We start from the raw sequence: 71,309 nt of genomic DNA, 5'->3' as shown, positions 1-71,309 counted from the left end.
CAGAGGCTGCCTGGGATTGGCTGCAGGCCTTCCATTGACCGACCCAGATGAGAGGGTGGAAGATCATTGGACATTTTCAGGTACACATGCTGGCTGTTTATATACTTGGTAACACTTTATAATACTGTTCCGTAGTTAACAGGTAAATATGCAAGAAGTAAGCAGCAACAAAGGAGTAGTGCTTCATTAACACCTAAAATGGTACTATTAACTACTAAGGAATTATGCTTAATTACTCAATAGGTAATAGTGAACTAATTATTATAGTAGTTCGCTATTACTTCATTAGGAACTATTGAGTATTGCTGGTCTCATTGGGAATTATGTACTAACTATGAATTATTTCTAATAACTACTAGTTCATTACTCATCAAATGAACAGTGCTAGTTTTAATGGGATGGATGTGTAATCAATGTAAATTTGATTTCAAAAATTAAGCTGTGATGTTAATATAACATGTGCTTCAAATTAAATGTTTAAAATGAACTTATGCTGTTGTGTCATGAACATGAATGTTTAAGTGAAACAAATAAGATATGTTAACATTCATTGTTCTTATTAACCCCATAAAAAGAACTCAGTAAATGTTTGAAAGAAATAGCTTACTCAGTAACACCACATTCATTACTAATGAGATACAGTGTGTTTCACTTTATAATACTGTTCTTGTTCTTTAGTAACTCCTATTGAAAAAGTCAGTAACGCCACATTCATTACTAATGAGTTACAGTGTGTTTCACTTTATAATACTGTTCTTGTTCTTTAGTAACTCCTATTGAAGAAGTCAGTAACGCCACATTCATTACTAATGAGTTACAATTAGTTTTATTTAGGTCATTAGTAAGACTTCATTCCTTATTTAAAATGCATACATTAATTTCTTAATGTTTAGAAAAGATCAACAATAGTGGTGGAGCACATCATGTGGCAAAACACGAGCCTCTGTGTGACCATCCCTTCAGTTGGACTTCAAAGCACAGTTTGAAGAACATTGGCACATGGACTGAAGTGAGGTAAATAATTAAAATGTAGGTACTGTATATATATTTTAGGCAGTAATATTTTGTAGAATAAGTTGTATGTCATACAAACAAGTAGGAAGAAACAAGCCTGTTAAAAAATGGCAAAAACCACTGTGAACAGTAGCCTGTAAGTCCCTGTCCAAAAAAAGCACTGTTCTTTTGATGATTAATGAGCTAGTAGTTATTAGAAATAATCCATAGTTAGTACATAATTCCCAATGAGACCAGCAATACTCAATAGTTCCTAATGAAGTAATAGCAAACTACTATAATAATTAGTTCACTATTACCTATTGAGTAATTAATCGTAACTCCTTAGTAGTTAATAGTACCAATTTAGGTGTTAATGAAGCACTACTCCTTTGTTGCTGCTTACTTCCTGCATATTTACCTGTTAACTACGGAACAGTATTATAAAGTATACTTAAAGGGCACTACACTTAAGCTCATATTTGGTATATGTTAGCCTGAGTTTCTGTGGAAACTTTCACACACTGTGCTGTGAGCTCTACAGAATACCCACGGCTTGGCACATACTGAGAACCATTACTGTCCAGTAAATGTCAGGGCCAGTGAAAACATTTCTTTTTGGTTCAGTTTTGCTAGTGAAACCTTAACAGTATACATGTCAGGATAATATTGCGATAAACAAAATAACTGTAATGTATGTATAATCTGTAATGTATGTATAAGCTCATTTATAATTAAATACAACAAAACTGAATGTATCTGACATGATTATTCAGGATTTCCACATCGACGAGAGTGCATTACAAAATCCAGTTATACTAGTACATCTGTACCAATACAACAGAAATTACACGTTGTTAAAGAAAAAAACTTTAACATTACGCCATAACTCAAGGGGAAACAGGGCCCAACCACAAGGAACAGCGTGAGCTGAGCGGACGGCAGATGGGCCCACAGTTACAACAGGGGCAGATGAATGCTTTAAGCACCTTTGTTGCACCATTGCGACCTTTGCTGCTGGTTGTGCACTTTTGCGCGCCCGCTCCCACACATACCACATCCCAGAAGCCGTAGCGGCAGGTGCCCTTGTTTTCCACACAACATCGGTTATTGGCAGCTACCTGTTTTAAGCTGCTTTTATTTTTGTAAAGACTACTTTTTGGCCCGAGGCTTATTTTTGCGTTTTGAATGGATCGCAAGCTGAGAGTTGGCTGGCTGGCTCCATTTGAGCATTACAATGGGGAGAAAACAGCTTGGGGTTGAAGTTTAATAAGGAGAATTTTCACATGAAAACTGATGACTCGGAGGGTGATATCTTAGGTGTCAGAAAGCCGACAAGTGTCAAAAATAAGGTATGTCAGTACAAGTGGAAACAGAAATATACTTCATATAAACCCAATATAATAAAGGCCTATCGATTGTTGTTTCATTCGCCGCGAATGTTATTAAAACGAAGGGAAACATTTAAAACAGTCAAACAAGGAACCTGTAATCAATAAATATTAAACGTTATATAGATATTTATTGATGTAAATATTTATTTGCATCCACAAGATCTGTGTTATGTTAAGTAATATAAAATATTATATAAATATGAAACGCGTGCATTATGTCATCCTAATAATATCCTGCTCCCATTTGATTGTTCAAAATACGGGCTAATAACGCCAACGGTGCTGTATCATGAAGGACATGACTGCTTTCAGTGTTTGATTTGCACTTTAACGTTTCAAATTTACTGACAGCACCACTTTTAAACAGTGCCAGTTTTCCACTTAAAAAAGTAACCGGTAGTGTGTGCTTGTAGTTTCTTGTGTCTGGGCTTTTCTGCTCCAGGAATAAATGCAAATTATTCACAGGTGATTAAGTAATATTTTTTGAAAAACAAGATCGCCTGAACTACGAGAGAAATTGTTTTGATGCGTTTATTTTCTCAATTTCACGATAATAGCTGAAGAGTAGATTCAATACTCATTCGTCTGTTTATTAAGCAGTTTTGGTGAAATACCGTAACTCATTTTATGTATTTTTACCATATATCAGTGTACATACAGTATGGGACGTTCAAAAGAGCATGTCATCACCTTCTAGTCCTACATTTTCCGAAGGGTTTTTTGCGGGTATTTTGGAAGTTTCTCTTTCTCGAGGCGTTATTCACTGTCTTGGGACTTTCTTTTGGATGGAAAGCAATTTCGCGTTACTCCTTTGACTGGTATCTGCGGGCTCTTCGGAGCCGTGTACAGCACCGATTCTCTGGGGAATTTCCTACTTGTCTGCACTCGTGTGCCAAAAGACTTATGGTTTTGGTTCCAAATATAATACTCTGAAATATTATAATTGTCGTCAAGAATGCGAGAACCGCAATCTCAATTTCATCCAATCCAGGTGGCGTATAAAACTAGCAAAGGGGAAACGCATAATGCAACTGTACAATTGTTAGGCTTTGGGAAAGATTAGCTTTAATTTATGGCACCACAGCATTTTATTTTGTCATTTACGTCGGCCTTTTTTCCCCCCTTGCCGAGTCAGTTTTTTACCTGTGGAATTCACCGCCCACTAACAGCTAGGACAATAAAAAGAGTTTTATTAAACACTGCACTTGGATGACTGGAATAGTGACTGAGGTTAATTCTAATCATGTAGCGGGAGCTTAGGCACGTGTCCTTCATTCTGTCAGTCCAGTAGTTTAGATTACACCCTCTTGTATGCTTCCCAGGAGACATTTGGACTTCGAGGTGTTGGATTGTTGTGCTTTTTTGTGTGTGGGAGTTTGTGTGAGAATATAGCTGTGTGTCCACATGTGTGTGTGGCAGGACGTGTTTACGTCTGTCATGTGCTGGTTTGTGTTTTGTTTCTTCTGAGTTCGAGTAGCCATGTGGGAAACGGCCGGGGAGACCTACCACCCTCTGGAGGATCTGCTTGCTCTTTTCATCTGTGCAGAAGTCGGAGAAGATGCTCCTGTGCACAAACGCCAGGCTGTTGAGCAGCGCCCAGAACATGAACCAGAAGAGAGCGAAGAGCACGGTGGTCCTCCTGCAGATCTTCAGTCCCAGCCACCTGAGGAGGCAGCTCCTCCGGAGAGGCCGCATGGCCCCCGCCGCCGCGGCCCCCACCTCTGCCGTACCCCTGGCCCCTCAGCGGATGGACGCCGCCATCGGGTGCAGCTGCCATCCGGCCTTGGGGTCTCGTGGATCCCACGCTTGGCGCTCTGGGAACGGACTGGTAATCTCTCGCTTCCCCGGCCTGCTCCACATGCCTGCTGCCACTTGTCCCCCCCCCCTTGAGCGTGTCTGTATTCCGACCTGGTTGAACCCGTCCCCCTCGCTCTTTGACTTGCTCCTCCTGGAAGCGTGTGCACGCACTCACTCACTCACTCAGTCAAGTTAAAGGAGGCGAAAGTGCTCCTTCTCTGAAACTAAAGCAGCTCTCTCTCCCACCTCCCTCCCTCTCTTTCTCTCTCTCTCTCTCTTCCTCGCTCGATCTCCCCCTCCCACCTTCATATCATTGCCTCGCCCCCCCCATTCCTTGGACTTCCCTTGTTTAGGTTGCAATGAACAGCCCTCTTTTGTTACCAAGGTAGCAGAAACACCGTCTCGCCTTGGCAAGGACCCCCCCCCCCCCCCCCGGGTGCCCTCAGGGGTCCTGTGAAGTGCTCTCGCGGGACTCCCCCCCCCTCCCCGCACACAGCACCTCTCAAAGTGGCACCCTGGCAACCAAGCCGATCGCGTTGAGATTCAGCTCCCATTGACCGTGTCGATATAATCTCTCCTGTGGTCAGCGGCAAACTGCTGTATTAGTTCAATAGCAGGATAAAGCATAATACTCGCTTGTTCTGATGGAATATTTCTTCTTCTGCTTCTTGCTTGTGCAGGATCCAGTAGAACAAGCTATATGCACAAAACACATAATAAATTAGGTGCTGCATAGATAAGGACCTTGGGTTTGAAGCTCTCGCCACCCAAAGGGGTTCTCCTGCTCCTCAGAGGGCTGTTTTGTGTTAGTGTGCATGTAAAAAGAACCTCTCACTCGAATTTCTAATTACTTTCCAATAATGAAAGCAAGCTCCTGCCAAGCATTGTGAATATTTATGTGTTCAGAGTGCTTCCTCTTACTTTAATGGTTAGTTAAACGTCCCTCACAAAACTCGTGTGTAGCACGGCAGAATTCTTGGTCTTTTTTTGCTTATCGTTATCCTCTTTTATAAGAGTTTATAAGGGATCCCGGAAGTTTTGATTGTCTTTGATGACTGAGGGCCACTGCCAAGTAGCTGAATGTACATTTCCCAAAATGCTGTCTCGGTTAATGATATGAATGCAGGATTTGTATTAAAGAAGAAGCGCTTCAACAATAGGGTCAGAGCAAAATCAGTACTTAGCAGTAGGATAAAATCTGGTGGCTTCATTACTACATTCTGTTTAAAGCACATTGCAGGATCTGTAAATGCTTTCTGAGATATTCAGTAGTCAAGTTTCCTACTTATAGAGGTCTGATGTTTCACTAGTAGTAGTAATACCTGGCTATGTCATATGTGGCTATGTAGTATGTGACTATGTGGATGAATTTATCGTAATCTTGATGAATTGCTCCCTCTAAGGGCACTTATCTGCAATTACACAGACTGCAAATAATAAAAACTTTACTTTGAGTCAAAGAAGCAGGAGGTGAACTTTTTTTAAAACTGAAGGCATTAAGAGGAAGGGCAGTGAATTATAGCATCTGTGTTATGGAGTCCCACTGATTTCCTGCGTCGTTTTCCCTTTGGTCGACGCTGTGCCGTGCAAGGACAGGATGTTTGTGAGTCTGCGGATGACGGGAATGGTTATTTCAGGTTGAGGAGGGCTGAACAGCTGTCACCCACAGTCCTGGTGAGCTCAGGGGCAGGCAGGACATTTTCTCAATAATTACCTCTTGGCAGGACTTCGTGAATGAAACCTGTCAGACTTAGCTTGACTTCTTAGCTCTGCTGCACTGTGTCCAGCAATAGGAAATCTATCTATTCGTCCATCTTCCAACCTTGTATGCTAGTCAGGGTTGCAGGCTGCAATATTCAGTTCAATACATTTTTATATAATGCCTTTCACAGCACAGTTGTCCTAAGACGCCTGACATGGTCGTGCGATACTACATTACTACACCATTTTTGCAGAATAATACTTGTGACAGGAGAAAAGGAATGAAAGAATGAAAGAAAGAAGACAATATGCAAGCAGGGAGACAAAAACCACTGAGGGTCCAAGGCCAACTGGCTTAGTATGCTAATTTAAAATGCTTTGTATAATAATGCAAAATTCCTTATATACACGCTAAACGTTTTCCTTCATCACAAAGCATTAACAAGGGAGGAATTGTTGCAAGCCTACATTGTTCTTTATTTAGAATTCATTCCTGCATCAGGCTCAGCTGTAGAGCATTTGGGCTAAAAGCTTCACCCATCAATGTGCCGTGGCACAAACCATTGCGCTGTCGGCGGGTAGGGACACACACAGCTGTGGATGTTGAGCAGAGTTCCATTGCCTTTGAATTGCCCATCAGGATAAGGAGACTCAAACCTGAGTTCACGGACAGCATCTCTATTCAGGAACTTTGAGTTTCATTACTGAGCCCAGTGGAAGCCTGCAACCTCTGATCTCTAATAATGCAAAAATCCTTCATGCACGGATGTATTGACCACAGGATGAGCAAATGTTAGATCAAAGCAATCGTCTCCCAGAGAGAGGATCCAGTTGATGGAGTCAGACTTGTATCAGGGTAAATCTCTTCAAATTAATGCCATAGCCTGTTAAAAGTCATGTTAATGGAATGCAAACTTTTAATCCTACCTGTCTGCAGTAACACTGCTGCTAGCTAAAATGAAGTCATAGGTTACACCCATGTTCGTAGAATATGTTTATATCTACGGTGCATGTATTTATGTGGGTTAATGTGACTGAATAAAATAATGTTGTGGTCCTGTTTTCAGTACAGCCTTTATTGCTAGACCGGGATGATAATAGACTTTTCATGCCACCTGACGCACTTTGCTTTTCTGCAACATTTGACCAAACATTAAGTCGATTTAGATCAACTTAGAATCATTGCTTCTATTAGATGCAAAACAAACTGTATACACTGCATATAAAATTACAATATCACTAGCAGAGGTTTAACTTGGTTTGCAATTTTCAATCTAATCTATATGCATTTTCCTCAAACTATTTCTTTGAGAAATTGTGGCGTTATCAATGCCCATATTCATGTATTATTTATTTGTCCTCTAGAGGGCAGCACAGCCAAAGGGACCACCTGTTGCACCAAGTATCCCCTCTGATGAAATGAGTGGGCCAACCTTATAAGGCAATATTTTTATAACACTTGGCTGCTGCTGACAGAGTCACATGCCATAATAGGCAGCAGGTCACGGATTCAGTCATCAAGTACAAAATTCATAGTTTTTCATTTGGTCCATGTTGAAAACTTAAGTTTGACATTTCATTCTCTGGCTAATCATAGGATATTTTGCTGGGTAAGAGAGGATATTTCAGAGCTGAAGTGTTTCTTCTACCAAATTTACAGTGTATATAAAAGTATAATAACATGTTCCATATATATATATATATGTATATATATATATATATATAGAGAGAGAGAGAGAGAGTATATACCATATGTAAATAAGGTTAACCTTATTATGATTTTCATCTCATTGACAATTTTAAAACTTTGTCATCCAACAAACTTTTTTGAAGAGAGCAAAAGAAAATGTTATTGGATATAGATTTTCTGGTTCCCATGGTGACTGGGATATTTTATAGTGCATTGTATCATTTTATAGACCATAGGTACTAAAGTAGCATATAGATTACTGAGGCTAGCCCAAATGCACACCTAGGAACCAACCTAGGAGATAAAACCACTTTTATACTCATGGTGTCCTGACATCACTCTTGTATGGGAAGCCACTTTGCAGTGCAATATTGCAGCAACTCCATGAAGGGGAAACACATTGAGTTGTAGAGTGATTTTGTTTTAATAAATACATTAGTATCTATGATCTTTAATAGCATAATAGTTATTATTTGGTCCCTCGTTCCCCTGGCAACTGAAGCTTAGTCATTGTACAAGTATGCCACCTTTTGCCAGAAAAAATTAAATACCTTGTTCTTGTTTGCTGTTTTTGGAGCAGATGGGAAATTTTTCAACTTTAATATTTGTTTGAACTCATTCAAACTATACATATTTTTGGTCGGTTTCGCATGGTTTTACGATACTGAGGCAGATAACGTCATTTAGAGAGCAGATAATTTCTGAATGTTAATCATGCAGAGGTCTGCGGTGAACATCTGGGTTTACCTTTTTGAACATCATAACTCTGTTCTGCATTTAATTGCAAAGTTGCCAAAAAGTAAGAGATCAAAAAACCTTTGCAATAAACTGGCTGGACGCAATATCATCTTGGGTCTACTTATGGTGTATTTTTAAGAACAGAAAACAGAACAGAAAGCCAACACTATGTTGTTATAAGTTCAATGTGTTACTGGGCAACAGTTTTACGGAAGCCTTTTTTTCCCATGTTAAATCTTGGCTTGGTTTATTATGAGCACACGCTATGATTTTCAGAAACATTATCATGATATGTGACTCATAAACATTCTCCAGCAAATGAGAAATGCTAATGAATTTGGAGAGTCGACCGCATTTGTCACCAGTTCTCGTCATGGTATTGAAAGTTGGATAGATTTACACAAGCCACAGACAAGTAATGCTATGAACTCTCCAACTAATGGAGCCCCAGATAACTTGAGGTCATTACTACCTAGACCATTATTAGCTGTGGATGATGGCTCCTTAAAACTCTGACATTAAGAATTTGGTCTTTCTCTTGGTCTATTGGCCATAGTCAGCCTATTCCCATAAGAGCCAATCCTATGAGTTATAGCCTCTCAATTAATGAGTAGGCTGAAGGAGTAGTGCCTCACAGATACTACAGACCCAATCAGATAAGGTTGCTACTGGAAGTGGCACATGCACAGCATGAGATAACATGTTTAAAGTGTTTCTTAGTGCATCATCGCCTTTAAAGGTCACCCTGAGTCAGATTTCACCATGAGTAAATGGGATGTGCGCCATCAGCTTGTTGGGGATCTTCTGAATATGTCACTTTGGGCAAAATGACCTGCTAAATAAAAATAAATGGAAATTAATACTATCTGTACTGTAACATACTGTCATAACTTAAGAGGTTAGCTTTATACAGAACCTACATATAAACAAGACTGTGAGCCCTAATTGTTCAACATTATGACAAGGATCTGGATGATTATATCGCGGTGGTTATGGACAGCTTGGGGGAATGAAGTGGCAAAGCGATAGCAAAACCTGCAAAATCTACTTCATCTTGAGGAAGCCACAGATGCATTTAACCCACAGTGTCATCTTCTCTACTAAGGTGCCTCAAAACGACATTGTCTACTTTATCATGTCCCTGATCCTCTAGCCTTTAGGAATAACAACGCAGGCCGGAATAACGAAATATCCTGCTCTACCACATTCTTCCTTCGACAAACCATGCGATGCCAAGCAATCAGGATCTTGATTTGTTGAGTAGTCAGACACGATGGTGGCTGATTAGATTAATCAGAGTTTCGGGAACAACTTTTATGGAAAATGTGGACAATGTTTTGTTTAAAAATATATTATTATTAAAAACTGCTGTAGTTGTAAGTATCTTCAAGTAAACAAGTGTGATCAAATGCTTAAACCTCAATAACAAAACCTTTCATATTGGGCCAAGAAAATAATCTTGGGGCAACAGAAGACAGAAGAATAGAATAGAAGTTCTTATAGATGGAAACACTAATAGATATTCGATATTACTTGTTTTCCTGTTTGACTTGTATGTTCAGATTCTACATGGCCTGACTCAGAGACTGAAACAAGCTTTCCAACAGCTCACTCATGTAACCTTGCAACCAGACCCGAGGTTATAGCTGTATGTACTGTACCATATTTACAGAACTCTGCTCAGAACATCTACCTCAAGAAAAGGTTGCAGGAGAAGCCAAATCTAATCAATGTGTATGCTGCCTTTAATACCAAAAACATATGTGGTATTCATAGTATTAATATTTAATTTTGTTGCCACGGAGCGTATTTTGTGCTAAATATTTGATGTGCTACACATTGGATGTCTGTTAAACATTTATGGATGTATATAAATTTCAAATACAAGTCAATAATTTAATTTATTCTACAAATGTTTTTGAGCATTATGAAAGATTGAAGAAAAAATTGTAAATCATCCGAGTAAGCTGTTTGAATTTATTTATTTTGTTGCATAACACAAAAGAAGCATTGTTAACGATAATAACCTTGTTTTGGCAGGGAACAGTGTCGTCCGCTCTCTGCCAAACAGGAAGTCTTACGAAGCAGCTGCGCTGATGGAGGATTGTGTCGCTTCTGTTAGAACGGTAATGATTTCCCTGAAGGCATTCGAGAAAGCCCAGGGCAATTGCATTTGCAAGCAGCAACAAGAAATGTCATTACAGTTAAAATGAGATTTAATTACAGAGAGCATGTTTCAATGTAATGCATATTCCTAGCTCTGTAGCCTCTCCAGGTTCTCCAGTTGGAACTTCTAATAGCCCAGTTTGTGTATCGACACTAGTGACTGGTCAGGATGGGAGGAAGCTGGCCATCATACAGTTATGAGAAAAAAACTGCGATATGAGTATAAAATGTGTGTATTGCTTTTAAATGAGACAGTCTATCATTACGACTTAAACAACAAATCAGTTGGCATTTTAGGGGCCATTTAGGCACATTGATTCATCCATCTTCTATACTGCTTGTCCTATATAGGGTTGTGGGAATCCACAGAACATTCACACCTACAGACAATTTAGAAACTCCAATTCACCTTGCTGTGTTTTTGGACTGGGGGGGGGAAACCGGAGATCCAGACAATACAGATAATTCTTAATGATTCGTAAAATTATCCTCACAGCTGTGTACCTCCTTCAGTGACCTCCGCCCATGATTTCCGCCCATGTTTTCACTGTCAGCTGTAGGTATCTCTTCACCTTATGGGCTGCAGGCTCTAACGAGTGATGTGACACATTCAGAGGTACTTGCGCAATTGGATTAATAATGCATATCTCGACAAAAATTGACGTTTCTCAGAGCAGAATGTCTTCCAAAGGGACTCGTCATTAAAACTGGGGGATGTCAACGGATCGAGTAATTAAGTAAAGCTATTAGAATAAAAAATAAGTGGAGTGATTCACTTTAGCTCCACTCTTAACGTTCAGGGAATGTTTATTCATGAGTCACATTTCTGTTTGCAGCATGTTGTGATGCAGAAAAAAATTAATTAGATGCAATTCACACATATCTTATCTTATACATTACTCAAATGAATAAAGTTATCCTGCTTACATTAATAAAAAATTAATCTTAATGAATTCTTGTGTGTTTTTACAATTAAGCATATCAATAATGTAACAATAAGTACCCTATTTGTAAACATCCATTTTCTGTAACTGCTTGTCCTATTCAGGGTCAAGGGGGGTCTATTCCAGAGGCTACGGGCACAAAGCGGGGAAGAACCCAGGATGGGGTGCCTATCCTCCACAGAGCATCCACACACACCATTCACATCCAAGGGGAATTTGGCAACTCCAATTAACATCAGCACGTTTTTGGACTGTGGGGGGAAACCCCACGATGACACGGGGAGAACATGCAAACTCCACACACATGGAGCCATGGCAGAGACTCGAACCCAGATCCCACTGCACCACCCCTATTTATAATCAAACATGAAGAAATTCAATAGTAAGTAAGTTAAAGCTGGTAAAGCCTGTGATAAAATGTAGAGGAAAACATTTTGTACATGTTTTAAGAAATAAACTTGCTAATACTCCCAAAAATCTAAAATCATACATATAATGGAACTGAGAGCACTAGTCATGTCATGGGGGAATATTAAGTCTGCCATATTAAAAGCTTGAAAATGCATTATTTTTTATTTCTGTTTTTCTGACTTAGGAGAAAAATCACAGGAAAGGATATTGTGAAGGATTTTTATTGCAGTGGTTGCTCACATTGTTCGAAAGGCATTACAGCACTCTGAAAATTTCACAGCTTTAAAAAGGCCGTTACCATTATATTTAAATATGCCAGTGCCTTCATGTGGTAAAAAAAAAATAATGGAACCATGATCATTTCACTCATTGGCCTCTTCTTCGTCATCCTCGAATAACTCATCTCCGTCGTTGGCGGTGGCTTCCTGATACTGCTGGTACTCTGAGACAAGGTCGTTCATGTTGCTCTCGGCCTCGGTGAACTCCATCTCATCCATGCCCTCGCCGGTGAACCAGTGCAGGAAGGCTTTGCGTCGGAACATGGCGGAGAACTGCTCGGAGATACGCTTGAAGAGCTCCTGGATGGCTGTGCTGTTGCCAATGAATGTTGAGGCCATCTTGAGGCCGCGGGGCGGGATGTCGCACACGGCCACCTTGACGTTGTTGGGGATCCACTCGACAAAGTAGCTGCTGTTCTTGTTCTGGATGGCCAGCATCTGCTCATCCACCTCCTTCATGGACATGGGTCCGCGGAAAACAGTAGCTACCGTCAAGTAGCGGCCATGCCGAGGATCGCAGGCGGCCATCATGTTCTTCGCGTCAAACATCTGCTGGGTGAGTTCTGGCACAGTGAGGGCGCGGTACTGCTGGCTCCCCCTAGCAGTCAGTGGAGCAAAGCCGGGCATGAAGAAGTGCATCCGAGGGAAGGGGACCATGTTAACAGCCAACTTGCGGAGGTCAGCATTCAATTGGCCAGGGAAGCGCAAGGAGGTCGTTACTCCGCTCATGGTGGCTGACACCAAGTGATTGAGATCTCCATATGTGGGCGTGGTCAACTTGAGAGTCCGGAAGCAGATGTCGTAGAGCGCCTCGTTGTCGATGCAGTAGCTCTCGTCTGTGTTCTCCACCAGCTGGTGCACGGAGAGTGTGGCGTTGTAGGGCTCCACCACGGTGTCTGATACTTTGGGCGAGGGCATGACGCTGAAGGTGTTCATGATGCGGTCGGGGTACTCCTCGCGGATCTTGCTGATCAGCAGGGTACCCATGCCCGAGCCGGTGCCGCCACCGAGGGAGTGGGTGAGCTGGAAACCCTGCAGGCAGTCACAGTGCTCGCATTCCTTCCTCACCACGTCTAGGATTGAGTCCACAAGTTCAGCACCTTCCGTGTAGTGGCCCTTGGCCCAGTTGTTGCCTGCACCTGTCTGTCCTGCAAGGCAACAGCAGTCAGGAACCAACTAGCTGCCCAAGACAGTCTCATTGGCAGGAAGCAATAGGCTAAATCTGTCATGAAACGTCACATAAATCAACACCCCCTTTAGCTTCTGGTACAACCATCTCAAGTCTTATGAACGCACTTAGAAATCTGTCACAAGCCTCAATGGTATGTAAGCCTGGTAAGCATGAAATGAGTGTGTTAAGTGTTTATAGACAGTTGCAGGGACATTAAAATAGGAGCAAGATAGCGATGGAACCAGGAGATAAACATGTTAATCCTTTGAGCTCACCAAAGATGAAGTTGTCAGGTCTGAAGAGCTCTCCAAAAGGCCCTGACCGAACACTGTCCATGGTTCCAGGTTCCAGGTCCACCAGGATCGCCCGGGGAACATACTTGTGAGCTTAAAATTATTAATATACAGACACAGTATCAGCTTCTGGAAGACTGAACTACAGTAGTACAGTGCAGTAGTGGTAGAGCCGCCATATGATATGAGTTTGCGGATGTGTAGTTAGAGACATGAGTTTTTACCAAAATGAGGGTCACAATGAAAATTGTGTAAATGCTGAATGTATGTTCTGTGGCTAGCACAGTGGATCAGTGGGTAGGGCTGGCATCTTGTACCCCTGGAATTATGGGTACAAACTGGCCCAGTTCTCTCCGTTGGTAGAGTGTTGCATGTTCTCATTGTGTGCTTCTTCCTATAGTCCAATGCCATGTAGTTCAGGGGAATATATAGACCCTAACGTGTGTTTGAATGCCGACTGATGAAATGGCATCCTGTTTGTTTTGGATCCTGCTTTACTGTCTGCTTGCTCTGAATTGATGTAAATAACTGGTAAAACTGTTACTGAAAGGGGGCGGTAAGATATGTAGTTTATACAAGGGCGACAAAAACGTTATATTTTCTTTACCTAGGAGTTTGGCTTTAAGAGCATATTTTACAAACACGGGCGAGCAGTGTTGCCAACTTTGGTTAGCTGGTTGGCCTAAGATTTTCAAATCGAGACAAGTTTACACACGCATAGAGTGACCAGATAATCCATGTCAGGGAGGACACACTGAGCTAGGACAGGAATTGTAAATTACCATTTCAATTAAACAGACCTGGATTTCACTTGAGCACCGAGTTCTTGCTGTGTGCTGATTGGTCAGTCTCCTATAATCATGCATATGTCACTAATGCTAATGTGAAACAGCTGGATGAGCCTTTCAGTCAAGGAAACAAACTAGTCAAAGCACAAGAAAAGCTGAACTATTTGGGCGAGTACAGGAACCTTTCAATTTGAAAGTAGTTTGTAAAACCCGAAGTAGCTCAAAGTGTCCTCCCTGACATGGATTATCTGGTCACCCTACACACGCATGCACATGTAACAGTTTTATTACCGTGCAAATTGTCTGTAGGGTTTGCAAACTACCCCAACGATTTCGATGTGGCTAATTTTATGTTTATAATGGAATTATATAGATTTGCCGTAAGATTACTTGCGTGAGCGTCACGCCAGATGCGTGAGAGCTGGCAGCCCTGTGGGAGGGGGATTAAAAAGGCGTTGATTCATACACCCCCCCAGGCAGACTCACAGGATGCCTCGTTGTAATAGACGTTAATTCTCTCAAGTTGAAGCGCTGAGTCACCAACATAGTTTCCTGCTGGATCGATGCCGTGCTCGTCGCTGATGACTTCCCAAAACTACTCCGGAGGTCAAAACAAAAGAATATCGCATATTTTCGTTTATAGAGGGAAAAAGTATTACTTAGTTTTTATCAATTACACCCCCCCACGCCCGCCAGCATTCTCCGGATACTCTCCGGCCAAACTGCAGTCAGCTCCCAGCACTCCCAGGGCATGTCCCAGAAAACCCGTTACAAAGGGATCGACGACATGTACAGCTGGATTAACGTTAAAAACGTCTTAAAAGCACATTTTTGTATAATTTTAGAATAATCTGTGAACACAAAGTTAATGTTACAAACAAGAACTCAAAGGACATTTACTTCGAATATTAATTTTAGGTTAGAGAAAAAATTGAGTAGCCCAAAGAGAACGTCATTTTCCATATTACTTACTCTCACGATAAGAACAAACCCACGAATCAATCAGTCAAGGAATAAATTAATTATATCTATGTACTAAAAAAAAATAAATCTGCGAACTTGCCTTGGTTCCAATCTGGTTGCCACACTGCCCCGCCTGTATATGTACTATTTCCCTCATCTTGATTGCGTACCGGCTAGCCGACAATCCAAAACCTATAAATGAAAAGTTTGCGGCCGGACTAGGAACAGAAATACTTCTGCTTGTCGATCCTCCTCCCAGCTGCGCGTCCACACCCAGAGCACTGGCGCGTTGCCCCAGAAAAGTGACTGACACGCCGGCTGTGCAATCACCAGTCTGCCGGCCTACAGCGCACGTTCAGTATATATAAGATTCGCATATACTGCTTTATAGGGATATGCGTCGTATGGAACTGGGCTCTTTGTACGTAAAAGCAAGATCCTCTTCTATAATAGCGTCTTTAAAGAGTATTACACCTCGTGATATAAAACGAAGTAAAGCAATTTACAGGACGTGGTTTGAGACATTTGATTTAGAAAAAACCTTTTTTGTTAAATCGATATGGTTTACATTTTGGATATCAGTGCCTGGCTGTGTGTGTTTTGAGCATGCGTGGTTGTCTGGGTTTCCACCTGCGTTCTCTACACGTGTGGTTTTGGTAGACTAGTGCATATAAATTGCCCTTAGTATGTGTTAATGCGGTGTTGGGGAAGTTAGAAAAGTAATCCATTACAGGTTTTCTTTTATCCAACCAGTTGAGCATAGATCTGTTAGTCATTGAGTACTCAACTGATGTGTTGAAACAAAAGTCTGGATTTGTACTTTCTGGACCTGAAGTTTCCATCTCAGTCTTTAATGGATTACTTTTGTGAGTAATTTTTCTAACACAGTTTAATGTAAACATGCCCTTTGATGAACGGACGGAACGGATGCTTCAAACTCTAGGTTACAAACTCACCACAATCTTGCATTAGTTATGGAATTTTTGACTGAATAGGCCTAGAGTAAGAGTAACTAGGGCCAGCATTGTATTTATTCAAAATTTAGAGAAACCTCGCATTTGAATACCAGAGCTATACAGGTGGGAGTCTGTAATCCAAGATAGCACCATATGTTGATAGCCTCATTGTTTGTGGCACCATAAAACATCAGTGGGTGACACAGGCACCATGATTTCCATTGTTTTCTCAGTAAAATCCATGCACTGTGTCTCATTTAGCAGCCAATCTCACCTCGCCAGCAGCCAAACGATTAGCAAAGTAGAAAGATCAGCAAACCCACACAAAGCAAGCCATTGCTTCATGGAAACCAGGGCATTAATCGTTTTAGAGTGGAATTCTGGAGGCACTGTGAATCGATTTCTGTTTTAATTCCGCTTTTCAAAACACCAGTCTGTCTAAGCAAATGAGTAGCCCATTCCAGATAAAGACCAAACTTTAGATGAAGTTTATTTAGAGAGTGAAACTTGTGCACGATGTCACAAATGATCTGCATGTAGTTGTACACAGCTTAGGAGGACGTCTTAATGTTCCAACTTTAAAACTCAGATCTAAAATTTCAGACACTTTATTTAACAAAGACAAACACTGTGTAGACATTCTCCCAGCTACTGTAGTTTGACGCTCATTGATATAAAACCTAAACTCAAAATCTGACTTGTGGTCAGGATTTTGAGATATTATATCGGGCTACCAATACCAATTCAACCATTCACCATTCAAGTGTCAGTACCAGTATGTACAAGTGACCTGTTCATTTCACCCCCCAAAATAAGCTGAAGCCTGCTTAGCTGAAATGTGATAAATCAATCAGAAAAACAATTAACATAACAAAATTGAACATTTCAAGCTGTAAGCAGCAGAACTGTGTTTCTGGGAAGTGTTTTTAATATAAGGAGAAATTAACATATGACACAAGAAGATGCTTTAAACATTTCAGAAGCATGCAGGTTTTACTCTGGTGGCAAGTGTTCAATTGCAGCTGGAGTTAGAATAGACAGTACAGACAGTACGGTACCCAGACATCAATCCTGAAACCCATTTCCACACAAAGCAATGTCCTAGTTGCCTTCTAGTCGTCATCTTCAATGTGCTGCAGCAAATAGGTGGAACCACACAGCAGAAAGTGGCCTGACACTTGAGCCACATATGTCAGGCACTGCAGGATCGACCTAAAATGGGGGAGGGGGAAGAAATTCCGATAGGGCACCCAGCTATGACATTCAAGTGGCCTCTGACAAAAATGACCCTGCCCTCCCCACCCAATGATCCCTAAACATTTGGACATTCGAGGGCCCCTGTCAAGTGCTGGGATCTCTGAGCATGCCTGGATATACATGCCCTTAGCAGGGGGAAGGGGGGCAAAACCTGTTATCTGTAAGAAGTGTCCCTATTAGGATGCAGGGAAGAGCTGTATCACAGGCATCATTCATTGATATGCCATGCCAATGTTAGAGTCATGTGAACAGCCCAACTGGACCCTGGGTAATGTAGTTAACCTTCAGATTGAAAGTTCAAAATAATAATAATAAAACACCACAGTGGTGCTACAATTTTTAGGCAAAGCTGCAGAATGGAAAATTTCCATCCAAGAGATAAGCAGGAAATATCCTCCTTAATATTGTATCTGAACTATCCAATTAAAGCTGCTCTCCTGACTAATCAAAGATTGCAAAACAGCAAACATCCATTTAGCACACTTCTCCTTGTTGTTCCATACTCACTTCAAAATTACCTTTAACCCCATGCACTGTATCTCATATGAGAAACTGTACATCTCATATAGGGTAGCCTGTATGGCCAAACAGCCAATGAAGTCTTTGGGATTCAGCTTGTACAGGTCAAAGCTCAGCTTTGCAATTCCACTTTTCTTGAGCCGTTGGAAACCTGGGATGCCCTGCATGATAGAAGCAAAATCAAACATTGCCACATAGTCACATCCCCGTTGTTTTGGAAATAATTATGCGACCAAACCCATTTTCGTTTCCTGCGTTTCTAATTAAAGTTAAACACCACTGCCCTCTAGTGGAGAACTTTAATATTCCGTATGAAAGGCATGACGAAGGTTACTAAGTGCAGGTCGGTTGACAAATCACCAACCCTCCACCTCGTACTGTAGATATTTTTGGTCCAAACAACCTCAGTTAGAATTAAAATTAACCTCGTAGAATACAGATATGAACAAATGAATTCTTTATCAAATTTTGTTCTGTATATTTGCCTTTTACATTATAATGTGGAATGAAGTGACAAATTTAAGATTTGAACAAGTTGATGACCACTTACTGTATAAAATGTGTATTTACAATTAACAGTCAAAAGTCTGGAAACACCTACTGAAAATCATTTGTTTTTCCAATAAGATAATGACCCTAAGCTCACCTCAGGATTATGTAAGTAAGTATTATCTTGCAAACAGGGAAAGACATGGAGTGCTGCAACAGATGATCTGCCCCCCACAATCTCCCAACCTAAACCCTATAGCAGGGGTGGCCAACCTCATCTGCAAGGGCCGGTGTGCATGCAGGTTGTTGGGATAACCTGTAGGTCAGCTGTTCAAACCCAGGTGTGAGGACTCTTCAGCCAGTCAGTCCTCAGATTAGTAATCTAATTAGGGAATTACAGTGAAAACCTGCATGCACACTGGCCCACTGCGGATAAGATTGGCCACCCCTGCCCTATAGAGCTGGTTTGGGATGAGCTGGATTGAAGAGTAAGAGCAAGGCAGCCAACTTGTGCCCAGAATTTGTGGAAACTCCTTAAGGACTCTTGGAGAAGCATCCCGGGTGGCTACATCTGGAAGCTGGGTGAAAGAATGTCACGAGTCTGCACAATGCTGTCATTGAAGTAAAAGGGTACTATTATGAAGAACCCAAAATTTAAGAAAATTTTGAGATGTTGAATATCTGACATGCATTACTTCACTGCCTCAAGGCATTTTACTATATGGTGAATAACATGCTAATTTATATCCAGATTTTTTCTTTTACTGGTACTGTATATGGGCTTATTTGCAAACATAACATAAAATCAGAGGTGGAGATTTCAGATCCAGAGAGTACAAATACAGTCCAAGATTTTGTTTCAATCAACCAGTTGAGTACTCTGTGACTGTGACTCTTTATACTCAACTGGTTGGTTGAAACAAAATCTTGGTCTGGATTTATACTCTCTGGACGTGAAATTGCCATCTCTGCATAAAATAAAACTGAATTATCATGCCCTACCACCAGGTCCAGCAAATACAGTCAGGAATTAAATCTAGAACACAACCAGCTATGTTACTGTACCAGATAATGTAAAACAGCATGACCATCACTAAGTTGTCACCATTTATTATACTGTACGGTATTATATTGCATTATACTGTATTATATTATACTATAGTATTTATGTTTGTTTTGCACATGGAGCCAGGAGAAACGCAATTTCGTTCTACCATGCACTCTCAAACTGTGTAGTACAAATGACAATAAAGTTTTACTTTGACTAAGAGCGGAAGCACCTTGCTCTGGGTCCATCTCTGCCCCTTCTCCAGCACCATCAATGGCGTGTTGGCAGGCAGTGATTGGAAGAAGGCCTCTGTGTCCACCACTGTGCCATCTTCCTCCAGCACCAGGGTCAGAAGCTCACTTGTCAGCAGGAAGATATTCACAACCTTTGGGGGGTTCCGGACAGTATCACAGTGCAACTAACTGGAGCAATGAAGGAACTGCAACTCAGTCACTTGACAGCTTATGGAGGAACAGGATATAGGAAAGCATTATACCAATATCATAAGTATCAAAGTAGCAATATCCCAATTAGACTACTGGTTGAATGGGAGAGCATATTTAGTGATAAAATTCAACAGCATAATGAAACAAACGTGGTAATTTGACAATTCTAAGAATTAAATGCGAGTTGTAGGCCTAAGTAAATGTGCATTGGAGGACAATGATTCATTGCTGCAATAAAAACAATGTGAAGCAACCAATGGCATTGCCAAAAAAGTTTCGGGATCACATAAATCCCAACAAACACCACGCATTACAAAGTCATTCCGTGGGAGGGTCGTACTTTGCTTGCTAGATCATCTAGGGACGCGGCTACCACGCCTCTCCGTCGGCAGCGGTTATACGTGCAGATCCGGAAGGGACGGGGCTTGGGTGGGGGAAGGACCTGACCGGTGAAAGAGGTGCCTACCGAGGTCACAGACCTGCAGAGGTGTAAATACATTTATGTCACGAGAGCGGAACCGCTCCCTCCTGATTCATAAATATCATATATCTTTCAACACCAATTAGTGTAGTTTCGCACACGTGAAGCCCTCACCTAGTAGCATAATGAAATACTAACAAACAATAGCAAAACAGTATGTATGTAATAACAATGCAATTATGGAAACTGCGACTTCCGAAATCAAGACAATAAAACTGATATGCAATGTCTATCTTTATATTAAGCAAATGCACTGAAACATAGCTATTGCCTCACGTTCAAGACAGCAATTTCTTATCTTCCGATCTTTTTCGATATGTCGCACTATAGAACCATGATTTCTAGGTGGCCCAGTTTCAAGCCCTTAAACTTCCACAAAAAAATCTGTATACCTCATTTTTGTGGCAACAGGCACTTTTCATCGAGTTTATGTACTCCGTGAATATACCATTACAGATACTGTATCCAACCGGGTGAAGACCGATCTAGTAGAAATGCTAAAATAATCAAAGTGTAACGTTTGCTGCAATCAAAAATATTCACTGGATACGACGCATTTAACTTTAAAAACTATACAATTTCCGTCCAATATGCCATAGCCAGGACAGTCAAAAGGAGTCGCTGATTTATTCTAATTAGCAAAACGCACCAGCAGCTCTGGGGATCGTCAGCAGTATAATCGGTGAGTCTTAAGATTTGTTTGTTGCACCAAGAAATTCCCATTCCATTGTTGTAATTTATATAGGCTATATACAAATGTTATCATATAGCGAATATATTGAATGTATATATACACTGCGCATGCAGTCACATTAAGGTTTAAACAGCAAGTTAAAACAGTAAAATATGAAACTGACAAACTAACTCACCGCACTAGAGACCCCGGGACTAGCGTTTTCACATACTCCATGCTGGATCTAATGCGCAAAAAGTCCGAAAAAGATAGAAATGAGTTCGTTTCAGCAATGGAGAACTTTCCCCCTAAAATAATTAGGGTCAGAAGTAACAGGCTGTGTTGCCACAGCTTGCTGGGGTCAGCGGGCGAGGAAAATGTTTTCTTAATAACATTAATCATACACGATTGGTTGTTTGAGGGTGACGAAAAATATCAGGCTAAATCAGGCCAAAAATCAAGTGGTTCAGAATATCGTTATTTTTATTTAGAAGTTAGTGTACAAAAATTGCAGCTGACAATAGGTAATTGGCACAAGAATGAATCATATCCGCTAAACTAAACTTGTGGAGCAAGTCAGAGACCCACGTTTCGCTTGAAAAAACTTTGTGAGAATCCTACTATAAATTAATTTTATGTAAAGACAAATGGATAGCATAATCGGGTTTTGTACCATGATTATTGCTCTGAATGACGACTGTCAAGTGTTTATTCATTGTATTTCATCTATTGCGTGTATTGTATTCAGGCAGTGGGCGCGACTCTACAGACAGTAAACATTATACGCCCACATCTGACGCGAGTTTCTGCACAAACTGTCCAAAGGATGGACCTTTTAATATATTTATTGTAGTTGCTTTTGTCTTAATGGGCATTAAAAACAATACCATTAATGCAAATTGTTTGAATTTTCTAATACCGAGCCTTTGAGCATATTAACGTTACAAAACTTTGGCTTGGTTATCTCTTTTCCTCCTTTGGTCGATGACCTACAGTATAAAACGCTTTCAATTGCACTGATTTCTTCTTAGCACGGCAAACGTAAACGTCGGCAGGCTTGCGTGAGACAAGTCGGTACACACATTTACATGTATGTAAGTTTTTTTTTTTTTTTTAACTTTTTAAATTGTCTGTAGGGTTTTCAGACTGTCCTGCGCTTTTGATGTAACTAATTATAGGTTTATAAAATGTAATATAATATAGATTTGCCGCAATATTTCTTGCGTGAACGTGGGAGTCTGAAATGCGTGGGAGTTGGCATTTTTGGATTATTCGTTTGGATTATTTGTTTTGACCTATGTTGCTTTGGTTGTAAAAGGACGTCTTTAAAATGGATATCAGTTAGCAGCTTCGCGGCAGGCTACCAACGTACTGATACGTTACAGGTATTTTGGGATCTGAAAATATAATTTAATACAATCCAGTGTTCGTTATTAATTTAGTAATATACAATATAACTAAATAGCCAAATGAATTATAGGTCCATAATTTCTCCAGTAACTGATGTTACAGTAGTGATTTGTTATTGTTAATATACGAATATGCCATGTAGTGGGATTGTGTGAGCATCCGCCAGGCAATAGGTGGCAATATAACTTTCAAAACTCCCTTCAAAGAGACCGGGAGTAGAAGAAGAGCTGATGACTGTATCTACCAATCGGGTAGCGGCTGAGGCGGGAAATGGGCGGGACCGGGAACCGGTCAGAGGCAGTACTGCTTTATCCAGGAGTCTCTAGCTCGTCGTACTTTTGACCCAGTTGAGATGGCTATTGCTTTTTCCTTGTTCGCTCCGTGGCGTTTCGTCAGATCTGCCAGGTGATATGCAGTTAATTTTCTTGCTTAATACCGGAATTTTTCGCCGTGCCCGTTAATCCTTTAGAAATACGCTGAATTTGCATCCGAGAAGTATGTTGCATGTCTAAACTGGTGACTGACAGCGTTTTCTTTCTCCATGAATGTCATTCTTGTTCACCTAAACTCCTAAAGTAACTTAAGACTCAAATTAAACTGCTAGTGGTGAGTTAGCCGTCCTTTGCATGGGGTATTTTTTTGTTGTATTAATATTTTATACCTCCTAGAAATGCAGATTTGGATACATTCCCAATGTAATTCAACACTGCATGCACTTGTGAGTTGGATTAGATCTGTATACTTATAGCAATTATTTGTAAGTATTAATAATTTATAATTATAATTTATAAGTGGTAATAATAATAGTAATAATGATAACAATAATAATTCCTCCATGGCTGAATTGGCTTGTTATATCATGGCCGGTAACATTGGCACAGTTGTAATGTCCTTGACTTTCAGGTGCTCTTTAGTTTAAAATAATTTGGTTCAGAAAACTGAAGTCATGTTAGTAAAATTAATAACCTCACCTTAACCTTGAGTCATCTTGTGAGCTGTCCCTTATGAAGCTTAAAACATCAGGATTAATAGCATGAGAAAATACAGTCCTAACTGTTGTTATAGTTGATCTTTTTTTTTTTTTTTTTTAAATTCATTAGGCTTCAGTCACTTGGTGTTTGACATTATGTTTTCTAAATATATTTTGTTTCCCTGACCATTGGCAATTTGTAATTGATTTGGCAAACACACATTTACAGTTTCAGTTTTGTGTTTGGTTTTGTCTGTTAACGTTTCCAGAGTTGGACAAGTGTGGCGGGCTCCTGTACTCCAGTTACACACAAGTCGGTCAGTGATGGAAGCGACGCCGGAGGATTTCAGTCAGGCCAAGAGCCAGCTGGGCACACTGAAGACTGACCCTGGCAATCAGGTCAAGCTGAAGATCTACGCCCTCTTCAAGCAGGTCAGTCAGTCGGCCCACATTCATGCTCCTGCCATTGGCTATTGTGCAGCTCAGGAACAAGGATGGAGATATCGCTGTCTTTGGCACATGTGTTTTGAAGTTTCAGTCAGATTAGGAATATTTATGGTCCGTCTGTGAGATCTGTGCTTTTTTTAATGCAATGAAATAGAACGAAGCTAAAGTAGTGCTAGTATTTATAATGCAGCATTCTTTAAAATGTTTCCTATAGTAATTTATGTATAAAAAAATGCAAATAACAGATTTGAATCTTAAAGCATAAAATAGGGCAAATATATCAGCCCTAGGGGGCCCTGTAAAAAATAAAAATAAAAAAAATAAATAGCCTTCACTTGCAGTGAAGTCGCTGTTTATACTGTGCATGTACTACTTGACTTACAGTGAAGCATAGTACTGCCCTGCCTTGCAGTGAAGTCGCTGTTTATACTGTGCGTGTACTACTTGACTTACAGTGAAGCATAGTACTGCCCTGCCTTGCAGTGAAGTCGCTGTTTATACTGTGCGTGTACTACTTGACTTGCAGTGAAGCATAGTACTGCCCTGACTTGCAGTGAAGTCGCTGTTTATACTGTGCGTGTACTACTTGACTTGCAGTGAAGCATAGTACTGCCCTGACTTGCAGTGAAGTCGCTGTTTATACTGTGCGTGTACTACTCACTTCTGCTTTCCCTTCTGTGTCTCTTGGTCTGCTTTGGGCTTGCAGGCGACTCAAGGTCCCTGTAACACGCCTAAGCCAGGCATGTTGGACTTTGTCAACAAGGCCAAGTGGGACGCCTGGAGCTCCCTCGGCAGCTTGCGTCCGGTAAGTTGCCCGCCATTGGGCCCTGGGCTTGTATGTCAGTGGGTTTATCTAGGAAGCATACTGTTCTCACTTTATTTGAGTTCAGACTTTTAAACAAATAGTGAGTTCTGAGTGGGTGAGTTTCCTAAGTTTAGAGATGAACTTTGTTACAGATATTATCAAAATACTGATGACCAGTGTCTCTGCTCATACAATATATGAGACCCTCAGAGTTCCCTCACATTAGTGTTTATCATCATGTATTGTTTGTAATTAATGCATATTAAAGTCCATTCGGATGTTATGGTATGCTTACATGCAGCCTATGAATATTTTATGAATGTCTTACGAAGGCACAGACATGTATACCCCAGTATTAAATTTGACTTAATTTATCCCCCCAATAAATAGACTTTTGATATGGGGGGGTGGAGCACAACTTAATAATTTAAATACAAACACTCTCCTACAACAGTGTGTGTCTGTAAAAAATAAAAAATGACCCCCCCGTCCAGGGTCCTGGTGTGTTTGATGCCTTGTCCATCCTGCACAAAAGAGGGGAGGCATTTTCAGGGTCTCTGTATCTGCAGGAGGAGGCCAGGCAGCAGTATGTGGACCTAATCAGCAGCCTGGTAGCCTCTGAGAATCCCATCCAGGCGGCCCCGACCGCTGCTGGGGGCGCCCCTGCTTTCCAGACTATCGTCTTCTCCACCAAGGACAACATCAGCACCATTCGCCTCAACCGGCCCGAGAAGAAGAACGCCATCACCATGCAGGTAGGCAACTTGGCCTAAAACCAGCTGACGGTGAGCTCCTTGACTCCCACCATCGACTTAGTCGATGAGGTTAAGGCTTATGAAGAGCTATGGCTGGATGTGTGAAGATGCACGTTGGACTTTCTTTCATGTATATGTGTAAAAAAAAAAGTCTTGTGAAAATATTGGAATTAGGAGCAAAAATGGCATGTAAAATGTTATCAGCTCTTCATCTAAATTATAAAAATAAAGTATGTAAACTTCTAGGACAAGGGGACCTCACTTTCATTTACACGCCGTTAATTGATGGATTTTGCTGTCAGTAGGGTGACCAGATAATCCATGTCAGAGAGGTCACTTTGAGCTGCTTCAGGTTTTACAAACTGCTCTAAAAGTGAATGGCTCCTGAACTTGGCTAAACAGTCCAGTTCTTCTTGTGCTTTGATTGGCTTGTTTCCTTGAAAAATTCATCACATTAACATTAGTGACACATGCATGATTATATGACACTGACCAATCGGCACACAGCAAGAACTCAGTGTGTAAGTGAAATCCAGGTCCTTTTAACTATAATGGTAGTTTACAAATCCCGTCCTAGCTCCCTGACAGATTATCTGGTCACCAGCTGTCCGTATTCTGAAAAGCTTTGTTTTTCAGTGCTTATTTTGATACCTAATTTACTGGATTCTCTGAGAAATATGAGGGTGAAATTGATCAATACTTTTGCTGAAGAAGGCTAAAAAAATCATTGACATTCAGTGTATGATTTAAGTGCAGTTTTTGAAAGAATTCATGACTATTATTAAGACGCACAATCCGAGTCCTTGAGGAAAGGTAATCGACCGCAGGTTCACAACGCAACTCATTTCCACGTTTACGACAGTTCTGCAGGTCGGGGTAAAGCGGAGGCGTGTGCCGGGGTGTCAAAGGTTACAAAGTCACTCTGCACAGTTTACATCAGCTTGTTATAGAGTCCTAATGATTACATTCTCTGTGCATTATGAAGTGCTAAATAATAATCCATACTCAAATATTAGAAATTAATACTGACTTCAGCCTCATATCGGCGAGATGAATATTTAAAAAGATATTTAGCATAAACACTGGTAGAAAGCCAGATGAGATGAACAGGCGAGCCATAACTTAAAATGAACTAGAAGTAAAATTCATATCCCCAGTTAGTTTTGCATTAGTCTAACAAATTAACATAAACTAGCAGTACTAACCAGACCTACGGTTAATGTTTATGCTATCGCTTGTGTGTATATAAAGCTTATTCTCATATATATTATAAGGTAATGCGCTTGCGACATCCCGGCACGCCTCCACTTTACCCCGACCTGCAGAACTGTCGTAAACGTGGAAATGAGTTATGTTGTGAACCTGCAGTCGATTACTTTCCTCAAGGACCTGGATTGTGCGTCTCAATATGTAGAAATTGAATTTACGTACTGAATTCAGATTCAACTAATAAATTCAGATTCAAACTAATAAATTCAGATTCAGTTTAATGCGAAAACTGCTGATTCAAATATTTACCATTCATATTGAGTTTCTAGTGGACCAAATATCAGCCCATAAGTATCATGGCAGGTTACCACAATGGAAATTTCTGCACTGCAAAAACAAGATCTCTGTTTAGGGGCCATTCCTACCCATTTTCAGAGAAATCCAATGAGTTCACAAAAGTTTTCTTACAACTCAATGTACAGAAATGAAGACAAAGAGACAAAGCAACTTTATTGACTGACTCATCAAGTCAGTCATCGGCTACCTCCCAGCTGAAATGAATGTGCTATATGTAGGTGTGTTGAGGTCTGGTTTTAATGCTCATTGGTTGTGCTTCGGTTCTGTTTCCACCAGATGTACAATGAGATCATCAAGGCTCTAGAGCTTGCTGGCAAAGATGACTCCGTCCTAACCGTTTTCACAGGTAAAGGGGTCACAATTGACCATCTTCTAGGTAGTGTCAGTTGAGCCTCTTGGTAATTTTGGCAAAGTTGTGGTAAATTAGGAAGGTAGGACCTATCATATGAAGTCTCAAGATTTTTGCAAAACATTTTATGAACATTCTATGAATCCTTCAAGTATGGGTTCAGGATCAGCTCTACTTGATTTCACTGTCCATGGATAGCTGATACTTTTCTGCTTACAAATGTTTCTCCTACATTTGTTTTCAAAGTGAAACTGTACCCGTTTACATAACACAAGTCAAGAAATACCGTGTAGACTTATTGTCCATGGCGTCTTAATGACTGGACAGATGAGGGGTTTCTTGTGACCCTTGTATTTTTAATGTAATTTTTGTTGCTTTGTTTGATTAGGGAATGAAAGTACTGCTGAATTCTACAGTTCAGCTGTTTTAATCATTCCTGCATGGAACACTGTGTCCATTTGATATGTTGTACCACTAGAATCTGTCTCATTTCAGTTAAAATCCATTGCTTGTTGGTGTGGTTACTGTCCTTCAACGCATTCAGGATTGAGGGTTAAATCTTGCCCCTGCTCTGTAACGTGGAGTTTCTATGTCGTCACCAAATTGCACAGGTTTTGTTTGTTTCTTCCAACAGTCCAGAGACATGCAGTTAGGAAACTCACAAATATATGTTCCCTGCAACTGAGTGGCCCATAGACTTGCAGCCTGTGCATACAAGGATAGGCTCCCAGCTCACTGTGACCTAGTAATGGATACGCAATTATAACAGAGAATAGGCAGAATGATTGAAAATCGCTATCATAAATAGTTTGTTTGTGTGGGTGTGATTTAACCACCTGATCTAACTGCTTTTATTAACTGTGTCATGGAACACAAAGGCACTGGAGACTATTACTGCAGTGGAAACGACCTGAACAACTTCACACACATCCCCAAAGATGGAATCGAGCAAATGGCTAAGGATGCCGGCAAGTTGCTCAAGTAAGGCTAGTTTTTCCAGTGGAGACTTCCAGTGTTTACTGGGGTTTTTTCAGCCTGCTGGCTGCAGGGCAATAGGATGGGGTTGCAACAAGTGCAAGATAACTACCTTTTATGTATTTTTGTTTAGTGTTTAGCTGTCTATGCCCCTGATGCACGCTCCCATGTTTACAACAATATGCCTTTAATTTATACCCATATACATTCCCATGTGCAGTTGTGTAAATTACATTTGCATTCACTTTTAATTCCTTTATCTGACACTTTTATCCAAAGTGACTTACTGTATGAGGAAGGGTTAAAATGTTATGTCTGCAAAGCTGCATGTGTGAATGAGAGGTGTCCCACCCAGGATGTACCCCAGCTTAGGCCCTCTGCGTCAGACTGCAGGATTGCATCATCCCTGCCATAGTTGCATGCTCTTTGTTTCTTGGCTACCCCTGCGTGTTGTTCCTGGTTGATGAGCTGCCTCTTCCCCGTAGGGCGTTCGTCAGCGCCTTCATCGACTTCCCCAAGCCTCTCGTCGCTGTGGTGAACGGCCCGGCTGTCGGAGTCTCCGTCACGGTGCTAAGTCTCTTTGACCTCGTCTACGCCACGGAAAGGGTTAGTTCTCCTCTGAGATGCCCGTTTCAATTATAGAGCAGCTTGACAACTCGACATTAACTTATATAATAATATGAAATATGATATCATATTAATATGTAATAATATGAAAAGGTATAGAAGGGAAATTCCTTGTATAACACACTGCTGATATATTAATAGTTAATCCCTTTGTGGTCATTGTTGCAATATTCATGACCCTAAATACTGCTTACAGGTGAGTCTCTGATCAGCTACATATGACTAACATCTGTCTCTCTGGCTGCAGTTGTTTTCAATAAAAAAGAGATATTTCCAAGCAGGAAAATAGCAGGAAAGTTATGGGATGTCAGTGAGCTGTTCACTCTCGTTTGCAGTGTCCCCTGTGCACCACTAGGGGGTGTATAACCCTGCTTGTCTCCAGGCTGGCAGGGGTTAGATGGTGAGTTGGACAGGCCTCTTTCTGCAGGGTTCTGTGTTTCACCGTGTGCACATATCTTGCGCAGGCGACGTTTCACACTCCTTTCAGCCAGCTGGGACAGAGCCCAGAAGGGTGTTCCTCCTACACCTTCCCCAGACTCATGGGACCCGCCAAGGTGAGATCAGGGAATCCAGTCCCTCTCTGCTAGCCTTCCAATCAGGATCCTGCCGCTTATCTTTACAGATGCAAATGACGGGTAGATGGAAGTCGTGTCATCGGGCAGTTAAATATCATGTTGAAAATCGCAACAGGGACCCCCCACACAGTTCACATTTTTGCTCACCTCCAGCACACCTGTACCTGATGTTATTCATTGGCTGGGAGCTGGGCGGAAGCAAAAATGTGAACTGTGTGGGAGTCCCTGAGCACTGGCGTGAGAAACCCTGTTACGACATGCTCATAGTAAAACCAACCCCATATTCAAAGCCTGATTTGTTTCTCATAGAGTCTAGATATCCATTACTTATACAGTGAAAAGGAGATAATTTATTATTATATATCTTGAGGATATAATTTAAAGGTCTTGTGCTTATTTGCCTGAGAGCGAATCTGAGTATAAAGGGCGTGGTGGTAATTTTTCAGTCCAGTGCCAAACCGAAACACACTGCCTGCTAATGAGATAATTGCTCCAGAGCTGCGTCTGGAACAGAGAATTCCCGATGCGTGACCCTTTGAAGTTCCGCGGCACGCTGCATGTCTTTTCTCATCATCAATCGCCCGTCTGCGGTGTGCCGGAGCGTGCAGCTATGAGTAGGCGCTGTATCATTACCCCCCCCTCCCCCATCTAATGGGACGTCCCGTTCCTCCCCCCCCCCAGGCCAGCGAGGTCCTGCTGTTCAACAAGAAGCTGACAGCCACAGAGGCGTGCCGACTGGGCCTGGTGACGGAGGTGTTCCCCGATGGCTCCTTCCAGGCAGAGGTGTGGGCCCGGCTACGGGCGTACGGCAAGCTGCCCCGCAATGTAGGTGTCAGCCCCCCCCGCTCGCAGGCGCTTGTCACGTGGCGCCTAATTACTGCCGACGCCTTCCAGAGGTTCCGTGTGTGACTGCCATGTAAACCTGAATCGCCTTATTTGTTTTCATGGGGTGATGGGATCCATAAATATAAAAAATCGGCGTGCAGAGGAAATGACCGCATGCAGTCAGCTTAATGGCTTCATTGCACCTCAGGTTGTCTGGGTCCCCGGGGAGGGGGGGCACACGTCTAATAGGCACCTATTTATAATGATTCTTGGTTTTTCCATACATGAAATGCAGATGAAAGTTACCATGTGAGATTGTACTTACAATATAAAAGTCCTATACTTCTAAAAGCTCTAAATTCTGATATTTAAGAAAAAAATTATCATCCATATATCCAATAGAAATAGCAGTATAGTCATGTGAATTATCGAATTATTTTCAGTCAGTTTTTTTTCTGTTTACTAAATGCACATTTGCAAGGATTGGACAATGTGATTTTCTTAATTCCTTCAATTGTTTAGACTTTTTTTTTGCTACTTTGACTAGGCAATTTTCCCTGTAATATGAAAGAATAATCATGTAATTAATGACTAATCTTATACCCTATTGTGTGCCTGTTTGTCCCTGTCCAATCAGCTTTGCGTATGTAATATAAGGGTGTGTGCCCATTGCTCTCATGCGCTGTCTTCCCATCCCCTCCCCCAGTCCCTGGCCCTGTCCAGGCAGCTGGTGCGACAAGTGGACAAGGAGCGGCTGCACCAGGTGAACGCCAGCGAGGTGGCCCGGCTGGAGGAGCGCTGGCAGTCGGACGAGTGCATGAACGCCATCATGAGCTTCTTCCAGGCCAAGTCCAAACTATGAAGCTGGTCCTTCACCCCGGGAGGGGGAGGAGTCTCGGTGGCCTCCCTCGTCTGCTGCTTTGGGGTCACTGTGGTGGCTTTCCCTCTGTGAAATATTAACCCAGGGGATGGGGCAGCTAATCGCGGCTGCTTCTCTGGGCTAGAAGAGCCAAGACTCAGCTTTCATTTACCTTCCCTCCAGTTGTTTGTGTAAATCATTAACAATGAACCATCGGGGACATTACCTGGTGACATTTAATGCTACTGCTAACGAATGATACAGTGATACACTGCTAACGAATTTGATACAGTAGGACCTAATACTTTATAACACTAGTATCGGGTTTGTATTTTTTTTTAGTAATGACAGTATTATGCTAATTTTAAGGCTGTGGAGTTTCCAGCTAATCCGAACAGTACAGTTTGGCGAAATCGGGGGGGGGGATTGCCTAAACTTTTCAACCTTTGCATTTTCCTTTCCTGATTTATACAATCTGTAGGTTAAAAAGTTGTGGTTTTCAGAAGCAGCTCCCCTGATGAGTTTTAAATGACGTCTTTGTTGGCGGATCAAAATGCTAATACTGTGACCTAACTGGGGGTCTGGGCCAGTGTGTTCATTTGTCATGTACTAAGATTAATTATGAATAAATAGCACAAATTAAACGTAAATGCCAGTAGTATAGTCCTAATTGTGCTTCAAAAACATCATGAAATGTGCAAAAGAGCCAAACTGTGCCTTTCTTTTTTAATTCAGTATACAGTGTGAGCCGCCCCGAGGGTCTGTCGCAGTACATTTTAAATCTTGTCAAACCAATAAATAGCCAGTGGAAAAACATGCTGGCAGGTTACTAACCTCTTATGGAAGGTGGTCTGAGCATTTTGATCCATGCTGGTTTCTAAGTAGAGTCCTTCAGAATAAATAAATGATTGATTAATTTAAGTGAATCTTACTGTTTTTTAAGCTAATGTCTCCACTAGAAAATGTGAAGTTGTGGTGCTTGACTTCAGATGGTTTTATTTTTATTAATTTACACTGGTGTTACACAACAGTTTGCAAAAGTAAATGAATTTAAGTATTTCTAAAGTATAAACAGTAATAAACACATTCAGAAAAACCCTATTATAACCGAAGTAACCTGAGTATTTATATTGTAAGGAGTTTTCTGGCGACAGGAATCATTTTTGAAAGCAGCTACTTTCCATCAGTTGTCAAACTGTTGCCAGTTTTGTTGTATTTTCAGTTATTTCCACTAGAGGGCAGGGTATACCAAATTTACTCCTGGCTGTAGCCTTTTGATGCTCATGTGTGATACACAGTGCATATGCTATCAAATTTGGAATATATTTAATTTCTCCCATGTGTTAGACAACAGGAGGTAACACGAAAACATTTGTGAAACTAACATGACTTGACAGAGCTTTAGCTTTTAATCCTTAAGCATTAAGAAGCTTCTGATCAAACACAGTCCTAGATGTTGTAACTTTCTGAGATGCACTTACCTGCCCAGTTTTCAAAACGTAACTATAAATCACTAGTTAGCTTTTAGCTTTAAAAGTGTGTGTTAAGCAACTGGACCATTTATGTGAAAACTGGTACAAATTATGTTGATTAACTGTGTCTGAGGGGAAGTGCTCTTGTAAGCAACCTTTTATTGACTAATCCAATAAGATCATGAAACAATTGTATTGCTTTATGAGCTGTAATCACAGTGTGTTTTGGTTTATTCCACTAATTTATCTTATGGGTAAACATTCACATTTACTACCTGTATTTAGCTGTGAATGTGACTATTCAAACAAAATTTACTATAAATGCTTTTTTCCTTATAATTTGTGTATATTTGATTGGAAATAGTGCCCCCCACAAGTAGGGGTATGGAATAAATAGCATCAGGGCATTTACTGGTGTGAAGGATGATAGTTGCAAAATTGTTGATGTCTTGTCTAGCCTGATGAGTGGCCATTATTGTAGTGTCTTCACTGATTGTTTAGTACATTTTTGAGAATACCGAGCTAAAGGTGTTTTCAGTGTTACTGCGATGTGGGGAAAAAAGTGTTTTATTGGTTCCAGAAGAGTTACAGTTGTTGCATTACACAGTTGTTATATTGCATTACACGTATTCAAAGTAACACAGAAGAAAAATCTATTAGTTCTAAGTAAAACCAGGGTTCCTTGTGTCACAATACTCTGCTTTTAAAATGGTGGGGGGCGTGTTTCCCTGTTTGACATTTTCTCACTTGCACATGTGAAATGCCTGTGGTAAGCTTGAGCATGACTGACATTCGGGATTTTACGGCTGCCTGCTGAGCAAGGTCACTGAGAAAGACCTGAATGAAAAGGACAGATATTGTATGAGAAGAGATGACTTGTGGGTACCTCTGTTGTCTGCATGCTATAGGGAGGTGTGTTTGGGTAGTCAGGCCACAAACAAAGGCTGCATTGATGCTCCCAGCTGAGAACATGAATATTGACGTTATTTGTGATTCTGTGTTCAAAATTACAACGATGTCATCATTTCTAAGAAGAATTCTTGGTTTCTGTGCTTTTATTTCCACCCGCAGACTAGTTTCTTATACCTCTCACAAATATCACATTAAGTTCATTAGTAGTAATCGGAGATCTTGTTGGGATAAAGATTTTCTTATGGCCTTTCATGCATGACCAAGCAAATAGTGGTAGGATTTCCGCTTCTCTCTGTAGATATCATTCAGCAAATTCCAGACCATAGCACCTCTTTTCAAGTAGTGTAGATTTTTATTTATTTATTTTTTTGTTTGTAGCCTGGTGTGCTACAGTAGGTCTGTATAATGAAAAAAGGCAAGAAAAATCCACCCATCTGTTTATCTATCTTCTAACCATACATCCCATGTATGTATGCAGGGGGGGGGGGGGGGGGGGACTGGGGACCGGGCACAAATTAGGGGATCCTCCCGCCCCCAGATGAGATCCTAGTGCCAAAATAAAAAATTATTACTTGTACCCTGAAGGTCTGTGTGATCAGATCAAATTGTTGTTTTGATAAATGAAATGAACTCTCCTTACTGTTCCAATATGTGAGATAGATATCCATGTACTGTATATATTATATGTTTGTGTAAAAGGAATGGTTTACGCTACACTACTTAAAGGAAGAATAATTGTATTTATCTTTGAGAGAAGCGGACCCTTAAATGTCAACAATTTAAAGTGCACCAGTTTTCGTTCTACGCAGAGAGAAACTTTTGTTTTCTGTAAGACTGTTCCTTTTGATCCGGCGACATGATGTGAATGTGTTCGTGATTTCCCCGTGAGACTAATGGGTATGTCAGTGCATCATCTCCGAGTGGCGTCTAATTCATCTAAAGCTGTGTTCCTGTTAGCTGGTGTTGGCCGATTCATGGCCACTATCTTACAGTCAGAAATAACATTTGGAGAGAAAGGCGGAATGTGTGCCAGAAACTGAAAAGTCGAGTCTGCTTTGGGGCCAAGCTGAAAGACGCTCGCCAGAGTTTCAATTCATTTATGTACATTTATTTAATATATTTTAAAGCGTTTTTTATGTAGCTTCATGGAGCTACGTAAAACCCTTGATATGTTACAGTGCTGATGACTCATGGAGTTTTGGGGGGGGGGGGATTTCCCCACAGGTTTAATTAAGAAGCATGAAAGAGCTCACGTCATTGGATTAGCATTTTTCCGTGTGGGGGGGAGGTTGAGAGGGCCTTTAGTTGGCTGTAGAAAACACTTGCATGCCATTCGGAGATTTACTACACGTATCTGAGATAAGAAAATGGCTTCACTGATTCCCATCCCCTTCTGGCTGTGAACACTCCAGAGATGCCCCCCCCCCCCCCCCCCCCGGAAAGGTTTGTGTCACACCACGTCGTCAACTCAAAGGGGGAAGACCCTTTGCATATCGCACCTGTTTGCAACCTTTCTCCAGACTCATAACGGAGCTGACAGCGAGGTAAGTGTCCACAAAGATAACGCAGCCATAACCTTTCCGGTCTGGATTATCTTCCTGTGTGTACTGCTGCTTCATCGCTTTAAATGTTACGGCTTTTCCCACAGAAAGGCTGACTGACACTAGTCAGCGAGTGTTACTGCTCGCAAAAATGTGGATTGTTTGGGGGTGGGGGCGCCACCCAGACCAATTATGTTCCAAATTTTTTAGGGCCCCTATGGAGGCCCTTGGAATCGTCCTAACTTGCCTGCATTTACCACACCCCTGGTTAGGGGCGCCCAATCTAACTGAACTTGACAAAATCCAAACCCTAACTCAGCTTGGCTTAACCGAATCATTAATCCACATTAATTATGGGGGTAATATCAATGGAAATCCCCACAGTATTTTCATCTACCTGTTTAAGCTACTTTTTTTAAAAAAACAATGGTGAATGGCATTTCCTTTGTCAGATAACACCCTTGAACCCGACAGGTTGGACGAGTACACTTTCGGGGCACGGTTCACCTGCTGCCCCCGAAATGCCGGGGTTTTCCGGAGATGGTTGAGTAAGCACGATAAGCGCTCGGGGCGGCTTGGTGACGAGAGGCTCATCTGCTCGATTTTGCATAAGTTCTGAAGTGTGGTCCTACAGGAGGCGTTTGATGGATGAAAGCTGGCCTTGAAAGCTGGAGAACTGGTCCACCGGGGGCAGAATCACCTGTAGGCTTGCGGCAGGCCGTCTTTTAAATGCCTGCAGAATATAGTGCCGTCATGAGATTTTTCATTGTTATATGTTCCTTTTCTTAATCAAAGGGTTCTTAAAAATAAGAAGCTGTGTTGCATTGTTACAGGTTGTGTTCTTAAGACTGATGCTAGGATGTCAGGGTGAGATTTACTTCTTCCCACTGCTTATTCAGTACAGACAGTGCTGATCGATCCATTGGCTGACATAGGCGGCTGCCTAGGGCGCCGTCTTCTGGTGGTAGGTGGTATGTGGCTTAGTGAGTTAGGTGGCTGGTTGCCATTGGGCCATTAACCCCCACTTGCTTCAGAAACGTTCTGATGCTGCTTCCTCAATTGTATGTCAACTGCAGAAATGTCTTCTGAGGGGCTGCCGACTTAGCCAGCCAATTTCATTTTGTTTCAGACAGGGGGCACTAGCAGTGAAGCTTGCCTAGGGTGCCACATGGGACTGGACTAGTACCGAGTACACGGCTGAGACCTTTATATCGAAGACAAAATAATAGATGACTGTCAGAAGGCAGTGAAGCTCAATTAAAGTAATGTATCCTTTCGTGTAGCGCTGAGGTTGGTTAATTAAAGAGGCTCTGCGCATTATGTTTTTAAGCATGGCAAATGGAGTCTCAAAATGGCAACCCGGTACTCTAAATTATCCATGGAGTACAGTGATGTGGGTAACAGTGTTGATGGTTAGGGAGCAGAGGAGGAAAGTAATTACTTTTTTTATATATATAATTTGATGTAGACCATGTCGTCCCAACATTTGGATTTTTTCCAGCGACATGCCGCTCCAGGAAATTTGTGGAGTGGGCAGGATTGCGTCTTTTGCCAACATTCCCCCCCCCCCCACCACCACCACCACCCACACACAATTAGGAACGGAGGAATGGAAAGAAATGGAACCAGATGTAATGAAGCGGAGGTTCCCAATTTCCCCCAACTCGCTGCTGCAAAGATCACAAAGTGATCTGAGTAGGAACTTTTCACCAAACAAACCATCCATGTTTTCATGACCACGAATTCTAAATCTTCTGATAGCAGTAAAACACACTAATACTATACACTGATACTAACCCATCAATCTATTCATCTTCTAAGCAAGTATCACCATGGTCATCAAAATTATCAATAAATTATCAATAATAATAGGTTATTCATACAATACATGTAGCAAGTTTTTTTTTTTGTCTTAATGTTATGATGAAATAAAGATCTGAAATTACAGCAAGTAATATTCACATGCTATATGTATATAACTGAATTTACACACAAATTTTATAAATAGAATTAATATATCAATCAAGTCACTAAGAGTTTAGTTGATGCAAAAAACCAACACACACTTTTGGTCATATTTATACATAGACAAATAGTAATGAGTTTTCAGTGAATGGTTATCTCTCCATGAATGATCAGAGTTTATCTTATGAAGTATAGAGAGTGCAGCTCACGGCATGCAGTCCGAGACAAAGGCTGATCTGAGAGGCAGGGCTTTGGAATGTGGGAGGAGGTGGAACAGGGTGTGAGGCTACCATTGCAAAGTCTGAGCTCCCAGAAACAACCTCAACACCCAGCCCTGCAGCTGAAAGGTGACAATGCTGCAGGGCCACTGTGCTGCAATAAACATACTGTATGTAACAGTAGAAATACATCATAGCCCAACGACTCTGGAAACTTATGTCAATGGGATATATTTAAAGCAACTGGAGTCAACTGATAAATTGGTATCATTTGATTCTGATAAATTATTATTATCCTGTCATCATCCTATCATTCTGAAAAATCAATATCAACTTTATTAAGCAAAGCCTCATGTCACAAAAAAGGGAGCTGTAATCTAGATTTATTCCCTACAATGCATATCCTGGTTTTAATTCCTACCCGTAAAATCCAACACAAATTTTTTAATTATTATGAATATTTTCAGCCATATTGGCATTAATGAATAATCAGTAATAAAAGTTATATATCCATCATCTGGTAGACAGAGGAGTGGAGATATAGATTCGCAATAAGATGTCATTGTCAGATTCAGGCTAAGATTTTTTTTAAATGTAACATATGTTACTTATAAGGCTTATTGACTAAGCATGACAAGCGGTTACAATAAAAACACCTTCAAGGAGCTGAGTCATAAGAGAAAAACAAGTACAAAACACTAGAACTAAGAATGTTGTTTGTCTTTGCTGAGCTTAAGCTAAGCTTTTTATAAGGTACTGAACACTTTAACGTTTAGATATCTGACCAAGAGGAAGCCAGTGCGTGAGCTTCCGATGTCAAAACCCTTTTCATACTTCTGTGAAGAATGTAATTATGAAAATATAAAAACTGAATGCATTTGTACTGTTAAGTCTTGTTATTTATGCCATTTGTTTGGCTTAACCATCAAAAATTGATTCAACATGTGGCTGCTACGGTCAGGCCTGCCTAATTTACAGTTTGTTTCAATCTGTAGCAAGTTATCAAGCAAACTGCACACCTGACAATACAAGCTGGTTACACATCTTACCATTTTGGTTTACATTTCTGGCTAATTTTGTTCTATATAATTATACTATCTCCTTAAAATTGTAAACTATATGTTGTTATATTTTACATATTTTATTTTTAGAAATATAATAGAGTTATGAAATTGCCCTATAGGTGGGCATGTGACCCTGAAAATGACAAGTGGGTACAGGAAATGGATGGATGGATGGATGGATGGGCAGACTTGGGAGCAAAAACGATCAAATGACATCAGGAGGATAATGAGAGGTATTTGTGTCTTTTGCAGTCACTTTTATACAGTTTGAAGGTTTACAAAAGAAAAACTCAAGGCTTGATATTAGGAGGGAGATCAGAGGACAATTAATCAAAGGCTTCTTTGGTAATCTGGAGACTAGATAGGAAGTTGCTACTATTGTGACTTTGGTGTTTATTTTGTATGAAAATCAAACCATTCAGTCACAAATAACAGCTCAGAATCAGCTGGGCTCAATAAGTCAGAACAAACAAACAAACACTCTCGGCTTCTGGCCGGCCTACTTCAAATGCAGAGTCATTTCAAAGACAGAGCCAATATGTCTACACAATATTTCTTTCTAAAATGATGCCAGCTACCTATTCTCTTCTTATTTACATCTGCTGTGACATCTGCCTGACAGTGCCGGTCAGTAAATCGTTTGTCTACGGGACCTCCCAGTTCAGACTCCAGAAATGTCCGAAGGCTACACAGACCTTTTGTTTAAAGCAGCTCATCTTCCCGACACGGACATTAAACGACACCAATTATTACTTTAATGAGCCACATTAAGTCCGGCCCCCATACGCATTCCTCATCTTTGACACAGTGCTGGGGAGCATCTCAGAATCCCCCTCTGAGTGTCTGCTTCCAATAAGCCGAGATTTCGCTTTGTGCCACAGGAACAGAAGTTGGCACACTCTTTACTCTAATATTAGATCCCGGAGCAGTCACTTTAACCAGCTCTTGCCTGTCATGCGGTATGAAGGAGACAAATAGGTCTGGGATCCTTTCAAAGCGAAGGGTGAGCGGCGCCGTCAAAATCCCTCCAATTGTCTTTCGTGGGTGAATCACTACCTAAGACAATAAGGCAAAACCCATTCACTGCCCCCTGATCCTGACAAGAAGAAGCACGTGTTATTGATGTATTCAACTGCTATTATAAATACTAAACACTACAACAAACCAACTTCCATACAGTATTAAAACCCGCCCATTCCCTATAACTGTTTATCCAGTACAAGGTTGGGATGACATCATTAGATGATCAGATCAGTTCAGATCAGACCCGACCGGATCCAATTCAACTTTATTGTCACTGTACAGGTCAATGAAATTCAGTTTATCATTTAACCAGAAAGTTAAATGACTAAAAATATTTCATATATATAGAATTTGAATTTACAAGTAGTATTTACAAGAGTAGCATATATAAGGGAGAGTATATAGAAATGAATATTGATCAGTTTGTATAGCGATACATGAATAAATATAGATATATGAACTATTTTATGTACAGATTAGATACACGTAAACAGGAGAAATATATATAAAGTGGAGCCAAAAGTTATTGATACTTAGAAAGGTCAGCTGTTGAGAGGTAAGGGTTGAGAGTTCAGAATGATGATGGTGTCACCTCAGCCAATCACAGGCCAGTATTCTCCATTCTCACCCCTACCTTGCACTGGATAAGCGGTTATGGGAAACGGATAGATTTTAGTACTTTACATGATTCACTGTTGGGGTTTTTGTTTATTGGCACAATATGCTACAGAATATACTGCAGATGCTCCTCATTTTACGATGGTTCAACCCATTATATTTCGACTTTACAACGATGCGTCAACTCTGAGTTTCCCAGGTTAGCGAATTGCGGCACAATACTTTCTACTGATGCCTGGCGATGGGAACATTCACCCAACCACATGTCCAATCTCTGTAGCGATAGCAAGCGTAAACATCTCATTCAGCGTTTAACAACATATCATATACTGTTTTTAACCAAATAAACATATATTCATTTGCATTTCAATTTAATTAGTTATAGTAATTCATTATTTACATATTCAGTCATAGTAATTTATAAACTAATTCAACACATCATATTTATATTTGACTTACTATATTCTCCCCTTACGACAGGTTCTTTGGAACGTAACCTCATTGTAAGCACCTGTATATGTATGTGTCTCAGATACACAGGCCCAAACTTATGTATGTACTCAGTTCCCATACACTCTGACCCTCCATCCATCTGCTTATCCAGCAGAGGGTACTGCTGCGCTTATATTGATATATATACTTAAATTATACTTAAAGATCCTCTTTTCACTTCCATCACTTTAACCGAATGAAATTATTCCTGTTTCATTGTTTCCCATAAAGATTCTAGTGAACCTCACACTCCCACATCAAACGTTAGAACCACTGTCTTTGTAAACAAAAAAAAAGACGTGGAAAAATAACTCCCAGAATTTGTCTGTTTAGCTTCAGACAGCAGAGGCGATGTGCGGATCAGGGGGTCAGGACTTCGTGCCCGTGATAGAACGGTTGCGTGTCAGAATCCTGTGCCAACAGCGATTATATCACCACTGGAGCCTTGAACAAGGTCCTCAAGTCCAAATGTTCCAGTGACTGTCTGACCCTGCTTTCCCAATTGTTCATTTCTTTGGATGATAGCATCTGCTAAATAAGTAAATGTTATCACGCATGCTTTGACACGCTACTCAGGACAGTGAGATATTGATGTTGATGCACTAGCAGCTGGAGAATGTCAGTGACCCATGTAGATCTAACATCTTCCCTAAAGGATGTGCTGCCATCAATTGCTCCAAATGTCTGCTGAAGCTGACCTGGAATTTATCGATCCCATATCTTAGAAAAGAACGAAACACTTGTTTTTCTTCCAGTCACTGACTTATTGTGCAAGTCTTGGAAAAATATGAAAGTAGCAGAAAACGGACATGAGTTTTTCATTCTGTATCAAAATTTCTGTTTGACCGTTGATGTTCCACGTGTGGCATGAGAGGCAACATTTATCCGTGGAAGAACTGCATACATATGCTCGGATCCCATAGCCAAATTCCAGGCTGAGATGGATAAACTTCGAATGAGATCAGGACAGAAGCCTCTTGTTGCTTATTAAGCACTGAAAATGTATTTTACAGATTTTGTGGAAACAATCACACAATGCCTGACTTGAACAAGCCTTATAAAGAAGAGAACACCAATCCTACACTTTCAGTCTTGCTAAATGGCACCCTGGTATGTTTGCAAAGAAGGGATCAAAGTCTGGTTTAAATGATTTCAGTCATCGGCCAAAAGTTACATACTTCAGACGAAACGGCACCGTGAAATTGGCCGTAGGATGAAAGGTCTTATAATCATCAGAATGGTCTTTGAACTGGTCACTATACTGGTCCTATAAACTAGGCAATGTCCAGGACATGCCAGCACTCCCTTTCAACAGCTCTTAAAAATTAACGATGTCAAGATTTAAAACCTACCGATTTTCCCAACAGGACGATCTTTATGAACATTTAACTCTGCATTAGTGAAGCCCAGGAAAGAGGTGGGCGTACAGTATATTGAAGCATTCCAGATTTTTCACATCCCTTTTCAAGATTACCTTTAATTGTCTTTCTCATTCAACTTTCACTGGTTTCCTCCCGCTGTTTCCAAGCACCTTTACTACAAAGCCACACTTTTCATAAGTGCTCGATCTGCTCAATTAGATTTCATAAGCAAATGCAGATGAGCCTGACTTCCTTCAGGGAATGGAGATGCGGACTATCAATGGCAATAATTTGTTATGAGAAAATACTTCTCTTGAGAGAAGTTTCCAATTTAAAGCCACCCAGCTTGAGTCATCCACAGTATGTATCAATGAGCTACCTGATCCTGTTGGAAGAAGATGGTTATTACTGCTGTAGAAGAAGAATCGGAATGACACTCAACATTGAGTCTGTTTCAAGATTCAGGATCTTTATTAGTCATGTGCTACAGCTGTAGTGGAATGCTTAGTGGTTTAGCCACAGTCGCGTACAAATACACTAAATAAGGCAGCACAAAATATTACAAGACATCACAAAACAATATGATACCCCGTTCCAATCTCCATCACCCAAAAAGGTGTGGAATCAATTTCCTGTGGTCTCATGGCTCTGCGTCCAGGTACAAAGGTACAACACTGCTGATCTTGCTCTAGTATCAACCTGATACATAATAAATAAGGATGGGATATTTCAGGGAGGCGTTAAAAGAAATACACCATCAGTTCACCAAAAGAAAATATTTGCTCTTATTGAATAGTGTGTGTATGAACCCAGCAAACAAACAGATGACAAATTCAGGGATTAACAACAAAGACCAATACTGCAGTAAACAGACATATTGTTATTATGGATAGCACAGTCAAAAGGTGGTCAACAATGTCCTCTGCAAGGTGCGGATGAGGCAACCAACGACATGACTTGGCCACACCAAACTTTACATGGACCCAGCAAAAGAAGGATGGCAGATGCAAACAAGCCAGGAAAATGAAAGTCCTTTTTGAAAATATACAAATCATACATCCCACTTGTTGCTAAATCAAACAAAATCATGCATATAATTCAATGTATTTACAAGAGAAATAACATTTAGCAGTGAATATTTTCCTTTCCTCAAATAAGGACTTGGCAACATCATGTATTACTTCATCATTATTGATCCCAGAGAAATATGGCCACGTTTGACCTTATATGGGCTCTTTCTCCTTACTCCAGTACAGGAAACTATATTTATAACGTGACTAATTTTTTTGATGCCATTAACGCGTGTTGAGTCGAATGGCAACTCGGGGAAAATAATGAACAAAGAAAAAGGTATTTTGAATAGCAGGTTCAGCTTCAAAACTCTGTCAGATGGGTCCATCGACAAGACCAAAGTTATATGCAGATACTGTCAATGTGAAATAAGTTACCATCGAAGTACATCTGGTCTTAAATATCATGCAGCTTGCAGCTCTTCTCAGAACGATAGACACATTCGCATTTTCATGTCTTAACATATTATGATAATACTTTCATAAATATAAATAATTTATTTATGGGTTAATATCATTTTTCATTTAGGTATTTCTTTAGCTATATGTGAATGAGGCGGTCTGTCGCGCGCTTCTGTGATGTCTTAACTGTATAATTTACATCTTCCTTAAAGTCATTCTCTACGAGACTATATGTCTCCGGTCAAATGGTATATATGCTTTCCGTAGTTTTCTTCAGTGTCCGAGATTGGATGTAGGCTTATTAAGTTTATTGGGATCTGTAATACCTTCATATACTTTTCGTAGTAAAATGTCATCACACCTTCTCAGATCTTCATAAATTTATAATATTTTCTACAATTTACATATTATAGCCAGCTGAGTTCGGAGTGGTGAGGACATTTTGCACTGCTCGGTCAGCACACTTACAAGTAGTTAAGTGGAGAGTGAAGCGCAGACGACTGCAGAGTCAAACGAACTTGGGTGAGGATGAAGACTATCACTACAGAACTGAACAATTTATTAGTCACTTTTACACTGTTACATATCCGAGTGATTTAAAATTGAGATCCCCCCCCCCCCCCGACATTGTATTTCTTTATTTTCTGTAAGTACTTTAAGTTTTGTTTTTGTGTTAAATGCATATATAACATACCGATATTGCATTAAAATCATATCTCAAACCCTCTTCTCTGTCCATTGGGGCTCTTTGTAAATCTTGGGTCAGACATTTAGGATAAAATGGCTTTTTGCTTTAAAAAGGTTGCCGACCTCTGTTCTATATATATGACTGAGTAATATGTAATATTTAGCAGGTCAACATGCCGATCTGTTGTTGGGCTTGAGTTTTTCTTAAGTGATGAAGGGTTTCTGATGACCTTTCAACAATCTTTGTTGTTGTTTATTGTTGGTAATTTTCAATAATAAATGCATACATTTGCAAAAAGCAATAATGCCTTGCCAAATCTAATATTGGTAAGAATATTAACACCTGAAAAAATCCCTCAATGGTAAATGTTGAATAAATTCATAATTTAATTTGCGATTAATTTGTGATTAACTATGGACAGTTGTGCGATTAATCACGATTAAATATTTTAATCTATTGACAGTCCTTGTGCAAATACATCAAATTGCTTCTATTCACATATCCCATCTTGCTCTGCTTTGAGCCATACATACAGTTAGGCGCATCCCTGGATTTTGGGGTTAAGGGTCTTGCTCTAGGACTCGACTTGGCGACCTTCCGATCACAAGCACAGAAGCCAGCCCACTGAGCCACATAAGCCTGAAAGGACAACGGGATCATATGTCAGAAGCAATGACAGTAAGAACTGATAGGATCATTCTCCAAAACTGAAAGCTAAATTCTACTGGTTTATCCCCCAAAGGAAAAGATCTGAAGTATTTAACTATCTAAGCCTGTAGGACTGGACTTACAGAGCGAGGCCTTATCAAAAGCCCCCTGAGTAGCACAGCATCAGGAGCCCCTCCAGGGACAAAAACCAGCTAGTAGAGAAACCTGTGAGGGAGCTCCGTACTGTTGGGAAAATCGTACTCCGTACTTGACAGGTGGCCTGAAGTTTTATTCTCAGCCTCGAGGCAATGCGGAGATCAGTCCTCCAGGCTCGGAGCGCGGCGCTATTAGATCATTGCAATGCGTCACAGTGGAAGCACATTAGTGTTATATAAACCACTCCGGCTCTAAAAAGTAAATTGGGACATCTTGCTGGAAAAAAAAAAAAACTCACTGGAGGATTAGTGATGCATGACACAGTACGAATCAGCTTTGGGAGGAGAAAAGGACTTTTAAAAGTACTATGAAAGTACTGAGAATATATGAGTACTTTGGGTTTACTAGTTGGAAGAAAGATATGGTATTGCCCCCACCTGCACCCCCACTACTGAATATTTTAATGAGACATAAAAATGGAAAAAAGCAATAAAAGGGAAGTTAAAATAGGAGTCTGACTGCAAGACCTTGTTTCGTGACCAGGCTAGAGCTCAAGGCGAGCGAGATACATATTCCTACGATCTGACGCAGGCATTTTTAAAATTTCCATACTATTTTACACTGAGGGTGACATTTAGCTATTTTTTTTTTTTAACACCATCACTGGCTCGTAAGCCTAATCTCTCAGCCGCAACAGGTGACCTGCCCCCGGTGTCCCGATGAATCGCAAATATCCATCCATCCATCTTCTGTAATGACTTACCCAGAAAAGGGTCATGGGGAATAGCTATTACCTTTTTATAAATATAAGTTTTTAAAACGGGCAGCTTTGTGGTTTGGGGAGGAGCAGTGTTGCCTCATACTTGGGGGACGTGAATCCTGCCTTCCGCCCTGTGAGTGTGTGTGAGCATGTGTGTGTGTTTGTGTTCGTGTGTGCGCACATGTGTGTGTTCGTGTGTGTTTGTGTGTGCATGTGTGTGTCTGTTTGTTTGTGTGCGCATACGTTTGTGTTTGTGTGTGTGTGTTTGTGTGCATGAGCAGGCATACCTTATCTTATGGGGACACAATGTCCCCACAATGTGATGAATACCTGTTTTCCTGGTCCCCATAAGGGAAAACTCAATTTAATAAAAATCTGCGACTGCAATGAAAAAACTAAAAATGCAAAGACTCTTGTATTTTGTTTGGTTACTTATGGTTATGGTTAGGGCAGGGTAGGGGTTAAGGTTGTCATAGTTAGCATTAGCATTTTTCCCATAGAAATGAATGAGCCGCCCCCATAAAGATATGTTGTGTGTGTGTGTGTGTGTGTGTGTGTATATCCCATGATGGATCGGCACTCCGTTGAGGGCCTGTGGCTGCCTTGTGCTGCCTGGGATAGGCTCCAGGTCTCCCCTGACCAGCATAAGTGGCTGCAAGATGGATGGAAGGATTTTTTATAAACAAATCCTGTATTACCCAGAATATTGCTGCTGTGATGGATCTCCTGCACAAATAACCATCTACTTAGACCAAACGGGACTGTCATACAGTTTGTATTATACTCACATTCACTCCACATCTCTCCTAAGACACGTTGGAGTGTTTAATTCCCAGCAATGAATGTAATTTATACTTTTCATTTATCCATCGATCCATCCATCTTCCAACAGCTTATCCTGCTCAGGATTGCAGGGGGGGACTGGAGCCTATCCTGGGCTGAATGGGGCTCCAGGCTGGGCTACACCCTGGGCAGGATGCGAGCCAATCACAGGGCATAGGGCTGGGCTACACCCTGGGTGGGATGTGAGCCAATCATAGGGCATAGGGTTAGGCTACACCCTGGGCAGGATGCGAGCCAATCAAAGAGCTCCAGACTGAGATACACCCTAGGTGGGATGTGAGCCAATCACAGGACATGGGGCTGGGCTACACCCTGGGTGGGATGCGAGCCAATCACAGGGCGTAAGTCTGGGCTACACCCTGGGTGGGATGCAAGCCAATCACAGGGTACACATACTCGTACCCACAGTGTGACACTATGGGCAATTTTGAGGATGCCGTTTTACTTAAAAGCAGGTCTGTAGGCTACAGAAGGAAACCATGGTACAAGGAGGAAACATGGGGAGAGCATTCAAACTACACACACACACACACACACACACACACACACACACGTATGTATTCATATCTTTGTCTGGACCGTCCATTTATTTCTATAGACAAGACCCTAATCCAATCGATGATGACCTTACCTTAATCCCTACCCAGCCCTAACCCTAACCCTAACCATAAGTAACCAAATAAAATATGAGACTTTTGGCATTTTTAGTTTTTTAGTTGATGGCCCCCACAACATGAAAATAACAGATTTTTATCACATTGTATGGGCCATAATACACACACACACACAGCAGATCTGAACCCCCAACCCTGGAGGTGTTAGATACCTGTGCCACATGCATACACTTTTTTTGGCACAGGAATTTTTATGACCTGAGCTATAACAGCATACAAGAAATTTGCTCCTAAGAAAGGCAACATTGACGGCTCACGACATTTCGAGATGCAGTTAAGATTTTAAAGGTTAGCGGGGGGCGGTAGAGGCCAACATGAAATCGGAGAGCTCAATTTCGTCATTAAAACGGGGGTTTGAAAAAAAGTTTGATTTTCTCAAAGGGAATAAACTTGCCAAACAAATGACCTGGAGGCTGTCATGAAGTAGTTGTTCTCCCTAAGCTCCATAGGGTTTAAAATTTCCAGGATATTCGTACAACATTTGCGGCACAATGATCGTTGTCATGTTGTCATTGGCTCCAAATATAGCAGCCAATGAGGACAACCGAACGGCAGGCGGTAATGTTTCGTAAGCTGTGTTTCCTGCCTCGGTCACATTAATTCACTCGCCTTACCTGAGTGCCTAGAAATTGGCTGTCAAAGGGAACCGGGGGCTGTCTCTGAAGTCCATTTTTTTTCCCTGTGTGACGGGTCAGGGGGTGGTGTGGGGGGGGGGGGGGGGGGGGGGGGGCAGACAGATGACTGCAACACTTTCCCCGTCAGAAGGCAATTGTACGGCGTGTGAGCTGAACACGCACGGCCTTGCCAGAAGAAAACCTTGCTAAAAATACAGTGGGAACAAATGAACCCTTCATCTGAGAGGTCAGCATTATCGCAGCCTGCCCGTTACATAGCTCTGTATTTGCGTCGTCTTGGCATTTAGGTGTAGGAGTTACGCTAGCCACTAATTGCTCTCTTCCTGTTCAAATGAGCTGAAACACCTACCTTACTTTCTGATATTTACGCCAAAGTGTAGTCGATCACGTAAGACTCTATAAGGTTTTATAGGTTTCACTCCTTCCTTTTTTGACAGCTAAGGGGCATTTTCTTTAATAATTGATAGCAGCATGGCTGGAAGCTAAGACTAATATCATAGACTCGTTTTATGAGTGAATGCAAGCTGAGCGGTCGAGCGTAAAAGGGACTTATTTCTCCTCTGAGTCGACCAACTGCTGAAAACTTGGTACGATAAAATCCAAAGGCCTGTAGAAGGAGCCACAAGAGGGGGAAGACGGAACTGGTGGTATCTGGAGGATAATGGGATGGAGGCACTGGCCCATTCAGAGGTGATTCTAGGGACTCCAGGGGCCCGAGGCAAAAACACACCATGGGGCCCCCCAACCCCCACTCCTCCAACATGGTAAAATTTATGACCATTATTTAAGTGTGAAGTCTAAATTAATAATATAATAATATCTACAAAGAGAATTGAATAAGCACAAGTCCTTTATTTTACCGAATGCGCAAATAAAGCAGATTTGTTGTGATGATGTACTTTGTAACCAGCTACCCAGCTCGGGGCCCCAGGAAATTGCTTGCTTTGCCCGTCCTTTCACTATGCCTCAGGGCCCAGTAAAAAAGTACAAACTAATTAACACTGTTGATTAATACTAAATGTAGGCTACTGTACCTACCGTTTAATACATCATGCCTAGGTTACATTTACTGTTACCAGACACAAGCCCCGAATGATTCAATCAGATCAGATGTTTTTTTGGTTTGGATTTTGTTAAACATCACTCGGACACACTCATGCACACAGACATCTTCACTTCACTACTCACAATGCATCTCATTCGGAACGGGTTCAATTGAATTGAAGTGACTTAAATTAAGCACTCCAAATTCCATTGTCTCAAGGGATATCATTTTTAGTGTACTATGTGATTGTTCTATATGATGTAAACTAAAACAATAAAGCATTCTTAAAAAGTATAACAGGTAGGTAAATATGAAAGTGTAGATCAACCGCAAAGATAAGCACACTGCATTTTGTGACACAGTAATGGTATGAGAAACAGTGCCGTAACAAAATGGGGCATTTAGAAAACCATTTTTATTCTGTTAGTAAGTAATAATAATGGGCAAAAAAGCATCTTGTGCTTCAGGTTAACTTCCACACTCCAGTATGACTTCTGTGTGCTTAAGGGCTGCCCTCTAGTGGACAACAAAATGCCAATAACAGTCTCAGTGGGGCACAATACCTGCTCTGCAGAAGCTCAGCAGAAACATGACATTAAAAAAGCAAACAACTGCTTTCAATTATTGTTGCTAAGACACTCAAGTGTGGGGTTAAAATGAAAAATGACACCTAGGCACATTGTGAAACACTTCCCTTGAGCTCAAAAATACACACATACAAACACAGATACAGTATTTATCATTTACAGGATGGAACAATAATGGGGAGATATATCAAAATCAACAAGACCTAGTTTCCCTCACTGGATTGCCTTCAATGACAGAGGCAACCTTGTTCAGTGAAGGATTTGTTATTGAAGTCAAAATAGGTCTCACCTTTCAAGGGATATGGAGTCCATAGCAGTATCTTCATTGGTCCATAAAAACAAAGATCTCTCTGCATCCCCTCAGACCGATTCCTCTGTTTTCATGCTGAGATCCATTTTCTACAGCTTCCTTTGACTCACTAGGTTCATCCCTGTACTCTACAGAGAGCTGCCAAGAGTCAAACGATTGCCATTCAAAACAACTCAAAAAAGGTTCATGTCCCAAACATGTTAAGAGCACTTTAGAAGATAAATGAATATAACATTAACTAAGTATAAATAATAAGAAAATATGAGTTGCTGGATGTTACCTTCTGGAAGTTTCCATTCTTGTTCTAAATTCCTTGGCTGATCTCCAAGTCAGACTAAGAGAATTTGTCAATATTTGGCAATGTTTCTTAGACTCATTTTGGGAATTAAATGGTGGATTTGCAAGTTGCAAGCCCCCCCACCTCCCTTGGAAAAGTTCCCCCAAGTCTTCTGCCTTTCGTTATCCTCGACAGTGCAAATCGACTTGCCAGCTTTGCGTGGCACCCAGACCTCCACTAGAGTCTGGAGAGCATAACACTTAAACACACTTTACTCCTGAAAAAGGGCTTTCTACAGTACAGTTATTCCCCTGCAGTGATTATGACAGACGCTGTAACAAAAGTATCCCAAGACTCTCATCCAGCCACTTACCATTCCTCACTCGGCACTTGGATCCCATTCATCTCAATGACCCATTGATTCGGCCCCATCTACACAGAGGACCAACGAGCCAGAGAGTTATGGCGTTGCGTCTGTGCTCTAGCTCAGCCTCTGAGGCCATGCCAGGGGCCACAGTGAGAGCACCAATCATCACTGAAACCCAAAAATCCCTCACCCCATACACCAACCCCCTAAGATGTCTAACAAATCCCTTGCAATAAAAACAGGAGGGTCTCAGCTCCACCTCTGACCAGCACAGACTAGAATGAGACCCATTATTCAGGACCAGAGTCTGTTATTATTGTCAGACTCAAGACTGTTCAAAGGTGCTACTATATTGTACGGCTCCTTCTGTAGAAGATTCCTATCTTTTAGGCTATACATTTTCTACCGTAGCATATTTTATGTAGCGTGTACCAACTCTGCCCTGCTATGGACTGGAATCCCATCCAGGATGTGCCCCATGGTATCTGGGATAGGATCCAAGCTCCTTGTGATAAGTGGCTAGAGGATGGATGGAGTAATGAATGGTAATAGTCCATTTTTCTTTCAGCCAGTTGTCTGATTGAACTTCCCCCGAAAGAGCAGAACGTCACAGCTGGAACTCCTGACAGAGAAGACGATCAGCCAACACCGACCCACCCGGTGCTTGTTTTACACTGCCCTATACCACCAGTTCATCACATGCAAAAGAAACAAGAGAAAATAATCTCAGTGCTTCCCTCAAAGTTTTGACAGCAGTACATTCTTCTCAGAGGTCCTTGGCCTTGGTTTACTTATTATGTGTTTCATAAAAGATTTACCAGACTGGAAGCCGCAATATTACCACACGCTGTCATGCTGAGTTATTATCTTTAGACCAAAAGATGTGGAGGAAATTAAGGAGAAATGAACAGATAAAAAAATCAAATACTTAGATGTTTATAATGAATGTACAGAAAATAACAAAAGAAGAATAAAGTCAACTGCGACAGGACCGCAAGAGGCATACTGCAGCTGAAACTCACAATGCATTCATTATTATTCTTTACTACAAGCAGGTTCAAAACACAAGGAAAATCGAAGAACTGCAAAAACTAATCACAAAAGCCTTTTTTGAAATAAAAGATTATAAAAAATCAATTAAAAATACCACTAACAAACAATACATTAACTTCAGCTAACCATATATGTTTACAAAGCATTTTAAAAGTCCATTAAAGGCAAGAACCAAAAATAGTTTTGTAAAACAATTTAATTAAGTAAATTACTAAATGTGAACAGCATAAACCAGACATTAAACGAACGACCTATTTTCTTCATTTGTGAATAAAGTACTCTCAGGGTTAATGAAGACATAGACCTTTGCTAGACCACACACTATTCAGTCTATTCACAGAGGTATCTCAAAGGGAACATTTATGGATGCAAACCCTATAAATATACCACCAAGAATGTACCAGTAAATAAATCTTAATATAAATTTAATGAAATAACTACTGACACTCATAGACATATTTAAGTTTCGGGTTTCACAATTATGCTGGCCAGTGAGCGTAATATAGTCACATAAATGTAAACTTAACAGGAAGACATTAAAAGTGGAAGTACTTTTAAATTATGTTGGATAGTAGGACGACTTAATTGATTTTAAAAGGATATCTAATACAGGCTATAAAAAACGCATTAAGAATTTATATTTAAATAGCACAGCAAAGTAATGGTTTCTAGACAATATTTTCTAGCAGTTAGGGCTGAAAAGAATGACCTAAAATTTACTACACTATTAAATAACTACTATTATGGTACTGACTGACAAGAGTACGTACCCAGGGAAATGCTATAAAACTTGGTTTATGATTCAAAGCAACACAAAAGAGAAGTTTTTTTTCTCTCCATCACTGCCAGAACATTTGATTGGGGCATAAAGGAAAGGACAACAAAGTAAAGGAAAGTTCATGCGTGATTTAGAAAGTGAATCGCAGTAGGAAAAAAAAGCTTGAAACAGAAAATGAATCATAAGTAGTGAGATAGTAATGGGGGGCAGGGTTGGGGGGGAGGGAGCAGGGAGAGAGGGGAGGTATAATTACAGACAGAGGAAGAAGTACAGCGAGAGAGAGAGAGAGAGAGAGAGAGGGAGGGAGAAGTAACCCAGCCCACTCCAACAAACCATTCAATCCCTGCACTTTGAGCACTCTGAAAACATCTCCAGAGTTCCGCACATCCCTAGGGCATCTCCACAACGGACGGCCCGAGCCAAACTTCCCCAGGGCAGTACGAGGTACCAGCTCCGCTCCTCTTCAGCCAGAGCAGAACGGCAGAACTGTCCCACGCGCTTTCCTCCACTCCGCAACTGGGATTTTTAATTTTTTTCCGATTTTTTTTTTTGCTTTTTAACTTTAAGACTAGTTTTAATGGTACTATAAGCCACACACACATATACAGACGCAGACACCAGCACACTTTTGTGTTTAGATTTAGTCAGAAATATATTTTCTTAGATCTTTTCTCTTTTTAGAACAGGGGCCACACAGCTAGTGTTTTTGTGTTTTCGTTTTTCTATGTAAGTTTTTACTGACAGTGCTTGCCCAGCACTGCATCTCCTCATTCAGGATGACTCCAGTGTCCCTGCTGCGTGGAATGCTACTTCTCTTCTCTGGGATTTTGGCCGGCAACTGCACCTCTGCCCCTTCGGGGGCCGTGGCCGGGAGGGAGCAGGCGCAGCTCGGGACGACTTCGGCAACGGACTGTCCATCCTGCGCCCTGGCCCACCTGGGCAGGGCGCCCGGCTCGCAAGGGCCATCCGACATGGTGGAGGCTGTCAAGAGGCACATCCTGAACACACTGCGACTGGACGAGCGGCCGAACGTGACGCAGCCTGTGCCGCGGGCCGCCCTGCTCAACGCCATCAAGAAGCTGCATGTGGGCCGCGTGGGCGAAGACGGCAGTGTGGAACTCGAGGACGAGATCCGCGGCCAGGTGGACATGGAGGAGCTGGCTGAGCAGACCTCTGAGATAATCACCTTTGCTGAGGCAGGTGAGTGGCCCAACTGGGGGGGGGTGTGCATGCATGAAAGGGGCTACTATGTCAAAGCACTATGACAACAAAAAAATGCCTACAAACCCAGCCGGACGGGTTTGGAAACCTGCTGGGATACACTCCTGTTTGATAGGGGCAACTAAATCACTGGCAGTGGGTTTGGAAACCTGCTGGGATACACTCCTGTTTGATAGGGGCAACTAAATCACTGGCAGTTCACGCAAACCTGTTGAGCACAGACCAGAGTTTAAGAGACTTGTTGACTTGTTTTGGGGGGGGGGGGGCACACAGTAGCTGGGGAACTTTTTTTTAACCTCAGGGCTCCTGGTTACCTCCCGCTGGCTTTAAGAATCAGTAATTATCTGTGAAACCCCAATCATATGCCTCTGGGCTCCAGCGCAAGGTTTTTCTAAGCTCTGTGGCACAGTCACAAGTAGTCTGCTATTCTCTGAAGTTCCAGAAACAAGGGGGGAAAAAAAGCTTTTCTGACAGAAAGCTCTTCAGGCTTGGGGGGGGGGGACCCTCTTTGAGTTTTTTTTTTTTCCTTTTTCTCCCGAGGCAGTTTAAAAAGCACTAATTGTCAGCTGAGTCGAGCATTCAAAGGTGCTGTCAGCAGCTCAAATGGGCAAAGGACTTTATTATGCTCCGGGACTGTCCTCGGAAAATGCACGTTGCACCTGTAAAAAGAGCACCGCTCTCAGATCCTGAAATGACCTGGTTTGGAGGGAAAAAAATCTCCCAAAAACCACTGAAATTGCACTGCTTTGCTGATGGATCTGTTTATAGTGGTTTTTTACCTTTATATATATCACAGTCTTATGAAAATAAATCAAACATCATGCTCAACAATACAACAGCAAGTCTGCATGAGACTTGAACTGACAACGTTCAGGTTACATCTGCTAAAGCATAAAGCACATTATAGGACCAATGTACAAAAGATGAGTGTATACACCAGATTAAGTAAAAGTTATCTCGCGGAACTTCGACTATGGGCAATATCACCAGCATAAGTGTATAATAAGTCTTTAAACCATTGATAGGGACAGAGTGTAAGGCAGCCATTGGGCGGCGGTGTATTGAGGACAGACGGTCTAGGGCAAAGTGCTTGCACTTAATTCGAGAGTCCTTTAATACTGTGAGGCAGACGCAGATTAGCAAAACTCGGGGGAAAAAGAGAAAAAAAAATGGAACAAGGCCTTTTTTTCCCTTTTGAATGAAGCACTTAACATCTAGTGTCAAGTTGTCCTGAGCGCGTTGCACAAAGCAAAGATCCCACAAAAGTTATACACGACTTACGCGATTTAAGGTCAGATGTTTTACATTAATGCGCGTCGATTCGTTTTTATTTCAGAACTTACTGTAGGATCAACGACGTTTAAAAAAGTATACTGTATGAGGAACATCTCGAAACATTTTCTGTCTGCTCAAACCAATTAAATGAAACAGATGTCTGACCACAAAACAATTTAAAAATCATCAACACGTCGACTTGACCTAGGCTCTTATTTTCAACAATTTTTCTGAATTGAGAAAAGTTAAACTCCGCATCCCCCCTTTACCAAGCTTCAGTCTGTATTGCCCTTTTCAGCAGTGCAACAGGCGGAAGGCTGTCATGACCAATTCAGTCTTGTTGTGTCGCACCATCGCTATGATGCGGGTCGTTAGCTGGGGATAATGACCACAGCCTGCCATCTCCTCGGTGGCTTAGTATAGCATCTAACGGGGAAAAAAGAGAGCAGCTTTCTCTCAAACCCAACTGAGCGGAAACAAATTTGTTTACCCGTTTTTTTATTTTTTTATTTAATTCAAGCTAAATCTGTTCATGCAAGTATATACTACTGGCGCTACAGAAATCAGATGCCCCTTTCCAAAGCGAAATACGCGCCTAATGTGCTTGGATGCGTTTTATTACTGATGCAGGGTGTTATAATTGTTTTTTTTTTTTTTTTTTTTTTTACTGTGCGTGTACTGCCACATCGTACTGCTTCGTGCTGGATATCGTTTAGTGGTAAACAATTAAACAGAATACGAACGTAAATTAGCGCATTATATTAACATATTGGGCAAATTTGAAGGATACTCAAGAGGCATATCTGTCTTGTACTAATGTACTGCAATGCTGCTTTTCAGTGCAAGGCGACCTAAGATATCAGCATGCTGCATTTGGCAATATTTAATGGAAGGTATTTGTGTCTTTTCTACCAATTCTGTCTATCAGTTCAACCGACATTAAGAATACGACCATCATATGCATAAAATTATAAATCACATTACAGAAACCAATCTGCAATCGATCGTTACACACGTGCAAGATAATTTTAGACCTACGCATGATAGAAATTGCATTAAAAGTGGATACCTGGATCTTTTCTGTCATTCATCCAATTCGAGCAGAAAGCAAACAACAATACTCCAAAGTGTTATTTTTTTGCTGTCTGTAGGAATGTCTGGTGTGCGGAGGCTTGTTGCGTTTGAATAGCATTTCCCATGCAAGCCACAAGAGGGCGTCGTTTCGAATACATTATATGTATTCAAACGTTATGAGTTGAACCCTCACAACGCTGCGGGGCACAATCCAGTTTAAAGCCCCAGCGGGATGATGAGATGACAATGCATTCAAGAACTGGATATGCAAAATGGTCGTCTTATTATACTAATATTGGGGGGGAATCATTCAGCGAAAATATGTTTATTCACACTATTTTGAACCGAATCGCACGCATTGTTTTTGATATTCCGGCCAGAGTTAAAGTTAATAAATTGTCAAGCAAAATTAGTATTTCAGGCTGTATATTTCCAATCTCATTATAAATGACTTTCCCAAACTATCGAAGTTATAATCGACTGCAGTTATTAGTGAGTCCCCCTTGAAGAACTTGCTTGTGTCCCTGCATTTTCTACGGTCCTCTGCTTACATAAATGCCCACAATAGCTCCTTACTATAAATATTCTTTGAATGAAACCCTGATTAAAAGAAATGAAAGGGACCTCTCGCACACTTCCCCACAGGATTTCATAATCAAAGACTTTGCGAATCGCCGATTTGCTCGGGCGTTCAAATTGAGCCTGGCGTGCCGTAGAATTGTTTACGGGAAATAATTGCTTCATTCATTAAAATATGGTTGCCAATAATTGTTTGTGGTTGTGGGCATGGGCGTTTTAAAAGAGCCGTATTGTTTTATTGGGGAAACTACTGAAAGCTGGTAGCCCAATTTTATGGAAATCACCCCACCACCAAAAAAATGACAATCATTAGTGAAATGTCTGCGTCCACACCGACCTTGATGATACAGCTCCCTCTCAGCCGCCAGGTCATAACTCCTGCTTACAATTCTTTCATACTTTCTCGTTACAAAGGTTTAAATCACAGCAAAATTAAAGTTATTCACACAGGCCTCCATTTATGACTTGAGATAAAACGCTCTGTGCGTCTTTGAGAAGTCCTGACAAAGTAGACTCATTTCAGTTCTAATCTCCACAACTAACGTCTGAAAAATCAGAATCTTATAGTTTCTTCCCAGTTTTATTATTCGGTTTCATACCACATTCCTGAACATTTCTATTCAAATGGAAGGTCTCTGCTATGCGGAAGCCGATACTGGTCATGAAGTACGTTTATTTGTTTGTTTGTTTGTTTCGTTTTCTCGTCAGGATGTAATGCTTTTAGGGTATTCTAAAGTAAGAACACACACACACACACACATATATATATATATATATATATATATATATATTTTTTATTTAAAAAAAAAAGGAAGAATGCTCTTGAACTTAAACTTTAAAAAATGTACATTTTTGTAAATACCAAATAAGTGTTACTTGGAGAATTCTTAACTCAGTGGGTATGAGGACAGTTTAATTCCACTTAAACAAACTTTTGCCATGGTTCAATTGTGTCACAATAGTGTCATAACCTGATAGTGAATGTACTGTAAGCAGCTGTCTATGACAAGCTGAAATCAATAGACATTAATCACATCAAACACTGACAGTATTTACATTAACCACAGCATAAATAGCATAGCAGTCAATCTGGTCCGCCTTCATTTCACTAGCCTGTCAGCAGCAAAAGATGTCTGCTCTTTCATATATGTTTTTCTCACTCTTTGAAGCTGCAACCACAGAATCCATAAGTGTTTACACTTCCTTTCAGGCCTGTGAGTTATCCACATGTAGATTGATAGAGAAGTCTAATGTGTACTGATCCTTATAAAACGGCATTCTGTGCCACAAAGATAATTGTTCTGCAGCTTTCTGTGCCATGAATCATAAAACAACCTGGGATAAACCCAGGGGTTCCGTATTAAACAGCACGGTTTACTGATATTGAGATTTTTAGTCTCATAATCTTATAATTTTAACACAGATCCAAGCATGTGAAGTAACTGCTCCACTGGACAGGAGTGTACTCATGAAAATAAATAGTAATAATATAAAGAAGTTTAAAATGGGCATTTTTTATAGTCAGTTTTAAAAATTTCATCCTTAGCAATTAAACTCAAGGAGAAATCAAAACAGCAAGGAAGCCATTGCAGAAAAAAGTTTAGGGGTTTACATTCTTGTTATTTTTATCCTTTGGGGGGGGGGGGGGGGGCACAGGTGCAAATTTAGCACTGGTGAAAAAGCTAGATAAATCTCTAAACACTGGTCAGAAAGAGAGACTGTTTTCACACTAAAAATAGAATTTGGCGAAGGGACGTTTGTTGCTCATACTGTTTTAAGGTCATATGACTTAATACGGTCACTGTAATACTTATGACCAAGGTCAAATAAAGAGGCCACCCTGTAAATCTGTTACATAACACTGTGACAACTTGGCTCCTTCTTTTATGAGCGGAATAGAATTTTATAATGGTGTGTTTACTCCAAAATGGGATCAAATTCATTCATAACAACAGCTTTACAGTGAATGAATTTTGATAGTATTAGTCACTGTGAGTTACTATTTTTAGTCTAAGTAACCCACAGCACTGCCAAGGCTCAATCAATAGAATTAAGATACTGATTTTTCTTCCAAAATATGTAACTTTTGGCCACTATACCCCTTGAATTTAAATGCTTGTATAATTGAGTTCTCCTCCCCCACCACATTGGATGGCTCCGATTTACCATTTTAATTGACTGTTTGATCACTTTTCAATTGACTATTTATACGAATGTTTCACAAGCTGTGGGAAAGGATATTGAACGCCACTCTATGGTGAGTCTAGGTGAGATTAAAGGCTTGTTGCTTCTCTGTAGAGGACACTATATGAAGACACATTATTAAGCTTGTAAATTAGCTTGGGCGGTGTTTGGACAGAGGGTCCCTCCCCAAGCTTAATCTGCAGCTTTACTCTCCATCCAACGGCAGCTTCGAGCACAAGGCAGGAATGTGTAAATTTTATTTTTGAGCCCCCAGGGCCAGCTGTGCAAACTGTGTTCTTGTGGCTAAATGGGCGTTTATTGTCAGGGTGCGGGGTGGTAGGGCTGGGGGCTGGGGGTTGGGAGGGGATTAAGGCAAATCTCTTTAGCCTTTCACGGCACAATCAGAAGTCATGCCGAGCTTCAGTGCTCTTGGGGGCTTCAAGGTCCCTTCGGAAACTCAGCTCTGATCTCATGCTGCAGAAGAGCAGTAGGACTGTAGGGTTTCAAGAGAAATTAAGAGCCAATACACTACTGATTGTGTATTAGGAACCCAAAAATAAAGGGAACAAAACAGTACTAACATGCTAGAGTCAGTATGGTCAAGAACCTAGAATCATAACAGATTTATGATGCTAGATTGTCAAGCCAGGTACTTGCTTTTAATAGCTGACTTCAGTTAAATGTCTATATGGATTAACTGGATTTTACTATATGGCACCTTGAGAGGATGGTAATTAGGTAATTTGGGAGACAGAGACTGCTCGGTAATTAGTCACACGAGAATTGACTGAGACCTGATAATGTCAATTTAAATAATGAAAGAAATCAAAGTGGTAGTGGGAATTATCCTGCTCAAATTTACACAGTAAGGTCCTGAAGTGTATTTTCAGACATGATAATTTTGTGAAAGTTTGCTTTAAATAAGACTTTCCCATTGTAGTATCTCTTCGACACTTAAAAAATTGAGGTAAAACTTGAAGTAAAACCTTACAAGGATTTGTATTTTAGTGGTTTATGGTTAAAACAGTTAAAAAATGAACAATCAGGTCAGCAAGTATGCATGTATTCTGTCTTATGTATGAATCCATCCATCTTCCACTTTCTTATCCCAGTCAAGGTCGTGTGTGTGTGTGTTTGGGGGGGGGGGGGGGGGGTGGGGTGGCTAGAGCATGGGGCACCAATCTGGGGTGCACCCTAGATAGAATGGCAGTTCTTCTGTATGCTTACATAAATAAATGATTTAAAATATACACAGTGTTGATGCAGGGAAAGACAGCACTATTGCTTGATTCACCCATCCTTACATAACCTCAGTTCAGGGTCCCAGTGAGCCGGGGGCCAGCTCATTATAGATGATGCATGCACTGAATTAAGCATTTTGTAACAAACATTTTATGTAAAAACACATTTGAGGAGCAGATTTCCAAAATTTGCTCAATGTTTTGTTGTTGTTTTTGAGATGAGACCTCCAGTGACGTAAAGCCAGGCTTCCTCATCATACGTTACAGTATTGGGAAACTCACTCATTGAACTCACTCAGTCCTCACGTAATCCAAAGAGCTTTTGTTACATTTCCAAAAATGGTACTTACTTATTAAAACTTTTCCATCCTTGTGTACTATGGACTGGGTGTTTTGGAGATTTACACTTCACCTGTAATAGAATAAAGATATTTTATTTAATCAAAAGGAAAAATCTGTTTTTTTGCTCCATCTTGCTCTCCATACAGGTGAGAGCAAGCTGGGGGGGTCGCAGCAAAGGGGCAGCCACCTTGCAGCACCCAGGGAGCTGGGGGTTAAGGGCCTTGCTCAATGGCCTAATGACATGTGATTATTCTACCGAGGCCAGACCCAAAGAAGCAACCTTCTGATGGTTTTGATCACCCATTTTGATCGCCCTTCATCTCTGTCTACCTCCAGGTGAGTCTCCGGAAGCTGTCAATTTCCAGATCTCCAAAGAAGGCAGTGAGATGAGCCTGGTAGAGCAGGCCAATGTGTGGCTCTTCCTTAAGCTGGCCAAGAACAACCGCAGTCGGGCCAAAGTGACTATCCGGCTTCTGCAGCGGCGTGCGGGCCTGGGTGGCATGGCCGAGGAGACCACCGTGGCGGAGAAGGCGGTGGACACCCGGCGCAGTGGGTGGCACACGCTGCCTGTATCTGCCGCTGTGCAGGCACTGCTGAGCAAGGGTGGTGGCATCCTGGGCTTGCGGGTCACCTGCAGCCAGTGCGCCGATGCTGGGGCTGCGCTGCTGCTGGTCGGCCGTACGGAGCGCGAGCAGTCACACCGGCCATTCTTAATGGCAGTGGTGCGGCAGGCTGGGGAGCGACCGCACCAGCGGCGCAAGCGAGGCCTGGAATGCGACGGCAAGATCCGCATCTGCTGCAAGAAGCACTTCTACGTCAACTTCAAGGACATCGGCTGGAACGACTGGATCATAGCCCCACATGGCTACCACGCCAACTACTGTGAGGGTGACTGCCCGAGTCACGTGGCCGGCATCACTGGCTCCTCCCTCTCCTTCCACTCCACGGTCATCAACCACTACCGCATGCGGGGCTACAGCCCCTTCACAAGCATCAAGTCATGCTGCGTGCCCACGCGCCTCCGCGCCATGTCCATGCTCTATTACAACGAGGAGCAGAAGATCGTCAAGAAGGACATCCAGAATATGATCGTGGAAGAGTGCGGCTGCTCGTAGGGATCGGCAGCCTGCGGATGGCACCCGGCGCTCGAGCAGCATCGCTACTCGAACAAATCAAATAAAAATAAACAAACAAACAGTGAGACGGAAGGAGAGCAGGTGAAATATTTCACGTCTGCCCTCTAGAGAAAAATATTTATTTTTTTGTTTAGAGTTCCGATGGTGTGACTCCGATTTGCTTTCGGTCATTAGCAAATCTGACGGATATTGGCAACTCAGAGCTCTCTCTGAGGCACTTTCAGAAAAAAAGAATATATAATAATATATTTTTGTTACACAACAGAGGGAGTGGAGAACGGGACAGTGTGTATTTATGTGGCCAAGCTGCAGTGTGTCCTGTCTTTCTGCGTGGCAATAAATGAGATTCCTGTTGCCTAAAGAAAAAAAATCTCAAAGCTATGCAACTTGTCAAGTATTATGGTTTGAATTTTTGTGATCGTTTTGTTTTCTGAACTGTGTATCTTTTCAAACAAAAAGGAGAAACCTTTTTGATACATATTTTGGTGTATGTTTTGTGTTTTTGTCATTGAAAGATACTTGAAAGAAACAAGTTTGACCAGCTGCTGGAGCCAAACACTTCTCTATATTATTATTATTATTATTATTATTAATATTATAATAATTATTATTATTATTGCCATTGTTGTTTTCATTGTCAGTGTTGTTATTGTCTTTTTTTGTTCGACATCTTCTTCTTGCCTCGTTTCCTAAAAAAAAAAATGTTCTAAGCGTTTACAATTTGCACTATACAAACATTTTGATTAGCCTAGTCACAATTATAATATATATCGGAATACAGAGGAGTTGCACTTAAGAATGGCTAAACCTGCGGAGCACATAATAAAATAAGAGCCAACAGTGACAATGTTAACCCAAGTACACGCATACGCATCTATATATTCAATTATACTCTTCTGTTTTTGAGAGAACACCAAAGATGCTTGTCGAAAGTGTGAGGCCCTCAAAGTGTCCAGTCCAGTGAAGCAATCTCCCTCGGTTTTATCTTCCCACCTGCAACGTGTCCTTTTGTCCTTAGTAGCTTTGGTCCTTAACTCTTCACGCATAGAACCCAAAGTATATTTCTGTACTGCTATTGCAGTGATTGGCAGTCGTCCATAAACAGAGAAAAGGCACTTATGACCAATGTTGTGGTGATGTGTGTGTTCTAATGAATGTGCAGCATTAATATCATCAATGATATTCAAAAAAGCACTCTGTGTCTGTTTTATTATATGATGCAAGGAATTTCTTATTGTGATTTCCACAAGTATTGGGAAAATCCCTCTATACCAGCTCATAGTCATAGTATTTGGTTTTTTATATGTTGTAAAGAATTGTTTTCCCTGCTTATTGCATTCAACACTGTACCACTGTGCAATGTCTGATATCGAGCTATTTGAATATTTTACATACAAAGTTTGCTTTGCAGGATGGACTGAAAGAAAATCCATATATTGCAATCTTTTCCTGACATACATATGTACAAAAACAATAAATATGGAAAGAAAAAAATATGAAAAAAAAAACAAGAAAAATACAAACCGAAAAAAAAACATTGTTTTCCTTTTTTCAGAACAAAATAAATAACACTGAAGAAAGTGTGTGAAATAAGGCTTAAAATATATTTTATTTTTATTATATGTATATATGAAGATCCAGATACAGATATGTTGCATTGCTTTGTTGTACAAATCAAAAATGTGCTTGTGGCTATGTTTTCTATCTAATTTATTTACAGTAATTTTTGCTTCACTATTAAAGCTAAAGGGTTGTACACTAATTCATATGGTTGAGAAATTTATTATTTTCTGTTGCATTTCTGTTTTGCCTATTTCGGTAAAAGGAAACAAGCTTCTTGCCATCTGACATAAAGTCCAACGGGAAGTTGTAAACCTTTCATGGTCGAGAATATACAGCGCAGAGCACGATCCAACACGAGCCAATGGAACTGAATGAAAGAATACAAGAATACAATTAAAATATCAAGGAATGGTTGAAACAGCAATACTGTTTTTATTTAAAATCTGTATTCTTTTAGGACAAAAGCGAGGGCAATTATAGCACTGGTGCCAACGTTAATAAGCATTCACCAAAAAATATTATGAAAAGCAGACTTTTTTTACACTGGAGGACAACTCACTGGAACAATTTACTGCCAGGAGAAACACTGGACATCTTACTTTAACTCAATTTTTGTTGTCTGATTTGATAAAAATCGCTTCCGAGAAATAAACAGCATTATATAGATTTAAATATGTAATATCAGCAGCACCATGAGGACCCTCACAATGTGAGGAATAATTTGAGTAGTTTGAATAATTAGATTGAGACATGTATTGGTCACATGACGCAGGGGAATCTCACGGTAATGCCATTTCAAGATGTCCCAAAGCGATGAAAGAGCAAGACCTCCCCGTGAACCTACAGAGATCTATTTTCAGACATAGCTGGGTCTTCTGTGAGATTTTCAAAGATGATTCTTTTACAGCAGTACATCTCATCTTTGTGCTGTTTGACCTTGGTTTTAGGTCTATATAGACGAAACAGAAAAACCAACTCAATTTTCTTTATTTCCTTCTGGGCATAGTCCTGCAACTGAACACTTGACAAGAGTGAAACATTAAATATATATTTTGGGGAAATATACAGTCACTAAAACCATATAGGCCCTAATCATGTTAGGCCAAAATGCTGATATGCATGTCGACAGTTAAGAGGAAGAGAGCCGTCTCTGAAGAAACCATGCATTTCATATGCGTTTGCAGTGTTATGTTTTTCGTTGTGTTTATGTGTCGTTTTGCAGAGGGTCTGATTCGCAAGGATTAGAGGAAATCTGACTTGTTCACATACAGAGCCAGACAGGAAATGCACACTATCACAAGCCATGGAAACATTTTTCTAAAGAACTTCACTACTTAGGCTTAAGCTACAAATGCACCACTTAACTATAAGAGTGACTGTTGGTGTATCATGTATAAATGGGCATAATCATGGGCTTCAGCACCTTGTAAAAGCTTTATCCTGGATTTAGGATTCAAGTCAGGACTTTGACTGGGTCAATCAAGTACATTCACTTTCTTATTCTACAAGTGTAGCTTTGGCCTTGCTGGATCCCTGCCTCAAACTTGCTCCTCTTGCAGAATTAAACAGGATCTGTCCGGCCGCTTTAACTTGGCTTTATCCATTTTTCCTTCAGTCTTAACAGGCCTTCCACACAGTCCTGCCCACATCATGATGTGGCCACACTTGTGATAAGCTTGCGTTTAACGATAGTGACATTTAGAGCAAAAACAGTAACTGGCCTTCATAAGTCAACTCATCTGTTTTATAGTCACATCTCTCTGGTGCGTTTGAAATGATTTAGAAAGGAAAAAAGAAATTATATATATATGTACTGTATATATATATGTGTGTGTATATATATATATGTATATGTATATATATATATATATATATATATATATATGCACACACACACACACACATATGCCATGGATAGCGTTTATGGTTCCATGTTAAAGCCTAAACTTCTTGCAGTGTTCTGGCCTGACTTTGCTACTCTTTGCCAGCTTCCTTCATGGCTGACTGTTCACATCGAATCAAAGGCCTGCTCTTGCAATCTTTTGTGCAGCATCATGCTAAAATTCAGTTATAATGTTTGAACGCAAACCGCAGAGTACAAGTGAGTGAATATAATGCTCAGTTTTGCCTTTAAAGGGGCAGTAGACCACCCTGACTCTCTGAGCAGAGAGCCAGAGCTAATTTTCCCAGCTATTTCTGATTTGTACGCTTTAAGCGGTTCTTAATTGCTTCTAGGTGTTGTCAGTCAGCTGTCAGGAAGTTTCAGGACAATTCAGTATTACTGGAAACTTTTCTGGGGTTTTTTTCGGCACTCCAAAACCAAAATGCCATTGAATTCCACTTTAAAAGAATCTGGAATGGCGGACAGCCACTGCTGGGTCAAGTTTCTAGCAGATGAAAGCAATGTAAAAACTATGATGTTTTTGTATGCGGTAGAAATGTTCCACACCTCCGCAGAGTCTCCTTCCATCACTTGTCAGCAGGATATGGTGAGCTTCCGTGCAAAGCAAGGCCCAACTTACCCAACTGTAATTATACTTTCCCCACTCAGCAAATAAAATTAGCCAAACTAATGGCCAGGTCGCTTTGAAAAGGGTGGTAATTGATTCAAAGTGCAAAACAAATCCTTTGTACACTACCCTAAATTCTATCCTGTGGCTTTTCCCTGTGGTTACTGGAGGACTGCAACAAGGATTCCTGACAAGTAGGGCAAGCAGCATCTGCAAGGTTGCCCTGTAGCTAGAGACTTGGCTTTTTTTGGTTCTTCATTGTGGGATAAATTATATTAGAGCAGTGTTTCCCAACCCAGTCCTCGGAGACCCACATACAGTCCACATTTTTGCTCCCTCCCAACTCACTGCCATCCAGTACACATTTTTGCTCGTTCTCCGCCCTGGGTAGCAAAAATGTGGACCGAATGCGGGTCCCTGAGGACTGGATTAGGAAATATTGTATTACAGCAGTGGTTCCCAAACTGGGGGGCGCAGAGGTATTGCGCACCAATGGAATAGCCGCAGGGGCATGTGCCACCCTAAAATAATCTCTTAACAGACTGGATGATTAAACAAATAAAGCAGCGCAACATTACAGTAACTAACAATAAATGAACCACTAACTTACGTGTACTATTAGAGCATTTATGTAATTTATTTAAACTTTATTTTACCAGGTAAATTAACTGAAAACCAGTTCTCACTGCTTTACATGATATTCGGGAGGAATAGCAGATAACACATCGGAACTTCCTGGGATACAAACGACACGTTTTTCAGCCATTAAGGGCAAAGTTGTGTCGTCATGGAGGCTGTCCCAGTTTGTTCACCTGGCTGAGAGGTGCTGTACGATCTGTCTTAGGTCGTCTTGCTCTTGCAAGGTTTTTGTACCATGTGACATGGTGACGCGTGACGACGTTTTGCAGCGCCGGACAAAAAACCATATCATGAAAAACAAGGTTTTAAATTTTCTACATGAAGTGCAGGGAGACTATCAATGAATGGGTATGATTTAGTGTTGTTTTGTGCTATAGTATAGGCTGAAACCTGCAGTCATCATTAAAAACAAAATGCAAACGTAAGACAAACTTTAATTTGTGTACGCCAATGAATATTAACAGGAATGTTAAATCAGCATTAGCATAATTTCAGACTTTTGCTGGACTTTTATTTGTAATTGATTGCTCTTTTTTCTCCCACAGTGGTGAAATTGCACCATTTGTATTTTGTAATTGCATTTGTTTCACTCAATTAGAAAAGGGAGTTGTATTTCAAATAAAGTTTGAATCTGAACCTGTGTAGTTTGAATGGGGGGGGGGGGGGGGGGCTCAATAATGTTCCTATCTAGAAAAGAGGGGCCCTGCAGAGAAAGTTTGGGAACCACTGTATTAGAGGTACATATGATGGGATGATTTGTAGCTCTGCAGATTAAGACTGCAGGTGTCTGTGACTGGAAGGTTGGCAGTAAGACTCCTGCGGCATGCAGAGTAATGGACCCTTGAGCAAGGACTTTTACTCCGAGTGTTCCAGGGACCTTCTGAACTGTCCCTCTCTTTGGATAAGTGAGTGCCAAACAAAATTAATTGCTTCCTTTATTGAGGAACACCCTTAAATTACGTACAACATACAACTGATAGCATCCATATGATCAACTGAAGGAAGAAACAACAAGGGTGAAGTTAGGTAATGTCTGGTTATCTAGGATATACTCTCTAAATCTGGCTCGTTGACAAGATGAATACTGTACAATATTCGCAATATAGTAGGATCAGGGGCATAGGAACTGGGGGGGTGTACACCCCAATGTTTAATTTGGTTTCATTCATTCCCCCTATAAATAGACCTTTGCTTTTATATTAATATATTATATATTAATAAGTACTATTAAGCTGTATCCCTCCAATATAAATCTGTTTCTCGTATGTCATTGTGTACCATGCGAGATTATAAAAACAGCTTCCCAGATAGGCTCCAGACCCCTGTTACTGTGCATAGGCCAAGCAGGTATGGAAAATGGATGGATAGATTATAAAAACAGCTGTAATTAAAATTATGTGCCCCTCATCAAGAATAAGATGTCTTCATGTCTGTGTTTCTATACACAGATTACACTACAAGACACCGGTCCTTAGCATATCTTAGAATTTTTATTACAGTTTAGCTATACAATGTCATTCATAAATAAATTATAGCATAGCACTGTATATTTTATGAAAACTGTAACATTTTAATAAATAAAAAAATAGACTGTTTTTATGGTTGCCAGATTTTGTTAAACACATCAAAGTGTCACAGGATTTCTCCCAGCAACCTAAGGATTCCTGAGATTGTTAGAGCACTGACATCACCGCTACCGAAAGAGGTTCAGCCTGTCAGTGTGTTTTCCTAGAAAGCACACAGTCAATTCCATTCTCAGACTCCAGCAAAAGCGTCCGGATGGAATCTTTGAGTTCACCTGGTGCATAAACAAGCTTAGAGGTGAGAATTATTTAGAAGTCGGACAGGAAAATGCGGATTGATGCAAAACTCATGGAGACCATGAGAATGAGTACTGACTGCATGCTGAAGCATAACGAGATGAAGGGGACGGAAAGCCAGCAGAGATTATGACAAGACCATGCGGTTGTGCCACCGAGGGGGAGACTGAGATTTACAGCACCATCAATGGAGTGAGAAAGACGGAGAACATTCCATTCCTGGAGAGCTGATAGAGCATCCAACTAAGCCACGGGAAATCCAGCTCGCAACAGTGCTTAAGATATGCAGCTTAAATTAGGGTGAGTGGAAGATGCCCAGTAAATGGAGTTCATTGAGTCTGTCTAACGGTGAGTCAGATTAGCTACTCCCTTATCAACACACAGATAATAAGAAAGGGAAACAATAATAAAAAACACAATAAAAAATATTGGGTGCTGAATTTCAATTGAGAATAAGACAAAGGGCCTGAGATCATACACCACTTAGATAATAATCAATTCCATACAGCACAGTTAGTTTACAATGTACAGCATGCTTTTAACGAGATTTCTGATGTAACCATTGAAGTAGCTGAACATTAAGTGAATGCTGATTGCTGCATTTGAAATTCAATATCAAAGCTCTGACTATTAAACATTTGTTTTCTTTGTGTCTTTTGTGTTGCACATACATTTAAAATGTAGGTTAAATTCATTAAAATAGGTAAAACAATCATTTATTATATTGAATGTGTACCATTCAAATTAAAATATAAATCATCTATAGTAATATCATTAATATCAATCATCTCAATATAGCTATATTAAAACCCTTACTTTGACAAAACTAATAATTTATGTAGTTCATTTTAAATGATATTATGTTAGCCTGCTTACAGGTGTTCTCACTTCAGTGGAAAAGTATATTGAAAAGAGCCCCAAAAAAAATGTATTGGCACACAATTATAATGCATCACAGATGTACATACTCTTACATTTTATAAGGTGACCCTGTTTGGGCAAATTATGAATAACTCTCTATCCATTTTCTGTAACTGCTTGTCCTATTCAGGGTTGCAGAGTCTATGGGCACAAAGTAGGAAACAATGCAGGCTGGGTTGCTAACCCATCACAGGACACACACCATTCACAATTTAGTAATGACAATCAACCACAGCATGTTTTTTGGCTGTGGGGGGAAACTGGAGTACCTTGAGGAAACCCCACAGTGACAACATGCACATGGAGCCAAAGCAGAGACTCAAACCCAGGTTCCAGAGGGAAGAAGCAACAGCACTAAACACTGCACCACCATGCCACTCCCATGAAGGACTACATAAGTGTCTACACATCAGGTCACAACTTTTATTAGTTCAAAAATTTCTGAATCCTATCATCTAATGATAAACAGTTTTGTTACTTGCCACAAGTACATATAAATATTACAATTATTCAAATAATGATTTATAAAATGTTAAATGTTAATATAACAGCAGCAACAATAATAATATTATTATTACTGTTGTTATGTTCAAGATGACAAAAGCAAATGATGTTTAAGATTAGCAAAGGCACTGTAGAACAGAAGCTTTTTTTATAATCTACACAGCTCATTGACTGTTTTTTGGTTCTGAATTTGTTTTGAAACATTAAAGTGGTTTGATTCTCCTAATGATTTATTTTATCCTTGTTTATACCTACAATTAAGGCACCTTTACTAGACAAATTTATGCCGTCCATGTATGGAAGCCTGTTAAAGACCAGGAATCATTCTTGTTGCTCTTTGTAGAACCTCTTCTAAATGGCCAGAACAGGAAAACACCATCAAAATAATGTACAAATGTTCCACAATACAACAAATAATTGCTCACTAGAGTGTCTCTATGGAAGCTTGAAACAGTAAACAGTTTATTAGGTGAGGTCTTACTGCTGAAGTATGTTCAGAAACTTGAGGTGATTGTAGATTAGAAAGCATAAAAAACACATGTTGGTCCTTCCACTGTTTGTCCACAGATTACTAGAGGTTGTGCCTCTTAAAATAGCCTGTTGCCTCCACGTCGCTAGCTAATTCTGTCCCCATGTGAGTACACTATCTTGGATTACAGGGATCCTTGGATCACTATCTCATGTGTAACTTGAAAAGCCTTTTTCATAAATCACATCACAAGGTTCCTTACTGTTGTTTGCCTTTGTTGCACGTTCAAAGAAATCCACTGAGACACATCTGTCATCCTCGCCTTGCTGGCTGTCCCCTGTGCGTGTTATTTTTATGCTTGTTTAGGGGTGAATGAAAGCCTCCATAGCTTTCTATCTGTAATAAAATTGAGGCTGTCAAACTGTAGTTTTTATATTCCCATTTCTAGTAAATGTAAAGAGTAACTAGATGGATGTCGATTATGAATTTTAAACAGCTGGAACAGATAAGACCACGTGACATAATTTTTTTCCTTTAAGATTAGCTACTTCATAGTAGAAAGGATATACTGTACTAATATTTCCAGTAACCTCATAACTCCCCATGCTCTCCCATTATTTCAACTGACTACATAGGGAGAGTCACCAGGGACACGGACGTCGCTACTGAGTTAAGTGAATTTCTCCATGTGGTCGACATTCCCTCTGCAAACAGACACACTGCTGATGGCTGTGCCCAAGAGGTCATTAAAGGCCTGGATCTTTGTTTTTATCCGGGACACTCGCAAGCCCAAACTCTGAGACTCCTTGCTGAGTCTCTCGAGACCCCTGATCAGAGCCTCCATTGACTCTGCAAAGATCACAGCATCGTCAGCAAGGTCAAGATCAATGAATCTTTCTTCACCAACAGATGCCCCATGGCGGCTGGACCCCATGACCTTGCCCAACACCCAGTCCATGCAAGCATTAATCAGAGTAGGAGCATGAACACACCCCTGATGAACCGCAGAATCCACAAGGAAGGACACAGAGGATCTGCCTCCACTTTGCACATCACTCACAGTACCACTGTACAGGCCAGCCATGATGTCCAGCAACTTCAGGAGGATCCCGTGAAGTCTCAGGATGTCCCACAGTGCAGCTGTTACTCCTCTCGATAATATCCAGAGTGACCTTCAAGGTCTTGACATGGATGGTCTTCTACATCACATTAAATTTGGCAGTCGCACCCAAATCTGCAAGCTCCTCACACAAAAAATTCACAAACTGGGCACTTCTGTAGACCCTGCAGTTCTGTAGGAGCCTCCAGTGTCTGCTCACGAAGATGTGACCTCCCTTGCCGCACCACCAGTACTGGAGTACCAAGTCCCACGATGCGGCTCAGGGCGCTGGAACCAGGATCCAGCGATCTGCAGCCCTTAACCTTTTGCAAAGTCAAGGAACATAGACCCACTTTCACCACAGTCATCAGACCTGTAGGGACCGACACAATCTTCATAGCCATCCTCATGACC

At 40.9% G+C, this 71,309-nt stretch overlaps 5 protein-coding genes and 1 long non-coding RNA gene across 11 annotated transcripts in view; 2 read left to right on the top strand and 4 right to left on the bottom strand.

Annotated features, from left to right (window-relative positions):
• The window catches only part of dipk1c (divergent protein kinase domain 1C), a 21,963-nt gene extending 17,522 nt beyond the window's left edge, over positions 1-4,441 (bottom strand). The window contains exon 1 of the mRNA XM_023800297.2: positions 3,894-4,441. Coding sequence (XP_023656065.1) covers positions 3,894-4,082 — 189 coding nt within the window. The 5' untranslated portion in view covers positions 4,083-4,441. The remainder of the gene's footprint in view (positions 1-3,893) is intronic.
• A 7,600-nt stretch (positions 4,442-12,041) lies between these two features.
• On the bottom strand, positions 12,042-15,666 carry tubb6 (tubulin, beta 6 class V). Of its 2 annotated transcripts, none has more exons than XM_023800312.2 (4): positions 15,428-15,666; positions 14,851-14,959; positions 13,559-13,669; positions 12,042-13,260 (listed from the first exon to the last, which is right to left on the bottom strand). In XM_023800312.2, exons 1-4 carry the CDS (start codon positions 15,482-15,484, stop codon positions 12,197-12,199), a joined length of 1,341 nt encoding a protein of 446 aa, XP_023656080.1. In that variant the 5' UTR covers positions 15,485-15,666; the 3' UTR covers positions 12,042-12,196. The 2 variants fall into 2 exon arrangements, with proteins under 2 accessions (XP_023656080.1, XP_023656081.1); XM_023800313.2 differs by having other exon boundaries at positions 12,042-13,255; positions 15,428-15,567.
• Positions 15,667-16,741: 1,075 nt separating this feature from the next.
• cidea (cell death inducing DFFA like effector a) lies at positions 16,742-21,891 on the bottom strand. The gene is made up of 5 exons (XM_023800295.2): positions 21,393-21,891; positions 20,383-20,521; positions 19,829-19,981; positions 18,048-18,220; positions 16,742-17,495 (listed from the first exon to the last, which is right to left on the bottom strand). The coding sequence occupies exons 1-5, from the start codon at positions 21,596-21,598 to the stop codon at positions 17,396-17,398; spliced, it is 771 nt and encodes a 256-aa protein (XP_023656063.1). The 5' UTR covers positions 21,599-21,891; the 3' UTR covers positions 16,742-17,395.
• eci2 (enoyl-CoA delta isomerase 2) lies at positions 21,083-32,280 on the top strand. 5 transcript variants are annotated; one of them, XM_023800290.2, is made up of 11 exons: positions 22,897-23,011; positions 23,183-23,212; positions 23,846-24,008; positions 24,730-24,828; positions 25,398-25,583; positions 27,426-27,495; positions 28,377-28,479; positions 28,959-29,079; positions 29,565-29,654; positions 30,357-30,500; positions 31,207-32,280. In XM_023800290.2, the coding sequence occupies exons 3-11, from the start codon at positions 23,901-23,903 to the stop codon at positions 31,360-31,362; spliced, it is 1,077 nt and encodes a 358-aa protein (XP_023656058.2). In that variant the 5' UTR covers positions 22,897-23,011; positions 23,183-23,212; positions 23,846-23,900; the 3' UTR covers positions 31,363-32,280. The 5 variants fall into 5 exon arrangements, with proteins under 5 accessions (XP_023656057.2, XP_023656060.2, XP_023656061.2 ...); XM_023800289.2 differs by lacking the exons at positions 22,897-23,011; positions 23,183-23,212 and adding an exon at positions 21,083-21,205; XM_023800292.2 differs by lacking the exons at positions 22,897-23,011; positions 23,183-23,212 and adding an exon at positions 22,018-22,286.
• A 10,197-nt stretch (positions 32,281-42,477) lies between these two features.
• On the bottom strand, positions 42,478-52,587 carry LOC140590826 (uncharacterized). The gene is made up of 2 exons (XR_011991672.1): positions 49,823-52,587; positions 42,478-44,824 (listed from the first exon to the last, which is right to left on the bottom strand). It is a non-coding gene; the product is annotated as an uncharacterized lncRNA (long non-coding RNA).
• A 42-nt stretch (positions 52,588-52,629) lies between these two features.
• inhbaa (inhibin subunit beta Aa) lies at positions 52,630-63,132 on the top strand. The gene is made up of 2 exons (XM_023800316.2): positions 52,630-53,518; positions 60,571-63,132. The coding sequence occupies exons 1-2, from the start codon at positions 53,095-53,097 to the stop codon at positions 61,347-61,349; spliced, it is 1,203 nt and encodes a 400-aa protein (XP_023656084.1). The 5' UTR covers positions 52,630-53,094; the 3' UTR covers positions 61,350-63,132.
• The last annotated feature ends 8,177 nt before the right edge of the window (positions 63,133-71,309 follow it).

Source organism: Paramormyrops kingsleyae, chromosome 1 (assembly GCF_048594095.1).
Source record: "Paramormyrops kingsleyae isolate MSU_618 chromosome 1, PKINGS_0.4, whole genome shotgun sequence".
Taxonomy (NCBI): Eukaryota; Metazoa; Chordata; class Actinopteri; order Osteoglossiformes; family Mormyridae; genus Paramormyrops; species Paramormyrops kingsleyae.
This window is presented reverse-complemented; position numbering and strand designations above follow the sequence as displayed.

What these genes read in the sequence shown, in the direction of transcription:
- cidea (XM_023800295.2), bottom strand. Translation starts at nt 21,598, where the DNA reads ATGATTAATGTTATTAAGAAAACATTTTCCTCGCCCGCTGACCCCAGC. An exon ending in TAGATGATCTAGCAAGCAAA is followed by an intron (nt 19,982 to 20,382) that starts GTACGACCCTCC and finishes AACCCCCCAAAG; the next exon opens with GTTGTGAATATCTTCCTGCT. An exon ending in GGGTTAAAGGTAATTTTGAA is followed by an intron (nt 17,496 to 18,047) that starts GTGAGTATGGAA and finishes CCCCCATTTTAG; the next exon opens with GTCGATCCTGCAGTGCCTGA.
- inhbaa (XM_023800316.2), top strand. Translation starts at nt 53,095, where the DNA reads ATGACTCCAGTGTCCCTGCTGCGTGGAATGCTACTTCTCTTCTCTGGG. An exon ending in AATCACCTTTGCTGAGGCAG is followed by an intron (nt 53,519 to 60,570) that starts GTGAGTGGCCCA and finishes GTCTACCTCCAG; the next exon opens with GTGAGTCTCCGGAAGCTGTC.
- tubb6 (XM_023800312.2), bottom strand. Translation starts at nt 15,484, where the DNA reads ATGAGGGAAATAGTACATATACAGGCGGGGCAGTGTGGCAACCAGATT. An exon ending in CTATTACAACGAGGCATCCT is followed by an intron (nt 13,670 to 14,850) that starts GTGAGTCTGCCT and finishes AATAATTTTAAG; the next exon opens with CTCACAAGTATGTTCCCCGG. An exon ending in ACCTGACAACTTCATCTTTG is followed by an intron (nt 13,261 to 13,558) that starts GTGAGCTCAAAG and finishes GTTGCCTTGCAG; the next exon opens with GACAGACAGGTGCAGGCAAC.
- eci2 (XM_023800288.2), top strand. Translation starts at nt 22,959, where the DNA reads ATGGCTATTGCTTTTTCCTTGTTCGCTCCGTGGCGTTTCGTCAGATCT. An exon ending in CGTTTCGTCAGATCTGCCAG is followed by an intron (nt 23,012 to 23,845) that starts GTGATATGCAGT and finishes TAACGTTTCCAG; the next exon opens with AGTTGGACAAGTGTGGCGGG. An exon ending in CGTCCTAACCGTTTTCACAG is followed by an intron (nt 27,496 to 28,376) that starts GTAAAGGGGTCA and finishes TGGAACACAAAG; the next exon opens with GCACTGGAGACTATTACTGC.